This window comes from Nesoenas mayeri (genome assembly GCF_963082525.1).
Source record: "Nesoenas mayeri genome assembly, chromosome: 2".
In the NCBI taxonomy this organism is placed as follows: Eukaryota; Metazoa; Chordata; class Aves; order Columbiformes; family Columbidae; genus Nesoenas; species Nesoenas mayeri.
The window spans coordinates 33915601-33987689 of NC_137543.1; the positions used below are offsets into that span (position 1 = coordinate 33915601).

The 72089-nt window shown below is 37.1% G+C and overlaps 1 protein-coding gene across 1 annotated transcript; it reads right to left on the reverse strand.

Moving 5' to 3' along the window:
- Positions 1-3412: 3412 nt before the first annotated feature.
- On the reverse strand, positions 3413-39231 carry CRISPLD1 (cysteine rich secretory protein LCCL domain containing 1; the record flags this gene model as incomplete). Its single annotated transcript, XM_080339741.1, has 14 exons — positions 3413-3464; positions 5338-5468; positions 11331-11406; positions 13495-13567; positions 13660-13703; positions 17215-17345; positions 17982-18048; positions 18175-18235; positions 18328-18507; positions 19564-19664; positions 20209-20324; positions 21619-21751; positions 21879-21997; positions 38974-39231. The coding sequence occupies 14 exons, from the start codon at positions 39229-39231 to the stop codon at positions 3413-3415; spliced, it is 1542 nt and encodes a 513-aa protein (XP_080195867.1).
- Between the last annotated feature and the right edge of the window lie 32858 nt (positions 39232-72089).

Consider the following 72089-nt stretch of genomic DNA (forward strand, 5'->3'; position numbering starts at 1 on the left):
TATTTTCATACAGAGAGATTGTTAAACAATTATCCGTTTGGGTCTGACCACTTTCTTTCATAATAACACTTGCTTTTTTTTTTCCAGTTTCAAGTTGAGAACATAATTTTGTACCTGATTAGTTAGCCAAGCAATACTTCAGCATTTAAAAGCTGACTTTCTTCTATATTTTTTCATTAGGCTTTTCTGATACTGCTAATTACTCATTTTGGCTTTCTATGAATTAGTTTTGACCATCTGGCATACGGTTGCTTCTGGTGCAGACAAAAATTCCAATGTGTAGCTCTCACTTACAACTGCTTGGAAATGTCTTCTCACTGACTCATTACTTACAGTAAATACAGAAGAGAATTCCTCAAAAAGCTGATGTTAGCTGGAATATTTATATTATAACAGGGTAGAATCATTGTATGTGGAAATGCAACAGGACTCCAAAATTGTGCAACAGAAGAAGTGAGGAGAAAAAGTGACTCACCTCCCTTTCTTGTCACTATGTTGGTTAGTAGAGCTGCTCATAGCAACCATTCACACAGGTTGGAGGTAGCCCCCACCTCTCCTCCCACCAAGTGCTAACTTTGTTACAGCACCAAGGGTCCACCCCTGCTTCCTGGCAAAGGAAAGCCCAGCAAATGTAAGTTGAACTGTACAGATGAGAGAGAAGACAGCAAGCAAAGGTATGCAGAACAAATATGACATCGGGAACAAATGGAGGAAAAGGGCAGAAATTTCATGCGGCAACCGTGTTTCCCCATGGGACTCCAATCACCCAGTTACCCAAAGTGAGGAAGTTGGGGCTGTGACCAAAGGTGTGACTGTCTTTTTACCTCACCCCAGGCTCTGTACTGCCCAAAGAATGGGGTGCACCCAACTGCCTGGTCAGAAGAGGAGGGAGCTTGCTCACCACCCAGGCTCTGTAGCACCCAACAGACTTATCAGGAGCTCCTGAGGGAACTGCTGGGGACCATGGCCCAGGCAAGGGACATGGACAGCTGCTGCATGGCAAGGCCAGGCTGCAAGAAAGTGTCTCACCCGTGTGCAAAGAGGTACTACGATTGTATTCCCACCATTTTGTTTCAAATGTCTCCCTCAGCAGCTCTCTCTGTCCTTAATTTCGCAAGTGTCCTTACTCTACTTTACGTTCTGATAACCCCCAGACCTCTCCTATGTTACAGCTTTGGTGTTTTTAAGGAAAGGCAGTGCAAGTCTATCTCAAGCCTTTGAGTGACCCATCAGGGTCAAAGTCTATTCGCACTTTGGTTTCAATTCTGAAAAAATGGTTAAGGCCAGTTTTACAAAATCTATATAAAGCTTCTTTCAATGGCCCCCTGCCACCACCTGCAAAAAAAAGAGGTTATAGATCAAAGACTCTTTGTCTCCCTCATCAATTAAATAGATTTCCCAACTGGAACTCCCAAGTTGACCATTAGTCTTATGAAGCAAAAAAAAAAAAGAATGTGTAATATAAAAGCCTGCTTGTTCCCAACAAATGTAGCTAAGAACATTTGCACTATAAACATTTACCACAAGAGCAAAGAGCTGGACTGAATAAAAGGTGGTGGCTTTTTTTTTTTTTAATCACTTCCTGACACAGAGTTCTCCATTAAAATGGGAAAGCAATATGTTCCAAAACACCCCGGTCAAAACTTGAGAACACAACCAGAAGATTTATCCATAAAATTCCCAATGCAATGAATGCAAGTCGTGTGCTGAAATTGCCTTTACAGCTTTTAGAGCCTCAGAATTTGTCTACACTTTGGTCCTATGCTTGCAATGTGTGTGTCAGAAAAAAAGAAAAAAGAAATAAATTTCGTGGGTGGCTGTTACTTTTTTTCTTCTAAAGGCAGGACAAACAATCCAAAAATAAAGACTTTCAAAGGTACTTTTACTATGTAAATTAATTTTATTCAAAACAGATTGAAAAAACTAACAAAGCTTGCCTAACTACATGAGGTAGTATATGTAGCAAAACAGAAGGCAGAATATACTATTCTGAAATATGAAGAATATGAATAAGTTTACAAGTTGGAAGGAAATAAATTTAACACAGAAACAAAAAATACCAAAAATAAAGTTTAACAGCTTTTCAGTCTTAAAGCACCAATACACTTTTCATAGAAAGAAACATAGTATCACCACTACATGTTCTTCATATACCATAATATGGTAAAATTAATGCACAAGGCTGTTCACCATAAATGAATTTTTAAACATGGTGAAGCACCAAATGACATAATCGTCACTGGGCTCTGTACCACTATACTTCCTGGCCTGCAGGAGTATTTGCCAGGTCATGAGGAGCAAGGGTAGCCTTTGTTACCATTTTCTTTAAGTTTTTCTTGAACATTTACCCTCATATTAATGTATAGTATATGGATACCATGCACAGCTTAAGGCCTCAAGCCTGCAAATTTTTATGAATCTGTACAATTCTATGTTTTTGCTGAAATCCAATTTAGGTAAATTGAAGGAGTCACATGGCAAGAATAAAGCAAGTATGTGTGCAGAACTGCATTGCAGAACTGATGGCTTATTCCTTAATTTCAGGTTACTCCACTTCTCAATACGAAACCCTCAAGGTTATATATGTCGATCTGTCACTCACACATCCCAAGACAGCTGAATATTTGTGAAAGGACTGGGCCATAATGAATTGGTTATTCGAACTAAAGAGCTTAACAGCACCCAATAAACATTTTATTTATTAACATTTTTAAGAAATAATAAATGTGAATAGCCTAGTCTCTTAAAAATATTCTTTAGAGGAAAACATGCTAATATGACCCAGGCCTTCCCTATATTTAATATTTTCCATTTTACTTCAAAATAGGTATTTGTATTTATGATTAGTATGAAATTGAAAACAGTCTAGTTCTTCATTTATGCTTGCATGGCTAATGCTACTGTAAATCATCAGAAAGTTGTATATATTTTATTTTACTTTAAGGCATGATTTATTATATTGAATTATTGAGATGGCTTCTTTTATGTACATTGGAAATAAAAACTCAGGCCTCCCTATGGTATAGTTTTAAGGTTACTGTTAGTGGCATATATAAAGCACCATACAATAATATATTTAGATGAAGGAAACAAAGAACATTTATGAGCTTTGAATCAACTGTATAGGAGTAACTGCTAAGAAAATATAGCAATATTTAACACAGGATTCAAAATATTGTTATATATCATCATAGATTTTCAAATTAATTTTCCTCCCATGTTTACTTTTACAGATTTTTTTTTCATTAAGATATATATGTAATTTAAACTTTTTGGTGGAAAGCAGTATACATATTCTGTACAATAATGTTACAGCTTTATACAAATTTTAGGAATTATAAGAAACAGCCTTTATTATTCTCTTCCATATGCTCTGTTTTCACTTGCCTCTTTTATATTTTACTTGCTGGACTCAAACAACAGCAAATACTCTGAATGCCTTGCTTCCTGGAGGATTCTGTAAACTGAAACATAAAAACATTCCTGATGTTATTTTTCAAGACTGGAACACTCCCATGACAAATTTTTGATGGTGAAATACAATTCTAGGATCCTGCGACTCTTCCTGTGACTACCCTTAACTTTAACTATCTAAGAACTCCTTTTAAAGCTGTTAGAAATAAAAATTACATAAATTTCAGATTAAGTTTTCTTCCAAGCAGCTTATTAGGAACAAATCATAACATTATAAAAAAAAAAAAAAAAAAAAAAATCAAGTAATCCTTTGGGATGAGGGATTCTGGTTCAAAGAATAAAGCTCCATTGAAGCAAAATACTAAAAAAAACTTTTTAGGAGAAAGAGAAAGCATGCTCTCTATTCTAATAACTATATTTGGACAAAACTTGCAGTACTAGGAGATCACTTGTTTGTTAGTTGCTTATATGCTGAAGAACAGATTTCTAAAAAGACTATTTCAGAAAAACATAGCAAATGCCTTCTGAATGGATAAATATCCAGCCTCAAAAAGAAATGAAACAAAAATGACTAACTGCAATGAAATTTTGTTAGAATAACTATTTTTGTCTTATAAACTGAACTAGCATGTCATATTGAAAACAATGTCTCATTGTTTTCACTTTTGCATACCCCATCTGAGGCATATCTGGGAAGAGAAGGTAAATGGAGGTGAAAGTAAGGAAGCGGACAATGAAACAGGTTGCCTGCAATGGCATTAAAATCCATCTTCTTCTGCTTCACAGGAAAATTGCATGAGACTGTTTTCCGAACTGCTGACCTTTCCAACTTTGCCAAGATGGTAAAGTACAAACCATTATTACATTTGCTACACTTTTCCCGGCTACATCTCTACTCCATAAGGAGATTTAGATGGAGAACAAAAGTGTCAGTGAGGAAGCACCACTTCTGAAGGAATTGGATGGTTATGTATAAAGATCAAAGTATATGCAAATTAAGTCATCCACTAAGCAGAGGAAATCTGTATTTTACAAGTTTCCAGGTTTGTTGAAAGGTTTGAGGGAAAGAGGCAAGACATAACCAAACCTCCTATTAAAAACACTATTTCCAATTTCTCTACAGAAACTTTTGGTGGTTTTTTCCCCCACAAATTTCTTGGAAAGCCTACAGTTTTAGAAGTAAAAATAATTCCTAGCTTTACAGGACTAAAAAGTGCAACAAGATTTTTTTTTTAGGTAATTTCTCTTTCTTTCTTTAGAACCTGGAGAACTCCTTCAGGGATTAAATTTAATCTGCAACATGCAGACATATGTTATCATCATAGAATGCATGAATACAGTGAATATAACTAAATGAACTTTCAAAGTATCTTCATGTCTTTTGGAAAAACACTGGGATAAACAGTCAAGTCATTTAAAAAAATTATTAATTTTAATGCTTGTGAATATTATTTATGATCCAGGCTCACTGGCTCCACATCATGTAATCAGTAGTAAACATTTGATCATGAACTCATGAACTTGCATCGGCTACTTGTAGCCATCTATTGCAGATACTCTAATTTGGACAGAAAAAAATCGCTGATGTTAATTTAAAAAAAAATCCCAAAGAAAGCAAAGGCAATTTTCTTATCAAATAATGTGTTAGTTGCAAAAGAACCAGCAAAGTAAACAAGAGGGTTATTTTATTTCATAAGCAGCTTTTTAGAGTAATGATTTACAAGCTTAGAGGAGGCAGGCAGCTCTGGTACCACAGCTTCTCCAGAGTCACCACAGCTCTTACACAAGCTCTGTAAATCTCCCATGTTGGCTTATTTGTTTGGTTTCTAGCACTGCCTCAGGTACAAACAGAAATAATGCAAGACTTTGTAAATCTTATTGAGGTGAAGGGTAAAATGTAATCTTTGAAACTGGGTTCTGTACCTTTCTGAATATATCCCATTTTGAAAGGAAGCAATGTACACCTTTCTTTTGTCTACTGGCATAACATCAACATAACCACCCTGGTTGCGGACCACACCAGCATGTACTGCTGCCCGGCAGATACTTGATATCTAAGAAAGAATGAGAAGAAGATTAGTTTTCATTCATCCTTTTATTTCAAAATTCTTTAGAAGAAAACTAATAATGATATTTAAACCAAATTCTAGAAAATAATGATATTTCTTACATTACTAATTCTATTACTCTTACAGTATTCAAATCAATTTCATAGGAATTAGGCCAATTTATAGGAGTACAGACACTGCCTCTTCAAAGATCTCCTGCAGTATGACCCCAAAATAATTTATTTCAGGCTATTTCAGTTCAAGGATCAGGAATAAGTTAGAATTTCTGAGCCTTTCAAAATCAATGGCTCTATCAGCCTTGATTTCAACAGTAGAGAAGTAGTAAAACTCTAACATTAGTCCCATTAATTATTATACATCAGGAGATTCAGTTTAATCTCCAGCCTGAGCCAAACAGGAGAACCACAGAACAAAGGCCCACTGGAGTCAGATGTTTCCAGGAGGGTGTCCTACCCCAAAGGTGAGGGTTAGACTGCAATAATTCCCTTTCTAGGTGCAACACCTCAAACAATGGTGATATGATCCATATTCAAAGGGAACACCACAATTTCCTATCCAGGCATGGGCAAACATTAAAAGCTAACTAGATTAAAGGTACAATCTGAGCATCAAACAGAAGTTAGAGGTCTAAAATCATCCCTTAGCTATGAAAGTTGATTAATGGCAGACTAATGGCTTTAGCTCCTTAACTCTGAGTGAGGAAAAAGAGTCAGGAGGTAAAGACTTTGAAATTGCTTCAAAAGAAGAATTTTTAAATTAGGGACTAATTCCAAAACCTTTATGCAGGCAAAATTCTCTGTGAAGTTTACAGCCATTTCATCTGAGCAAAACCTACATTGTCTGGCCACTAACTCCTCTCATGAACCTATATATCATAAATAATATCCACAGAAGTATTGCTTAGTGACAATCTCAATAATGTTCATTTACATTATCAATTTAAACTTGCAGTTCTCTATTACACTTTCAGCGTTTAAAAAAAAAAAAAATAAATTAATTGTCAGAGCAATTAAGCTTATTAAATATTCCAGAATGTAAATATCAATCTTCAATACATAGCACAGCAAAGTGTAGCTCCAGCTACAGTGGTTCTGCACTTGGAGCTGAATAGTTTTGTAGAAAAAGTCTTCACTGCAATAGATCTTTCCTCAACCAGCCTTAAAAACTTAGCCAATATAAAGATCAATAGCTCATCACAGAGAGCACTATGTAAACAAGAATTGCATTTCTTCCAGTTATAATTGGAATAATTTATATCTGTTACCATAGCTATTTTGTAATCTCAATGCTATATAAAACCAGGAATTTAAAATAGCAATGATTTTCCTACTCTCATTCCAAGAACAAACTTGTCAGTTTCACTGTTACATAGTTTATCTTTTAATGTTACAATATTTCTAGGAGCAAAGATTTCAAATCTTTTATGCAAAGAATCTTCTACAAAGATGCTTTAGAGTTTTTACTCTTCACACTGCTGGTTGCAGTTTTCGCACATGCCAGAAGGGATGCCATTTATGGTCCTCTGGACTTTTTCTCCTTCTCCCAGAGTTACAAAACTTTTGTTACATCCTGAAAAACAGTGGTCAACTTATTTTTAGGATTACAGCATCCTTTATGTACTCATACTATGGGAGTAACTTAAGATCAGATTGATCATATGCAGTTTCAAAGACACAGGGGAAAAAATGGCCTCTTCAATACACGATTACAGTCTAAAGAAACAAAAGATGAGATTCACAAGCAATTAACTACAGTGAAGAATGAGAAGAACAGTATTAATTACGAGTACTATGACATAGTAGCAACTTTGTTTTCAGTTCTCATTGGAGATATTAAAAAACAAAAACACACAAAGAGAAAACCTAGAGGTACAATTGGGGAAAAGAAAAAGCAAAGATTGTCACCTCTGTAGCAGTAACCAACTTTGTGTACATCATTAGATAGGCAGTTACTTTCATAATTGTATTTGAGAGCACCTAAGATACTGGCTGTTCTAATGTTACTTAAAAGTTTCTGGTCAAGTAAAAAAGAAATTAAAAACCAAAGGATGGAGATTTTGACAGAAGACTGGCTATTTGTTGGAAGGTATTTCCAGTAAAGTGTGGGGTCATTGTTGGGGTTGGTACCACAGTTGGTTACTGGATCAATGACGTACAGCTAGGCTAATGCACAACATTTTAAAGCTAAAGGCAACATACTTATCTGGGATATATGAAAAAGGAGAGGTCAGAAGAATTGGGTTGATGAGGCCAACTCAGAGGCTATTTTCAGATGAAAAATAAACTGATATTCTGATGCTGCTTTCCAGATAAGATCAGAGAACAAATGTGCATACTTTTTGAATACATGAAGAATTAAATTAGTATAAATTCATAATTATGAACTAGCTCATAAGAATACAGATTAATAAATGCATGTAGTTTTATCCATATATACATAATATATTTTTTTAAGAAAATATTATCTGCTTTGAGCTTCCAAGAACTCCTGATTGACTTGGTAATCTTCACCTAAATGGAATCAGATTCCAGTACTAATGACATAATATTTTTTAACAATATTATGTCATCCTGATCGCACTTCCTTGAACTGTTAAGGTGAACCTCCTGTTAATTTAAGCAGAGCAGGATTTCACACGTAGGTCTATCACAAATTTCAGCATATTATTGGTAAGTTAATTTTGCTTTAGCAGCCTTATGCCACTTTCTGGAAGTTTTCATCATAGATTTGGGTTTGTTTCTTTAATTTTGATGAACTCACTCCAAAATATATATAAGACAGTATTTTTCAGTCAACATAAATATTTCATACAGCATTATATGACCCTGCTTTATGGCTGTGCTGTGAACCCACTGAAATTCATTAGTATTTAACAGGTCATAGAATCTGAATACCAAACTGCTTAATTATTTTCCTTCTTCAGCTACTCAGCAAAATACCAAATATCTACCACAGCATAGCAGGACTCTGCAAACGCATTTTAACCACATGCATCTCTTCCTCACCGTCATGGGAATATAGAACTATTTAATAGCTTATATTGTTTATATTTTACCACAGCAGAGAATAATGAATACTTCTGCACAAGCATTAAGGAAATATTTCCATATATGGTTACTGAAACAAAAATTCATATGACCAAAGTCCTCAGATGGTATGAAATTATACAAAACTATCAAATTATTTAGATTACACACCTTTGTTGATCTCTAGCTCCTTAAAGGATGCTCAATTTTTTGGTAGAAATGCTCAGTCAACACTCATAATATAGAGTCACTACTGGTAAGAGATTTTATTTGGGAAAATGTTGCCTACTGTGTAAAAAACCTTCATCTCTTCAGAAGTTCTTATAAGGCAACTAGAATGTCGTTAAGAACTTCTACCACACACACATCTAAGCTTTGTCCATTAAAATAAAATGTTACCAAAAAAATCTGCAAGTGAAAGAGGTGTCAACTGAACTATTGTAGCCTCTCTCTATCTGTGAAAATATTTGTTACTTTGGTACTTGATAAACCAGGGACTAACAGCAACAACAAAAGACAACCTCTGTACAGGCAGGTACTGCAAGGTCATCTCCAACAGAGTTCAGATAATCACATCAAGTCTGACATATTCCAGTTCTTGGAAAAGTTTTTACTTTATTTCACAAATAAGGTAATTTCAAAAAGTGCTTTAAAAATTTAGACATTGTTCAAATGCTTGTCAGCATGACACAGTTCTGAAAAATTTTAAGCAAAATGGATAAACCAAAGTTGAAAGGTGGAATCAACTCTTCAGTACAAGATAAGAGGAAACTTTCTTTCTTTCCCAGTCTTCCAACAAGATGAATCGTGGCCATGAGGAAACTCTTAGCAGTGGGGCCAGCAAGGAACACAAAGCACAAAGGTAGCAGTGTGTTTGTGCCATACAAAGAATGAGTAATTTCATAGACTCATGCAATAGTTTGGGTTGGAAGGGACCTTCAAAGGTCGTCTAGTCCAACCCACCTGCAATGAGCAGGGACATCTTCAACTCCATCAGGCTGCTCAGCGTCTTGTCCAGCTGGCCTTAAATGTCTCCAGGGATGGAGCATCTACCACCTCTCTGGGCAACTTGTCCTGTCATAGCACACACTTCCATAGGCTCCTTTTAAGTACTGAAAGGCTGCAATAAGGTCTACTCAGAGCCTTCTCCAGGCTGAACAATCCCAACTCTCTCAGCCTGTCCTCAAAGGAGAGGTGTCCCAGCCCTCTAATCATCTTGACGACCCTCCTCTGGACCCGCTACAACAGGTCCATGCCTCTCATGTTGGGGGCTCCAGAGCTGGATGCAGTACTCCAGGTGGGCTCTCATGAGAGCAGAGTAGAGGGTGTACTTCTGTTTGCTGAGAATGACACATACTACAGTTCATACTCATAATGTTATGGCTCTGTTTAGAAAAGAAAACTAATCGTACCATAAACTTGGAGTAAGAAAGACTTTTTTTTTTTTTTTTGTTTAAGGACCTGCAGTCTACCTCAAGACAAGTGAAACAAGCAGATCAACTAAAAAAATACAAGGTATAGAGCACAGATGAATGGGTGTGACACGAAAACTCTGCACACATAAGTTTATAGATCCTGGCTGTATGAACCATCACATAATCATAGAATGTTAGGGACTGGAAGAGACCTCGAAAGATCATCTAGTCCAATCCTCCTGCTGGAGCAGGAATGGCTGCACACATTTCTATGTAACAGACATGAATAATGAGACAGTACATCTAAAATAATCTTAAAGCATAACTCTCTAATACTAATTAAAGTCATTTGGGACTTCTCCAACCAAATCAAATACATATTCTGAGAAGTTCTCCTGTATAAGTTAAACAGAAATGGGTCTTCTTTCTCATACAACAAAGTATTTTCTAACACACTGGGAAAATTTGACTGTAGCCTTTGATTACAACCACAGAACTGAAAGAAAATTGTATTCCACAAAATGGACTTTCATTGAATCTATTTTCACTGCCCCTGTTATATACATTAAGTATCCAGTTCCACAGGCACAAATCAATTCACCTCCTAAACTGGAAGTGCTGCTCACACAAGTAACACTACTTATGGACAAGAGTGTTTTCTTCACAAGTTACTCAGGTAATCTAACAGACCAAGTTAGATTCAAAATAATGATGAATACATATTTGCATATTATTTTCACACATTTCAAAGTGCTGGAAAGTACTGAAAATCATCACCTGACCCAGCTGGTTGCCATACTACTCATTATGACATCTCAAAGACAGTTAAAACATACAGTGTACTGGCAAAATGTGAACTGCTCTCCTTGCCACTACATCCTGGCTTCTCCACAGAGAGATGACAAAGAAGGGCATAAACAAGAGCTTTCTTTTAATTCTTTCTACCCACTACAGAACTAAATGTGATGTAGAAAAGACAGGAAAAAAAAAAAAAAGTTGACTAGGAAACAGAATGACTAAAAAAACCAGAATATTAGTCTGTTAAAATAATACAAGGTCAGATACTTTATACAAATATACAAAAAACCTGCTGTAAATATTTAGCTATCTGCACAGATAAGAAATATCCAACATAAAGAGACTGTGGACATTACTTTTCTTTTTTTTTTTATATGGGTCCAGAGACTACCGAAGTCTACACTAAGTTTACCAATAACCTGTACCCTCAGCAGCTGAGTCCTATTAATTTAAAAGGGAACCTCTGAAAAAAACTTTTGAAAAGACTATGTAAAAAATCAGCACATGAAGGAAAACTATATATCTGTATAATATCTTATATTTACATTATAACTTTTCATAGGATTTTATATTTCCTTATATAATGCAATGTAAATAACTATACTTACATCAGAATAAATTCGTGTTCCAATTACACGAGCGTAGTGTGGATTTGCCTGCATACAGTTGTGAGGACAATACACCCTGAAATATCAAAAATAAATCACACACAGTTAGGAAGAATGATATCAGAGTATTACTATGTTATCTACTACATCAGCATTGAGTATAGATTAATTTGATGATCCATACATCTGGGTCCATACTGATACTAAAAGGCAGTCAGTTCTTGAAGCTTTGATATTATGGGTGAAAGCATTGCTAATATAAGTTGTGATTCAAAATAAAGTGCTCAAAAACATACTTCAACAGGTCTGGTCTTCTCCCCTTTGGATAAGCAGATGGTGTTCTTGTTCAACATATGTGAAGCCAGTATAAAAGCCAGTGAGAAGAGAGACTGTTCACTCACATTTTTATCTGTTTCTACAGCACCCCATATAAACTGTACAGTTGAATACCTGCTCAGGAGAGGCAGATCTGAATGAGGACCTGCTATGATGCTGAGGACCTGGTGATGCAAGGCAATTTAGCAAGTTATAATGAGAGTGAGCACTTGGCATCTGCAGCTAAAATGAAAAATGTTGGAAAGTAATGAGATTCCTAGCTGATTTTAGGAGATCAGACAGCCACAGAAGCAAAGACTATCTTTATTCAACTGCATTTTGTTACCTTTTGAGAAAACTCTCTCTGTGATTTACACTTGCTAGAGCGCCAAAGTGCCCAGAAACACCATGTGGGAAGCTAACAGCAGGACAGAAGGTGTCAAGCATCTTGTTTGGTAATTGCAATTTGCTACAGGGAAGAATTGTCACCCTATATGGGGCAGCCCTGGGAAAGTCTTCTTCTCCAGCATGTTGTCTATGCTCCAATTGACTCAACATTCAGCATGTCACAGCACTTGGGCAAGACACAGTCTTCCCAGGTGGGTAGTTTAAATAGGCAGATGCACCTAGGAGAGAGATGTTTGTCTGAAGGAAGCAAGATGTCAAAGAGTCCTTTTGGAGACCCACAGATTTATGATTAGGGCATGAGAGGGTAAAATATGGTTGTGCAATCAATGCCGTGGCTGTTTATTGCTTGTAACTTCCGAGGCTACATTTTCAGATTTAAGAGCATGTACAGAATCTTGAATAAATCACTGCTGTTGTGAAGTTCCTTAACTTGATGTATCAGAATTACTCAGTAATTTTAAATTATTTTTTAAATTTTCTTAAAGACAGATCCTATTTTTTCTCTTAATGGAGCTAGTTGTATTTTTTAATAATGAAGAAAAAATAAGATAGAAACATGAAATTGCACCTATCCATTCCTGCATTCCACTCCTTCGCTTACTTCTCCACATCTTCCAGCTAGAAAGCCAGGAGTCATAGCCAAACACCAAACACGTTCATGGACCCAAGTGCTACATGAAGGGATGTTTTCCTAGCAGTTCTGGCTTTGTACTTGCTTCCTGTATTGGCTGTAGGGTTGCTATGAAAGTAATCCTGTGGATATCTCCAGCTTAGCTTGCGGTAAATCATGCTACAGTGTATTTACCTTTGACGCATCTATGGTTTTAAGAACTGTTACTGATTTCCTTCCTCAAAATACTGCAGCACAGGTTCCTTTCAAAGAGTTAAAATGTAAGCTTCAAAGAAATTACACATATATTTAAAGCCATTAAGTGATGTGCAGACTACATCTCACCTTAACAATGTATATTTCTTTCTTTTTTTGCAAACATATTTGCTCACTCTATCCTCCAAAACAAGTTGATAACTTCTGCAATAAGTAGCTTTATCATATTATTTTATTGTATTTGTTTCACAGGCAAAAAAAAAAAATGAAGTAAAGTGTATTTTGCCCAAGGTGCATAGATTTAATACCAGACAACAGAAAAGAAAAATGCATTTTAGTTTGCACTCTTTGGTCTAAGAAACAATGATTTCACTAAGACTTGCCAAGGGACCAAAGAAAGATCTTTATTGGCAAAAGAAAGTGAGATTCTTGTAATGAAAAAACCTGTAGATCATCTTTACCTACCTTAGACCAAAGACTAAGATGCTGGTAAAACATTTCTGCTTTCACTTCTATGGCTACTGTGCTTACTTTTATCAATGACAAATATAGATAATTAGTAACTGACAGATAATATGGCAGCACTTTGAATTAATAAAACTCAAATAATTTTACCTTGGGCAATGTGAGGCTGGTTTTTGAAATGGGCACAATTGTTCCACTGTTGTTTCACAAGTGATAGCTTGAACTGAAGAAAGAAAAGAGAAACAAATAAATGTGTGCTATTTTGAAAAAACATAACTCAAGGTAGCATGGAGTTTATAAAAAATAAATGCTAACCTGTTACTTTAGAGACAGTGAAGGAGTTAGCAGACTGGTATTTTCTGAAAAAGAAATAATAGAAATAACCAGTAAATAACATCTCTCAGTGATTTCCTCTAGCTAGAAGAATTGTTATTAATGCATCTACAAGAAAACTCAAGACATTGTCCCTAATCAGTTTTTACTCACTGCATTCCCTGTCCCTAATTGTGAATCTATTTATTGCAATGACACATTTACTTTGTACTCCCTGTGAATCTGTTTGAAAATCAGGAATGCATGATAAGCTCTTTCAGTAATTCAATTCGCTGAGAGACTAAGTGTGCTAGGAAGAGATTATGCAATCCATTTGTCCCTCAAAATGTTGCAACTAAAATCTGTGGTTGAGAATTGCTCAGAAGCACTCAGCTACCAGAAGAGATGATTTTTTCCCACTAAAGGTTCATTCCTACAAACAGCTCCAACAATGAAGAGTTTCTCCTGGTAGCCTTTTTGAAAAATTTCATTAACTTTTACTTTTGGGTCAGGTGTATATATTAAATTATCACCAGTATTACTATAAACCCAGTGAAACATGTAACAGTCTGTTTCACTCAGTAAGTATATGGTACTCAGATCTGTTTCCTGTCATTATACAAAGTCAGGTATATACATCCTGTTGTTACATTACAACTGATAAACACTTCTATTGTACTTCTTTTATCTCCTATTTCAATCCTCATTCAACATGTTGGATATGCCTCTGATTCTAGTATTTTTCACCTGTAACAAAGAATCTGACTTGGTTGTTTTGGCACTCATAAAGTTGTTTATTATTAAAAAAAAATAAAAACAAAACCAACCAAACAAACACACACCACCAACAACAAGGAAATTATTCCCTATTCACCTTTGGAGCAAATTACTGCTATGTTCTTCATAGTACTGCAAGTTGTATTCAGACAGTTTGCTTGCATTGGTTTATTTAGTTGTATGGCCCACCAACTTCACATTTGCTCATTTTTTAAATTCCAATTTGCTTTAACAGAGTTAACTCATACTTTTGTGGCCCTAGCACTGCCAAGCACTGATGTGGGAATAGCTCACTGTATTCTGTTGCTGATTTGCTTGCTGAGATATTGTTTTCTATACTAAGAATATGCAGCAGTTGAAAAAATATCTGTATCAGCAATCCTGATTATAAATCAAAGGAGCTGAAGATCCTTTGAATCAAATAAACTTACAAGAAACTGGAGAGGGACTTTTTACAAGGGTGCGTAGTGACAGAACAAGGGGTAATGGCTTTAAACTGAAAGAGGGTAGAATTAGATTAGATATAAGGAAGAAAATCTTCTCCATGAGGGTGGTGAGGCACTGGAACAGGTTGCCCAGAGAGGCTGTGGATGCCCCATCCCTGGAAGTGTTCAAGCCCAGGATGGGTGGGGCTTTGAGCAGCTTGATCTAGTGGAAGGTGTCTCTGCCCATGGCAGGGGAGTTGGAATAAAACAATCATTAAGGTCCCTTCCAGCCAAAACCATTCCAGGAGTATATGTTTCTAAGATTAGGAAATTTGCTGTTGCACTGACACGACCTTTTCTGCCTTTCTGTTTTGCAATATCCGCTAGAGGTGAAATCCATGTCATTTTATCTATTCATTGAACAGATATGTGGTTTATGCAAGGCTCCATCCAGAGACACCGGTGAGAATCAGATAGCTGCAAGGTATCCCTGGCCTTATTGATGAGCCTTTTTAAGGTTGAAACCTTTGTAAATCATCTTTATTTATACCAAATACTTTGACTTATAAACTGATTTATGAAGTTGATGCCTGATCATAGTATTTTGTAAATTCTCTCTAAAAAGCGTTGTCCTAAATGCTACAGGACATTAGTGAAGAACTATGTCATCAGTGAGCATAAATAGCGGCAGGAATTTCCTGAAATATACTTGCAGATAGGAAGGTATAGATTTGGTCCTTTAACAGTCTTTTATCTCTGAGGCATCTAAATTTTTTTACAACATCTGAATCACAAAACTAAAATGGTCACTACTGTTCAGCAGTGATACGATTATCCATGCCCACAGCAAACAAAACCAAGTGTTAATACCTCACTCTGAGTTCCAGTTCTCAGAGGATAGGTGACACACTCTGTAAACTGGACCCCTATACAGTTTTGTCTCAGATGGAATAGAAGCACAGAGATTTCAAGTGATGGGTAATAAATTCCTTCTATCTGGAAGATTTTCTACATTTTAACTACTCCTACATTTATAAGAAATCTGACTTCTAATATGTTAGATTTACTTCTCTCTTCATATCAAAGCATTCAAAACCAGATATTTGTCTGCATCTTCATTTTTTGGGGAGTAACTTAAACCACAGTCTGATCATTGGATGACTCAAAGTGATTCATATCAATGTTCTAACTGCCAGTCAGGTAGCGCAAATTATCAACCACAGAATTCAGTCTACCTGGTCAGTGTTTCTCTCTATCCTGGATTAAGCAAATCAGTTAAAAGGAGAAATTACGAAAATTGTCATAGGATGTGTCATTTTTTTGAACAACACAGAGTGTTCACACCTGAGCCAAGTAAATCACTCAGCACAATTATGTTTTCTTTCAATTCAACATTACTCATACATTAACTGTTACATACTGACTACTATTACACATATACTAACTATATACAGAGCTAAGGACAGCAATACACATCTCTGAAGGATACATCAAAATATAGTGAAGTGCAATTTGCAAATACTAATAATATCTTAGTTTCAAACATACTAATATCCATGTACTACCATGGGATAATTATGTATGGAAACAGCCAAATATTCTCCACTTTTATGCACTGTTTTTCTGTTTGAACTTTAGCATGTCAACAAGTTCTTGGACCTGTTGTCACATACTAGTCTTAGGGCAAGTAGCTGAACCGTGTAGTATACCTCCAAGTAACGCTTCCACTGTATGCAATATTATTCCACCACTTGCCAATACAGAAATTGTGCATAATACTGGGGCAAAATATAATCTATAAATTCTGGAATTGTGATGAAACTATCAAACATACAGGAAGAGGTGAATTTTCTACTTGGTTCATGTTGTTCGTATGCACAGTACAAGAAGGGCACTTCCAAAGACAAACATGAAAGTTTATTGCCTTGTTAGCTGTCACTGATTACTGTGACTATGGGCCAGCCCCAGAAATATTGCCAACTTTGTCCAAAAAATGTAGAACAATCTAGTTCAGTGTTAGTATGTACTAGTTTTCTACAATAAAAACATACACAGGGAAATGAATTAACTGGATACTCCAAATATTGAAATTATTTAACTACAAATACTAACTTACTGCCCAAGTGATTTTGTAAATTATTTCACTTTCTTTCACATCATTATTGCATCACTTCTGTGCACCATTAGACAATGGATGAAGTTTCAGAATGGATGCAATACCTGTATATCTGCATGTCTTTTTATAGCATTTTCATTTTCTTTATGGAAAAGCACACGGTGTTATTGCTGTGACATATTTTGTATGAATTAAAAAGAAATGGATGAAAAACTTTCCATACATTTTAAGAAAACTTACCCAATTGACTGAATGCCATTTCTGTAAGACTTGATAAAGTAATTTTTCCTTCCTTGTCTAGTGACATCAACCCAACCACCTTCATTGTCTAGGATGCCGTAATGTATGGCAGCTTTACAAATACTGGATTGCTGAAAAACAGCAAGAAAAGCAGTTCCATATCAGAAAAAGCCACTATCTCGCATTGTAATTTATTTGTAAAAAAACCAGGTTTTAATTACAACATCTCATTAGAAACTTGGTAGATGGTCTATTACATTTGATGTGGTCTATGCAGGTATTATTTTAAATTAAGAAAACACCACTGTGCCTTAATCAGAGACACACTATACTCACAGGATACTTGTTCACAGTTGCTGCTATTGCCTATACCGTTTTTCAGTTCTATAGAGTAAGTTGTATATTTTCAGCTAGCATCAGGCTTACACAAGTAGGTCTGCCTTACTGAAATGATTTACATCAGTGTACCCACAATTTGCTGTATTTCTGCTTAAGTTGCACTTTCACGTATTTACACCCAAATGTGAAAACAAAAAATTCTACTGTGCATGTATAAGAATGAAATACATTTGGACAGTACATGCAAAATGGCAGATGCAAACTTATATCATCTGATGCTATCTTAAACATTTGGTGTTGACTTTTATTTTTAGTAAATACTGATTTCATAAAAATCCATTTTTAATATGAATTTAACTAGTATTTCAGCAGAAAAGACATTTAATTAAACAATCTACTGGAACAAAATCTAAGTTTAAAATGTTTACCATTTCATAATGTACACTTCCAATAACTTTGGCTTTGCTATCCAAACATCCAGCAGGACATTCATATCTAAGAAAATAAAATACAACTTGGTCTTAAATGCTGGGATTACAAAAAGGGAAAAATATTCCAGCTCACATACAAATATAGCCTTTTATAATAATACCAGAATGACAACTGTAAAATTTACCATACCTATTGCAAGTTGTTCCTTTGCACTGATCTCTTAGCCTTACTTCACATGAAACAATCTGAGCTAAAACAAGCAAAAAGCAATTTCATTACAATGAATTTGATACTATATAATTCCAATTTGTTGACCACATGCAAATCAAGTAAATTACTTACACATTTGCTGTGTACTTATTACTTCATTTTTCTCACTGTCATCACTGCCTGTGGAGCCTGAAGGTGAATGAGTTCTTGGTCGGCTCTGCACCGTTGCATCCTGGGCTTTGGATCGCTGCCGTTCAATCTCATTGGTTTCCTCTTCTGGTTCATGGGGAGAATAAGGCCTTTCTGAATCCTCTGTTTCAGAAAAACACGCAAAAAAATAAACTCTCAGGAAAAAAAAATCACTGTTTCTGGAATGTAAATCCCTTACCATGTTTTGGCAACGTCACTTTGTTCTCGCAAAATCGTGGATGAATACAAACAAGAAAGCTTAATAATACATCTCAAGTATCTTTCAGATGCTGACAAAAGGTAGAATTTTTCTAGCATGGGCAACACAATTGAGATAAAAAAGTGCTTTTACCACTTTGTTTTAGTATCTTCTTTATGCCACCAGAACACCAATAGAACAAATGTGATATTTCTCTTGTACATTGGAAGAGTTTTACTAGATTCATAGATAACCTGTAATTAAAGAAGCTGATTTCATAAAAAATATGCATTAAAATGAGGTCCTTCTATTCATACATAATAAAAATGATTTTGAAATACTCATGAATGGATCTACATTTCTTACTTAAACAAGAACAATAAGGAAAGTATTTGGGCACAGTGGTGAATAGATAAATAACTTTTAAACTAACAAAAATTGCTAAATTACTTTCACATTGAGAAAAACAAAAAGAAAGAGCAGCTTTATAATATGCTGCATTTCAATGTTATAAAATACAAATAGCGTTATCAAAACTGCAAGAAGTTAATAACCATCCTAGCTGACATTTCACAGAATCACATTTTAATTACTAATGTCTCCTAGTCTTGTTCTTGTTTTTTCTTACAGCAATGCACATTGCTGTGTTACTGAGATAACATGTTTCTTTATGAACAAATCACTGCATAGATTTCCACTATATTTTCATAAAGGCGTACAAGTGGCACACAGTGACAGTCTTACACCTTTGTGTACTAAAAGCCCTCAATCAGCAGTTCAGTTCTCTCCACTCTCTCTGGTGAGGTTCAGACTCATGTATGTACATGACCTCAGTCATCATAGTAAAGAAGGCCCCTACCAGGGCTTTGGGCACACACAGACTATATTCTATTCCACTATGTTAAAGCATAATGAGGAAAGTAAAAGAATGGTTCAATTTTTCTGCCCATTTATAGTTGTACTGTTGAAAGACTACATACCTCTGTAACAAAGATTTTCTCTGCAACCTCCTCCAAAACTAGGGGGACATGCAGAACAGGGGCGGCCAGGTTTATAAGGAGCATGACCCCACCAGTTACCCCTTTACACCAAAAAAAAAAAAAAAAAAAGATTAACATTAATCAGACCCTTAGACCATAACATGGTTTTGATATACCAAATGCACAAGAAGTAATTGAAATGTCTGTGAAGAAAAAAGTGAAGTGTTGTTGTAAGCTGCTGTAAGATCTTTTTAGATTGGCACAGCACTCCAAGACTAAATTCCTCAACTACATGAGAACAGGCTCCACACTCCTAAATGGGATATCCTATAGAATTTGATCTTAACCATGGGCTTTATGTTACACAATCCTTAAAGTCACAACAGAGAGATTTTATTTTTCAGATAAATATCACACCACAAGAAAGATCTCTGATGTTGTATGCTAAAACACAAGCCAGAAAACTGAAGCACTAGAAAATCACAAGAGTATTTGTGCAGCCAAAGGCTGCCTTGGGAACAATGCTCTACTTTGTAACAGTACAAAAAAATAGAAAACTCAGACTGATTTCCTTTCATTTTATTTCCTGGATTATTATAAAATATTTTGCCCCCTCAAAATATTTTTGGGTGTCAGTCTACTTACTTAGGGGAATAATTGCATACAAGATAGACTGCTTTTGGCCAAATCTGTCCCCAGATGTTCATGTTATGACACAAATTAATTGCACAACCGATTCTGCTACTTGTAGCCCAAACAACCTAAAGAAAAGGAAAGAGAAAGATGTGAAAACCAAAGCTGATTAATATAAAATCAAAACTGTCTCCAAACTTCAACTTATAAAACTCAAACCACAAAAGTGATGTTATATTCCACAGTTCCTGCACCCTGGAGTTCTCAGCACAATCTAAGGACCCAGAGGGGTTTGGATTGGTTAGACTGTGAGAACAGATATTTGTCAGCAGTGAAAGGAGGAAATGTAAATGATAAAACTATTCACAAAAAAGCCCACACATCAAAAAGACGCAAGTAATGGATTTTAATAAATACGTTTCCATGTCATTGCAGTCTAAGGTGTCTGCTCTCCTTTATTCACCTGTTGAAACAATTTTCATTGCAGATCTCAACATAATCTGAACTACAAAGGCCGGCACATTCAAATTAGACAAATATGACAGGTGCTATTTATTAATTCAAGGTAATCCAACTCTACAGTTCTGGTAGAATTAAGGAGTTGAAAGAGACAGGTCCTGTGAAGAATTTGTACCACAAAGAACTATCTATATGTATTGCAGATCTCACATGCAATAGACAAGTGTAAATATAGGCATTTTTACAGAAATGGCAAATAAGAATATGGAGGTAATTCTGTGTTAAAATTTGATAAAATTGTAAATTGTGCTAGTAAACAAACAAAAGAAATGCTTAAAAATCACTCATTTTCAAGTTTTCTATTATGATATTGAATATTTTACATTAATTTTTGTATAATCTGAGGATCACATATTTATCACTCACTGTAAAAATTGACTGGTTCTCCTCTGGAAAAATTCTGGCTAGATACACAGATTTCAGAAGTAGCAAATAAGTTAGTTCTTATGCAATTTCAAAATATTGCAAAAGGTAAAGCATCATGTTAAAAACTGTTGTTTGATCTCCGGAATTCACCTATAAAAACTTTTTTTTTTTTTTTTAAATGTACTGTTTCTTTAGTGTATTACAGAAAGGACAACCAGCATACCAGCACAAAGACTAGATGATGCAAAGTGCACTGAGCAGTAACACTCAATACTGAAGTTTGTGAGCTTTTTCTTTAATCTTGTTAAGGAAGTTATATTTGTGAGGATGAAATGTAAAGATTTGTATGAAAAACCTACTCTGTGTCACCACTACCCACTGCTTCTTACCATGGAGTCTAATAACAAGACCTTTTTGTACTTTAGTGCTATGGTATATACTGCAAGATTAATATGTTCTACATGACACACAGCAACCTAACCAGAGGCTTTGACTGCTGTTTTCCGTAGCTGACAAAAACCAAACCCACCTACATACCTGTGTGTAATGTGTACAAACAGGACCAGAGCATTTATAAGGACAGTATGGGTTGCATTCATGAGGATGGGGATACGTGAAATCTCTCACTTCATCATACCAGGCTTGCACATGAAATGTGGGAGGTCTGTACCTATGAAAGCCAGTAGTAGTCTATTAGATCATTAAAAAGTTGTAGCTTCCGTCATTCTTTCTTTAAGTAACAACAACATTTTATTAAAAACAATAAATCATGCATAGTAGAAAACATCTTTAACTACCTTCCCCAGTGTGCCCCCAAATTCTGTCCAATTGATGGAAGAAGACTTGCAGGCCCATGCTCCCATAGACAGGTTTCAGCCCACGACTCTGCAGATCTCTCCAGTTCTGTGTCCCATGTCTGCAATTTGAAAGAAAAGGACATCTTAGAAACACTCAGTGGGTAGCCCATAGTATCAGAAAAATCCACAAACAAACAAACAAACAAATAAAACCAACAAAAAACCCAAAGAAACAGAAAAAGACTGTCCATTTTTAAAGCTTGTGTTACCAAGACAGAAGACTGAAGAAAAAAAGTGAGACTTGACAAATGTATGCCCCATATTTATGTTACAGGAAAAAAAAAGTTTTCATCAATGGATTCCCTTTAGAAAGCATGTGCAGCCATGCTGCAGTGAATAAAAGACAAATATGAAACTGAAAGGCTTAGTTCAACTTTCCAAGCTAAATTAAGTGCATTTTCTGTCTTGGGAGATTTCTTTTTAGTAACAGGCATTTTCCTAGCCAAAAGGGTATTATCCAAGCAACTTTTGACATAAGGCTTTATTTCCTCTAAATTAATAAGTTTATTTGAAATGAAAATGATTTTCTCTTCCTTTTCTATAATCAGCTTTTGTTGAAATAAGACACAGTGCAAATACAAAATAAGAAACTGGAGTAAGGCTGTCATTCATTACTTTTATAGCTAAGTGGGTAAAAATGGAGGCAGCCATGTTATTAAGAGGCATGCTTAGGACATGTTAAAGAAAAAGTTTATGAATTGTTTTATATCACAATTTTGTATCTTAGGTTTTTATTCTTTAAGGTACATGGAAGAACAGGTTTGTAGCTGAAAGACAAATGCAAGTTTCTTTCTTTCAAAAGCATACTGAAACCTAAACTTCTAGAAAGAAACTATACCATACTCGGTATGCGTAGGTTTTACTGCATTAAGCTGGGTTTTGCTCAACGTGGTCCCTCTTGTGCAAAATATCCATACTGCTGCTTGACTTCTTAAATCTCCTGATAGTTGCAGAAATAGTTTCTAGATATGTGACTCTCTGATACCAACGCTCAGGGTAGGAAACTGAAATACTTCCAGAAAGGAACTAGATTTCTTGATAGAAGCTCAATTATTTCATCATAAGTTCAGACTAAGTTTCTTAGAGTGAGACTGTTATCTAAATAACAGTGATTCAGTATTTCCAAACCCAAATTCCCATGCAGTCACTGGAGAGAATGTCTACTTTTTATTGGCACAGATTAAACATAAAAAAACCCTTAACATAGCCAAACAATACAGAAATATAACAGATAAATTCCACATGCTAGATTTTTTTTTCTGTTGATTTTGACATGCAGTGTTCACCTTATTTGTGTCAGATAACTCATTAAAATCAAATGTGTCCCTGGTTATGCAAGATCATGATTATGTAAGGACTTTAAAATCACCAAGTTTAATCCTTCAATATCTGTTTTTGGTTCTCTTCTTCAAAAGCCTCTAATGTACTGAATTCCATTGTGTCTGCTATTATTATCAGCAAGTAAGAATTTACATGGTACCTTCTGACTTCCAAAATGCAACATTTATTTTGGCAGAATTACTCAAATGGTATAATAACAACAGAATAAAGCTTTTAACCCACATATGGATACAAAACCCAGTGACTTTAGGAAACAGTAAGAATTTACTATTCACCCTATTGCACCTCTATTTCAACATCACAAGCCACAACATTCTTTAATCTTCATAAGAAAACATTCCAATCTTAAATTAGAAAGTTATGTGACAGTTTCTATAAATCATATATGTATAAATCATTTCTTCTTCCATTTCCTTGTCACACCACCATAAATAGTTCTTCTTCATGCTGTACCCATTGTAAAAAACATAAGGATTAACACACTTCTCCCCTATACATATTTTTTTCTTATAAACTGTAGTACCATTGCTTCATCATTCTACAGCAGTATCACAAGACTAACATCTTCAAACAAATGCCACAATATAGTCTCTTGTAAAATGTCTCTTGTTCAGCTCTGAAAACAGCAGTCACAGACGAAGGAATTGTACTGTTGTGGGGGGAGGGGGTTCTCCATGCAAGTTTCAAAATATTTTATGCAGCTGTTTTAACTGAAATAATGATTTTTTGGAAAATCAGAGCCAGGTAGTCAACTGTAGTATTTATGCTGTGAAATTCCACAGCGTACATTTCATACACTCATTAATTTTGATTTAAGTTTAATCACCAAAATTTTGCCAAAAAGTAGTGAATGAAAAGTTTTGTTATAAAAATAATCAGAAATCTGACAGTAAATAGTTGCTGCTGTAAAGGATTGTATTCAGCCAATTATACTTCCTAACCAAAATACACAGTAGGCTGATCAATCAACAGATAATCCCAACTTCAAAATGTTATGAGATGTCTGGAGTGAATCAGGTGTCATAAAACCTGCAAATATATTTTGGGTTTGCAGCAAATTATGTCACACGTCTTACTTTTCTCCTTGGTACATGCACCATATAATTAATTCACTCCAGAATGGTCAGCTGGTCAGGAAATTCTCTGTATATGCCATAGAAGAATTTGTTTCTGCACCTTTAACACCTAAATCCCTTATTTTTAAAGCCAGATATAAAAACCACCTGGCATGGACATCATGCACATATAGCTACCACAGTTTATTGCCAGAAAATGCTGCCTATTATCCTGCCAGACAATGTTTTGTTTGATTCAGGGGTTTCTTTGGATGAGAAGGTGGTCATGAAGAAATATTGACCTACAGTACAACTCAACATTGCTTTTTCTTCATCAAGACTATGTCTGAGTTCAAATGCGCTCAAATACATAATGACTATTATTGTTAATGGAGACGCTAGTTTCAAAGCTATTTCAGGTATCTCAGTGCCATATTGCAGTCCACAGCATGGAGGTACACCAAGCAGATTATCAAGATAGAATTTAATTTCTTCTTCATTTTAATTATTTAATTATCGTTTGGGGGTATGATGGAGTAAATCTCAAAATCATTACATATTCAGATGTAAAAAATCTGTCAAGTTTAAACCGTATATAGTAAACAATCTCTCTAATTGCAGTATTCACCATCCAACTGTCTCATTTTCTGATCAATGCCACCACTGCCTAAAGTGTCTGTAAAAGAAATTGGAATTAATATAAAACTTCTCCTAAGTTACATCGAATTTATGAAATATTCTGGAAGAAATGACCCATTGTCCCAGTTCTGAAGAATTTCCTAGAGATCCAAGTCACTTTCTTGATTCCCAGAGACTTTAAAAAGGAAAAAAAAAAAAATGAATACAACACAAATAATCTCCTAAAGCCATTAAAAAAAAAAAAACCAACAAAACAAGCAAACAAACCAAAAAAAACCCAAACAAACCAACAACAAAAACCACAAACAAACAAAACCCACCACACACCACAGAAGAGAGCAGAAGTCACAGTTACTTGGGTCTCCAGCCCCTACAACACAACTCCAAATCAATGTAGAAATGAAAAAGTTTTTCTCAGTCTCCAGGAATGCTCTAATGATTTTTACTAAAAAGGGGAAACTGATGTCCTAATCTCAGATTAAATTTATATCTAACTACTTCAGTGATGTAAAAATTTTATACAAGTGTTAATAACATCAGGAACAGGTACAGAATTTCTGAAAACAAATGGAAAACTTGTAAAAGAAATCTGATAGACTGCAATCCCCTATCACAGATGACACAGGGTAAATTAGCTTAAAGATATTTTTAAAGGCCATTTCTACAGTTACACAGTTGGAATTTAAACAAGGTTTTCTATTGCTTTAGAAACATGCCTAATCATTGCTTCAGACTGGATCAAGAACAGGAAGATTTTGCTTTATCTTAGTGATGCTACCTTGATTTTTGTCCTTCTCTTCCAGTAGTTAAAATGAGAGATCCAAATTTCCTTCCTAAATTAATTACTCTGACTGAAGTCATATGAAGAAAAACTGTGTATGTTAATTCTAAGGATTAAAAGACTGTTAATATTAAAGGATTTTCATGCTAATCCAGCCAGATTAGCTCTAAACAGAATGCACTTTATCATATTTGTTCTGTGTTTGCTCACAAGGCAGGCTAAATGAAACAAACATGTAAGATAATCTGTATAAGTATATAACACTTATCTCCTTACTGGAACAGGAGTTTTATTCTTGTGCTCCTAATAGCATTCCCTTGTTTCACTTACATGATGGCAAACTTTTGGCTTCAAACAATAAAAGCACCTCCATGCACAAAGAAAGGACATGAAACATATATTTTCATGTTTCATTTCATAAAATTCAAAAGGCTTTTGTTCTCCTAGTGTTCCCTTCCTCCTTAAAGCAGTGAAGAAAAAGAAATTACAAGCAGGAAAGCAAATACATAAGCAACAGTTTCCAAAAACACGTAAAAATGTCAATTCGGAGAAGTGTACATAATGAAGAACTTCAAACCAATACAGAAATAATTAGGAATTTGTTTTAATTATTTAGTTCATCCTTAAAGCAGTTGTGAACAAAAATCTAAGAAAAATTTCCAAGAGATGAAATATCAGATACAGACTAGAAAATAGTGATTATATATTATATTATTATTATTTCAGTACCACCACAACTGAACTCAAAGTGGATTAGGGTTGTTTTCTTTTTTTCTAAATTTAGATCAGAAGTGTGGGTTAGAAATGAAACTCCTGATCACTCCCACTTACTGTGGATCACATAGCACTCTCAGAGGACAAACTGGATCCTTTCAAGATAAAATGCCAGGAGTTGTGCTCCAAGAGTGCGTCTAACACTTTGCAGTTGTTAGTGGGTATTCAATTCACACAGATTTGACCTAGTTCAAAATAAAGATTCCTGAAATGTAGACACCATGAATGTCAGGTCCTCAGCACCAATTCTTTTGCTCTACAAATCAGCTTCTATTGCACCAAAACACTTGCTAACACTGGCATTGCCTTCATCAGTATGTTGTTAAAACCTAGTGCACCGAAGACATTCACATAGGAGTGGCACTGTCAGTGTTTCACAAATGTTCCCCATATGATAGACTAGCTGAGGATAGAACCCAGGTGGCAGATGAAACTGAATGGTAGTAGCAGTTGCTGACTCCAGCTGCCAACTCTTGTTCTATCTCAGAAGATTACAAGTTTTGCATCAGGAATGTTGCATACAATATGGAACTTCTGAATCCTTCTGTTTTGCAACATATCACATTAAAATAAACCACTACTAACACCAGTTTAACTTTACAGACTGGACTACACATTGTGGTATTTAACCTCTGTCAATACAGGGTTCGGGTAAAGTGCAGACTGAAACTAATGTTCTGCTTATGGAGGAGCTGATGTTTCAGCGAGGATACCACAGCTTAAATCACAATTCATCAATAGTCAAACTAATCACATGGGGTGGGATCAACCTCCCACAAATTTAAACAGCCTCCAGGCAGATACCTACATCTGAGCTAATTACCTAAATTACCTTTGCAGTTACATAAACAAAGAGGTATCTATAGAGGGAGATAATTTTAGCTACCTACCTTTAATTGAGATAAACTGTGTGTTGGAAATTCTCATTTTTCACTACTAGTTGTAAAGGAGACTGGCTGAAATGCAGACATCTACACCACAGACATCAAAAGCTTAGTGAGTTGAATCCCACCATTTGTGTTTTCTGAATGTTGAATCAAAAGAGCACATTGTCACCCAAGGCAGACCCGTGTAAGTGTCTACCAATTATACGAACTAGTATTGCAACAGAACTGGCAAGACCAGTAGCACAAAAAAAAATGTCTTCCAGTAAAATACAAAAAATACAATGATAACATTTTAATTGGAGAGATTTTCATATATATAGGAAGGCAGAAAAAAATCACATGGGATGGGACTATATGGAAAGAAAAAATGAGCTAAAATTTAAGCTCCGTAAAGATGGAAAAGTAAGTACAGTGGGCATCACTGAAAGCAAACATTTACCATGGCATAGTATAAATACCTCATTGCTGTATACATTCTAAATATAGGGAGAGAGTGGTAAAGTAAATACCACAGTACAGTATGGGTATTTATTTACTTTTTAATATAATCCACTGTATTCTTTAACACTAATAACACTGAGAAGGAAAAAAAAAAAAAAGAAACATAGAATGAGACATGCCATGATGCCATGAACAAATAAGTCAGAAATACAGTTAAGAACTAGAAATGCACTGCATGGTACCAGCACAAAATCACAGAAAGCTAAAGCTGAAAATGGCTGAGAGAGACTAATCTTGACTGTAGTCTATATAGCCTCTTCCACTGAGCCAGAATTAAATATAAGTGTATTATCTACATTTCTAAAATTAAAACTAATAACAGTAGTTTCAGAATAATATTCACTGTCATTTTCTTCTGGAGTTCTATGACTGTAAGAGTAAAGAGGATTTCCTTAGTATGCCCTGCAATGCTAGCTGATATCTTATTGCCAAGAAAAAACAAATCACTCTCCTGTAACAGTTATTTCTCAGATTAAACAAATTCAGATGCTTCATTCCTTCAACCTTCCTCATAAATCACATATTCTGTGTTTATAATCAATCCCATTAATCTTATTAATTCTCTCTAGAATGGCAAGACCATTTATTAAAAAAAATGAACAAAACTGGACATTGCATGTCAGACAAGGTCTCATCAGTTTCACACTGAGAAGTCTCCTTTCAAAGATTGCTGCCTCATAGTTTTTTTTTAACTCAGTGCAACTCCTGCATCATTTTATTGGAGTGTTACCTCTACATTTTGTTATTTGTATTTTACCTGTTTGATTTCTTCCTTATTCCATATCTTGCAGTTAAATTTCATCATGTTGATTCCAGGCCACTACTTCCACTTGTCAAGTTCTTCTAATTTTTATCGTGTTCTCTAAAACAAGCTTAACTTGTGTCCCTGTTAATGTATTCTGAAGTTTTCAAGTGTATTCTTTACTCACACTAGTCATAACCTAAGTGCTTAACCAAGAAGTGATGAACTCCAACAGCATCAACACCTTCAATCTCCTGACAGTTTAACAAGGAGTTTCTGTCAATTTTCACTTGCAAAAATGTCAGGGTGGAGAAAATCAAAAACTCTCCTGAGTCAAAAATATGACACCTATTACTTCTCTCTGATACACTATGCTAAAATAGATTGGATTGACACGATGTCTTCTTGATGAACAGACATTAGCAGTTTTCATCAGCTTGGCTTTCAGTTACAGACGAATGAGGCATTTTCATCTGTACCAAAGCTGCTGAAGGACATCCAGGGAAAGTAATGATAATTAGCACATCTGAAAAGTCAGTAACTTGGACATGGCTCAGGTGCTTACCTTCAGTTATTTGAGTTTGAAAAAACTGTGGCCTCCATACTAGCCCAAGGTCCCTTACGGAATACAGCAGAGTGACCACAAAAACTCAGGAGTAGTGAAACACCAGACAACTCTCCTTGAAAATACAAAGCCAACCATACTAACTACTACTGATGTAGCCTTTAAGCACAAAAAAAAAGGGGATAGCTAAAATTGTTCAACTTTTCACTACCAAGAAAGTTAGTTATCCATTTTCTATTGGAGAACAACTGCCTGCCTAGAAATGAAATGGTAAGGACCTCACATGCTACCATGTGGTAGACAAGAGTTTACAGAGCTTTAAACTGGGCAGAGATCCCTGAATAGAGCTTGAGGTTTCAGCTGCTCTTTTGGAAAAGAGTAAAAAGCAGGAAAACTGTGGCTTTTACCTGGAAACAGGAAAGCAGTATGAGGCCAAAAATATTGTTCCCGAACACTGAATAAATTTCACCAATATTTAGAAGTATCTTCCTATTACAGTTTCATGTGTTTGAGCTTTTTGTGTTCAAAAAGTAAAACCAGGAATAGGAACCAGCAGACATGACTAATCACATTTAATTCTGTGTGTACTCTGAGCATGTTAAAAAAACCTTGCTGGAATATTCAGCTTTCCAAGGTGTCCTGAAACAGTACATTTACTTTGCTACTTTTTAAAAGCAGTGCATAAAGACTTACTATTAGAACATGACTAAAAATCATCTATTCACTTTTATATTCTGACATGAACGGAAGATAAGCAACAGTGATGTGAGAGCTGATCTTGATTTCTTCATTTTGTCCATTGTCAAAGTATGAATTACACATTCACTACAAATAGTATTAATAAATATTTATAGCTAATTACAAATTGACCAGAGCATGAGTCCTTAACTCAAATCCTTGTGGCAATTGCCACGATAAACTAGCTGTAACTGATGGCTTGCATACAGCAGAGTTTCAGATGCTACAGAATTTCCTGGACTTTAAAAAGGAATTAGCTGCAGTATCTCAAATATATGTCACAGTAAATGTTTGCTTTTAAAAGACGACCACTGTGATTTCACATAAGTGAACTGAACTTACTGCGAGAGAGCACCCATTGATCATATGTGAGTTGGCAGTACTGTTAGAAATATGTTTATAAAAGATCTAAAAAAAGAGAGTTGGAAAACATATTTAAAAAGTACCTGACCATTTGGAGGTCCAACAGGGAATTCAGGACAAATATATTGTGACATGTAAGAGGCAGCCAAAATTCTGGATTTAATGAGTGAAATAGCATGATTTTAAGAAACTGTTATCTTCCTTCATAACAAAGTAAAAATTGTCCTTCTCTATATGGGCAGAAGATGGTCTTAATGAATCATGCTTTTCTAACTATGGTAGTCACTCTACTTACACCAAATCTAAGCCTGAGGACTCTATTTATAGATAACAGGATAAATTCATATCTAGCATTCAATGAAATTATGTTAAGAATTTTTTTTCTTCACTTAAAAAAAATCTTAACTTGAAGAAGTTTCCCAGGTAGATATCATGAAGATGGCAGGCTGCATGGAGTTACTCTTATAAATCTCATTGATTCTTTCTGTGTTCAGCTTGTATTTTGTATTTAAGCTCTGATTCTCTGTTACTGATTAATTTTTAATAATCTTTTTGATATTGGGGATGAAGAAGTTCTCTTGACAGCAAAAATAAAAGATGAACAGTGTCTGTCCTGTGTTGTTAATTATTTTATTTGGGAAGGCTCCCTTAAACTTTGAGACAGTGAGCCTTTCTGCTACTTTCCTCTTTCAGTTTCTTTACTTGGAGTTGCTTAGTTGTTGTTGGCATTACATCAATAAAAGTCATAATGTGGACTTATCCACTTGCTTTCTTGGCCACTTCACATTGCACAATCCTTTGCTAAAACTGCCAGAGAGAATAAGAGGATAAGTCAACGTCACTGTGTTCTTTGATGCAGCGTCAGTAGCTTTTGAGCACACGCAAAGGAGTTGAAGCACTTCCACCAACCTTTGAAGTGAAGCAGAAAAGTGGAAAACCAGAAGGAAGGAGGCAGGTTCACTCTGAAAAGAGCTGCTCTGTTCTTGGCACCCAAAGTACTCTCCAGCCACTTACGGGGTTCCACAAACTGAAGTCCTCTACTTGAAATGAATGGGAATTGTTTTTAACCAAGTGTCCCTGAAGAGCTTTGGCAAAATGGACAAGACACACTACACAGTGACTTGAAAATGTTTTGTCAGAAAGGTCTAGAAAATTTAAAAGGGAAGTTCTATTCAGCACAGAAAAAAAAAAAAAAAAAATCACCAAAATGTGTAAGTCCACTACAAGGCCTTCCTTTATGTTTCCTAATGTTGTTTCAATTCTCTTATGTACACTACAGACAAAAAATCTCTATTGGAGCTGGCAGATACAGAGAGAGAGAGAAACTGCTACATCCAGACTTATGCAGATCATAGGATCTAAAAATATTCACAAAATAGCCAAAAATGTATTTCAATCCCTCTTCAGTCACTATGATGACATGAACAATGTTTTACTATTATCCATGCAAGAGCTCTATCTGCTAGTGGGTTCATATGATCCAAAGTCCAATCAACTGTACTTAAATACAGCAGGAATTTGCCTGAGGAAAAATTAAGAAAAATCTAATTGAGAAATATTGCCAGTCATTCTTAAGTTTCTTCTTCTGAAGCCTTCATGAAGTTACTGAAATGGAGGGGCAAATCTTCAAGCCTCCCAAAATATAAGGCCCCACAGAAGTCACAAGTCAGTCATAGTTTTGAAAGGAACTATATGGTATCGACACTTTCAACACATCTCTATCAAGGTTTTCAAACTAAGACCTTCAGAGGTGTTATACCAACACAGAGTAAGAATCAATATATATTTTTTTTTCCTTGTGAATATAATATGGATCTAATACTGCTGCCAGATACACATCTATAATTGTTCCTAAGAACCATGCAGCTGTACCAAATAAATTATTCTAATCTGAACTTTTTAAAAAGGACCTCTAGAAGATTGTACCTTCTTCAGAAGGTTTGCAAAATAAAACTTCATAGAAGCAAGGCATGGGTTTTTCAATGACATCCCTAGCGTGTATCAGCAGGATATGGTCAAATGACAACTGAAACTAATCAATAACTAAAGGCTTCCTTGCCCTAGAGGACACAGATGTTCTGCAATTCAAGTAATTATAAAGTGCAGTGTGTGGCTAGATGTTAAGAAATACCAGGCTGAAATGCATTGCTGTCTACCTAGCTGGGAACCTAAACACTTTTCAGTACAGCAAAGGCACATGCGTGGAAAGAGGATCTCACATGAGCTGTGTGACTTATTCATTTGTTTGGGAAAATACAAATGAAATCAAAGAATGAATACTAAAAGAGTCATTTAAAATAGAATGCATTATAAATTCGTTAGTCAAAATTGCTTCTGTAAATTTTATTCTTGGTGAGTCCTCTCAGTTTGCAGAGTACAGCTCTTGGGAATATAAAGGAACTAACAACTTCTATTGTCCAAATAATAATGACTATTTTTAAAGTGTTGACCATGATCAGCATGAAAAAACCCTCAGTTTTCATTAATATGTTCAGAGTTATTAAGGTGCAATGTTGCCAAAGAAATTATCAGGAAAAAATTTGCAAATTCAGTCCATGATCCACAAATAATGCTTAGAAAGAAGAAGTATTTTAAAAGATAAAGAAGTTAGGAAGTTGCAAGGTTAAGGTACCTAAAACAAGTATTTTGAGCTTTATTGACACTTTACAATCTAGTAAGATTTTATTAATAATTCAATAAAACCCCTTCTAACTGAATAAGATAAGACCTTCCACATCAATCCAGTCTGAACAGCAGACACATACTGATTTCTTGATTTGGCCACAGCCTCTTGTATGATACTCATTTAGTGGTGGGATTGATGGCAGTAGAATGCATAAGGGTGTCTAAAGTCAATCCACCAAATAACAATTTTAACCACAGAAAGAATATATCGCTTTCCTTATTCCAAAATGATTACACATATTGGCAAGTGTATGACAAAGCATGATGGTTCCCACTTCTGTCTTAAAGGCCAGGCGTTTGCCCAGGGAGGTTGTGCAGGCACAGATGGCTCCAGGACAGCAGAGGAATGGGCAGGGACACCAGAGCCAGGAGAGCACTCTGCTCAGATCAGATAGACTACAGCCAGCAGCACTTGGCTTCAGTTTTCAGTACTAGCTCAGATATCTCTTACATACAGATGTCCCTCAAACACATACATGGTGTGAAAGCCACGCTGGTGTTAATGACCTAGGATGGGAAATGTCAAAAGCCTGATATTTTATACCACAGTCTGATAAGCATTGTTATGGTGCTTTGGAAGGGCAGTCGGGAAACATCATCACTCTCTGCTCTCTTTCTAGTGCTGTTAAGTACTTGTGTACACTAATAAGAAAATGTTCCTTACTGCTTTCTTCACTAGGAAACAGTAATGTACAGCACATGACAGGATGAACATGCATACAGTATGCATCTGCCATATGTTTTCACAACAAGCAGTTCATTATAACCTCAAGAAACATTTTTTTCTTTTTTCTTTTTTCTTTTTTTTTTTTTTTTTTCCGTAGAAGCCATAATGTTGACAATTCAACAACTCTCTCAGCCTTGAAGGAAGAGATCTAGGAAAGAATGAGCTAACATGCAGTCATAAGGTCATATAAGGCCAGTGCAGAGGAGTTAACTGAATCTGTTGGATTGCTGTTGCCTACAGAGGAGCTCATGCAAGTTCTCATGCCAGAATCCTTCCATACAGAGAAAGGGACAGAAGGGAAACCGGATGATCCATATCGGACTTAAGATACATTGCCACAGTAACGAAAAAACAGAACATGGATGTTAATATTTAAAAAAGTTTCCAATAGATGCTGAGAAACTGCAGGCTAGAAACTGACTTCCATTGAGATTATTTCATAGGACAAGTTAAGAAACGTATTAAATATATAGATAATATGAATTCCTCCCAAAGATATTAGACTTCTCTGAAGGTGTCAACAAGATGTGGGAAAGGATTAAGTGAAGTTAGGTTTTCTAAATTGTTCCTCACTAAGTTATTTAAAAAAAAGAAACCTAGCATGAGAGAAATAAAAATGTGGTAAAAATGTGGTAAAAGACAGGAAACAGATTTAAGAATAATAAATAATTTTTCAAATTTCCTAAAAGACGTGTCCATGGTCTTCTGCTGTATACTTTCTTCACAGCAGCCCAAGAAAAGAGAGTGCAAGATGATATTAACTACTTAAGGTAGTTAAAAGTAAGATAAGAAAATAAAAGATAGAAATAGAAGACTCACTAATTCTAAGTAATTGGAAAACAATATAGTAGATGTCATTCATTGTCAACTCATGCAAAATAATGAGGACATTACTGGAGATTACAGCCAAATACACATATACAGCCATGTACTAAATGACCTCTTAGCACATTGCAAAGGCCCTGGAGCCATTGTGAGCAGCTCTATGAAAATGTCAGTTCCAGATTAGCCACAGTCAAAAAGCAAAAGAATGTAAAACACTATTAGGAAGCCATAACTATCAACAGTTTGATTTGTTTTCTCTGAATTAAAAGGAAAACAGTAAAGAAGCAGATAGAGAAGGAAAACAAAATGGAATATCTTTTCACATAGAGCAGTTTTCAAGTAAGAGGAATAGGGCTCTTCAGCTGAAAACAACGTGACCACTGAGTAATTTTTTTTTAAAGTACTTTTTCATATATTCATATGTTTTCATGTATAATTAAATGTATAGACCTCTGCAGCTTGATGCAATGGATTCAAAGAATACCAATGGACTCAAAAGCTTTCAGATTCATAAAAGAAAATCCCATCTGGGACTGCTGAATACAAAAAGTACAGTGACAGATTTAGGAGATTTCATTGCAGAGGTTTCTCTGTTCACATGCTCTATTCTTATCCTCCTACCCTAGGAACCCATCATCGCTCACCACCACAGCCACAGTACTTGGGAAGATGAACTTTTCATCTAGTAAGTTCAGCCAGACAACCATGAGAACATTCTGTTCATTAGACATATCTACTGTGAATGTTACTGCAGCTCATAACTTTAGGTCTCTGAACTGCGACAGCCCACTATTATTCTTTTTCAAGGCATAAGGAGAGAGCGGTCAGCTGTACAGAAAAATCAGTAATTCAGTTTGTTGGTTCGTGTTTTGGTTTGGTTTGGTTTTTTTTGGGGGGGGCATTGGTTTTTGTTTGTTTTGTTTTTTTGAATAGAACCAAGATCTTACATGCTGGAGACTATCCTCAAAACTTTTCTCCTCTGCACAACTTAAACCAGAATGCTGCATTAGCCCTGTGGTTCTTTCAAAGGTAAGGCTGGACTTCAAAAGGCATTTAACCAATAGCTCCTACCCAAAGTGTGGTTCTTCATGCCTCCCATTCCTTAGCTATGCATTCCCACCCTCTTTTATCAGCACTGGTACGTATCTGATTCACCATGCAGGGGAGTCAGTTTCATGACTTAGACTAGAGAAGAGAGAAAAAACAACAACAACCACCACAAGAAAAAACCCCAAACCACACCTCTTTTCCCCAGCTCCAAGCACTCCTGGGATTTTAAAACTTCTCAACTATATGGCAGACTTCTAGAGAGAGAGCTGCATCAGTGAGGAACCTGGACCTTGATCACTTCTGTTCAGATTCAGTAAGATATAAATCTTCACTTCTACAAGCAGAACCTACTGTGACATGACTGTGTCCATAACAGATTTTTTTTTGCCAGCATGTCTATAGTAATAAAGCACCCCAAAAGTAGATAAAAGTATTGCAGCTGTATTTATCTAGCTTGCTAAACATCAGGCAAACATTTAGAAGGATGGTTTTCCTCTTTCTGGATCACTGGAACTCACCTTTGGTAAGACCTAATATATCACATGGCAAGGACTTGTTTTTAGGGGTGTGAGTCTGTCTGACGGAACTTTTTTTTTTTTCATTAAACATCTCCATTTATTTTACAAAAAAATAGCCAAATATAGTTTTAATTCTGTCAATGCTTGGATGTTTGAACTTTCTGTCATTCAGGAAACTGATCCAGAGGTCACAGAGTCTTGGAAAACCACATCTAAGAGCACTTATTTCTTTATCTCAAGAAGTGGTACTTGTCCATCCTATATATGCATCTAGAAAAATAAAGTAACTATTAAGTGTCAAAACAGGCATTTGTTTGAATTATGGAAAAAAAAAAAACAACTAGCACTAATAATTATACGATTTTAATATCTGCCAGAAAATTATGAAATGACAGAATGGAGTTTGCCTGCATTATTTCTTGCATACATACACTGTGACAATGACCAGATACTAGTTTTTCCAAAGACATGACTTTGCAGAAAAAAATAATGCTTCCTTAATGAATTGTCATTTATTACCCCTTCTTTGCTTTTCAATCTGTGGTTCTACACCACATTTACAATTTTGTACTAAAGTTTTGCTCTTATTAAACAATAAACCAGCCCTTTATGACACCTCATATAGAAAAGAAGGTGAGAAATTACACAATCACAAACCGTATCATAAAAATATATGTGCAAATTACCAGAAATTCCACTATTTCCTCCTTCTGTCCAAGCAGTGGAGGGCTCTCACTGCCTCCTAAACCATCTTCTCTCAGTTTCTAGTAGTGACCCCCACCTGCTTCCTCCACATACAGTCTCCCTTCCCACTGACTCCCAGGCTTATCCTCTTAACAAATTTATGTGCTCTTAACCTCCTTCCATAAACTCTTGCTACTCATTTTTCTCCACCCAGTGAGTCCCAGTTCTTCCCCTAACCACATCTATTCATCAAATGATCTTTGCCTCCATACCACTGATTCCTCAACATCTCCTCGACTAGACTCTCAGCCTCTCTCCATGCCCTTCTCATGGGTCCCTGTCCCTGAAAACTGTACCCATCCCTTTGACCAGATCCTTTACACAGACCCCTTACATTCACAAATCTCTAACTCTTGCCCATTCCAATACTCAGTTCCCTTGGATACTACACCAAAATCAACCCTCACTTTCTTGAAAGCTGCTGTCCCCCTCTGAATAATGGCACATAAGAATATCTCATTGACATTAAAAATGAGTAATCTCTTTTCCATGCTACTTGTACTCTGGGTCAGGGGTCCTTGGGGAGCACAGAAAAAACAAAAACAACAAAATCACTTGTTCCAGATATAGACCTAACACAAAGTCTAGGCCAAAGTGTATGCAGTGCAAGAGGAAAATTTGAAGAATATAGCTGTCGAAAATCTAACTCCAATGAGTATATCCAAATTCTTCTTTCCAAGATATATAACACAGGCAAACGCATTAGGAATGGGAAAAAAAATGACATAACTAAAAATCAAAGCTACCCTTTTGTAGAATCTCAGGGAAAAGTTTTGCAGTCTTTTAACATAGAAAAACAATACTGTGTTTCCTATTCTCATTTTACAAAAAAGCTGGACAGCTTTTTCTTAAGTTTTCCAGAAACAAATCAACCTGAGTTACTGGGAACAAAAAGGTAACCTATATTATATCAAGGTCTGAAAAAGTCACAACAGAAAACAAAGTTCAAGGACATATGCAGACAATTGTAGCTGAAATGGTTAAAGGGATTTCAGATATTATCATTCCTTTGTTTGGAGCTGGATCATAACACCTAATTCTCTGATGGCTCTTAGTCTAATATAGTAACACTCATATAGGTAAACCTAAGTTACACTACCTTTATTGATGGTTTAAGCAAGGATGGTTTCTCCAGGACACATATATACATGCTCAGTTAAATCAGATCTCCAAGCTGAGAGACATCACTCCAAGCTGGGAAAGATATTTACATCTTGAAACATGTTAATCTGATCCTCTGTCATAACCTTACAATGGAAAGCGTCAGGAAACCTGTGTAATACTTGGTATAAACAACTCAACCCATAGTAATGGTATTTCTCTGGTGTCTGGACAGATAAACAAATAACTCACAGTGTAGACACATAAGAAAGACTTGAGCTTTTCTGCAGAAATCAGAATACAGAAGAAAAAGTTGCCTATTCTTGTCAGACCTCTCAGCTACTTAAAAGCTCTAAAGACTTGATTTGATCTAATTAGCAAGGAGAGATATAGTTAGCCTTGAAGTATGGCATAAAATCCAAGTTCAAAAATGTAAGATAATACACTACTAATAACAAACCAAACATAGAGGCTTCTTAAGAGAAAAATATAAACGGAAATTATATATTAGATTATTAATCTGTTAAACATAGCAACATACAGGACTCCAGTCTAGTAGCACATGCCAACTTAAATAGAAGACTTGTTTGTTATGTGAGCTTCATTTTGCTCACAAATTCCATCTGACCTAGAAGCATGGGAGAGAATCGATGTTATTTTGAAATATTCAGTACTCTTCTTAAATGGTAACTTTTTAGGCCACAATCAACTGTGTTGAGTACTGCAATTTTAGAAATTGGTCCCTTACACTGAGAAATTGACACTTAAATTCAGGAGAGCTGTGAGACACTAAACCATTAATATCAGTAGAATATGGCATTTGATCCACAAATACAAATTTTTATCTCACAGTTCACCCCTGTACAAAAAAAAAAAAAAAAAAAAAAAAAAAAAGACAAGTAACAAGTACATTAAATGAGAAAAAAGCAAGCTAAAACTGAGTGACAGTAACTATTCTACGAACATTTCTTTCTGCATGTGCTTTCAGTTTTTCCTTACCATATATTCCATATTGGAAGCTGGTGGATACACCTGACCCCGTAATTTATTATGAAGATCCAAGATACTTTGCATATCACTGTCTGTGATAGCCCTTTTCCCTCTCTGCTTGGCGATCCACCACTCACCATCTTCATCCATGTACTTTTCCAAAAGTTCTTCTAAGAGCGTGGCATTGGGAAGAACCATTGCAGAAACTGCTTGAGCTATGAATAGCAAGGTAGTTACTCTGAGCCATTCCTGTACTACATACTTCATGATGAATGATGTCAAAATGCTCAACAGTTAGCTCCAAGACAAAGTCTTTCTTCCAGGTCTGTTGGCTGTAAATGCATAAGAGAGAGCAATGTAATTTGGTGGTCAGAGTACAGGCCTGTATGAACTTATTAAACAACAAAAGTAAAACTGTAGTTTGTATGGAGTTTGCCAAAGTTGTTTTAAGGGGGAGTAATCAGGAAGCTACTTTTTTCTTTTTTTCTTTTTTAATTCTAACAAGTATACACTGTTGCTTTGGGAAGATCGTTATCTTCAACCCTATGAACTTCAGTTTGTTCAGGTAGTGTTATATAGTACACTGACACGCACATTTCACTGCCCACATGCCAGAAAGCATGCTTTTCATATCTACTTAAAAGGAGACAGACACCAACAAAGATTAGGCTGTAGATAAGGTCTTCCAGTATTGAAATTTATGAACAAAAAAAAAAAAAAAAAAGAAAAAGAGAAAAAAAAAGAAAGTTAAAAGACTTGCCCAACTGAAAAACACAATAAAGTTGATATGAAATATTCTCTCTTGATGCATTTCAAAATATGACTTTGATTACAGCTTTTGTTTTATGATTTCTAAAAATCTAATAGAACTAAAGGTATTCAAGTTGACCAAGAAAATGAGGGGAAATAGAGTTACATTTTTTTTTCACCAAACAAAGGAAAGCATAGATAACTCTCAGAAAAAGTCGCACCACTTCCAAGACCACAATATTCCAACACTGCCTATTACATGACCGAGTGCTTCAGGTAGGAAAGCCACGGTCACTCCCTCATCCTGGGTGAAAACGAGTGAATCCCGCCACACCGACCGCGCTGGACCCAGCGCCCGGGAGGGAAACAAAAAGAGGCGAAGGGTGCAGAACCGGGCTTTCACCGGAGCGCCGCTGCCCGCAGCCGGCAGCCCAGCCCCGGCCACGCTCTGCACCGAGCGGCCGGCCCCGAGGAGCCACTCTCCCACCGCAGCGCCCCGCGGCCGCAGGGGCCTGGATGCTGCCTCCCTCCAGCCAACCCCCGCCGCAGGGTGGATGTTGCGGGCAGCCGCCGGGCGTCCCTCACCAATGCCCTTACCCCTCCGGCGGCGGCTGCCTCCTCTCTCCGCAGCCAGCTCCGTTCCACCGCCCACCTCCTCGCCAGACCCGCGTCGGAGCCGGGGGGCGCAGGCACGGCCTTGCCCCGCTCGCTGCGGCGGGCAGGCGCGGTGGGAGCGGCGCGGCGGGTGCGGACGTGTACAGCAGCGGAGCCGCGGCCAGGGGCTGCCGCTGAGCGCGCAGCCGCCTCCCCCGCCGGCCTCCGGGTCGTCGTCGCCGCCGCCGCCCCGAGGAACTTCGAGCTTTTCCTCCGGCTCCCGCCCCGCCGGGCATTTATCGCGGGCGGCGGTGACGTGCGGCGACACCCCTCCCCGGCACCCGCGGGGCGGGACGCTCCGCGCTCCAGGCACCGCGCCCGGCCCCGGCACCCGCGCCGGTACCCGCGCCCGCACCGCCCGTCCTCGCCCGAGCGGGAACAGCCGCGGGCGGTGGAGCCCGCACCAGCTTCCCGGGCGCTGACTCGAGTCCCGCGGGCAGCAAGCGCTGGCCTGGTCGGGACCTCAGCCTTCTCCCGCAAGCTGGGCTCGGCCCTGCAAAAGCCATCACCCTGAAAGGTCCAGGAGGGGCCATTCCCAGCCACCTTCATCCGTTGTTGCTGGCAAGACAGTGCTAAGCCAGCCTGCTCCCGCTGACACACAGCAAAGAGAAAACGCTGGGTGTTCACACATGAGTTCCACAAAAGTCCAGAACATGTGGATGTGTCTGGAGGTATCAGGACGGGAATTTCATTGTGGATTCACACCAGCCACATGAGACTTCTTGTTGCGAAGTAGAATTCAAAAGCTAGTAGCTACTCATTTCTTTTTCCAACAAGGTTAGGAGTCCAATACATATTTCATTGTATTTCTATCAAAATCTTCTAACCTGAATTTTTTACGCAATCTGATTAGGACAATGTTGCATTTATTTAGTATAATTTGGTACATTGAGCTAACAGTAGGATTGACCGGCTTCCAGTGTTCACAGGACTTCTATACTAGCTTGCAAAGGTTTTCTGTGTTTTCATTTCTTCAGAAACTGAGGCTGAGGTTGATATTCATCAGAAGCCAGCTGGCTTCAGACTGACTCTATAAGTGCTTCCAGTTTTCATGGGCCCAAGAGAAACAATGTCATGCAAGTAACACACCGCCTCTTATTGTGTCCTCTTTCTTAGCTTTAGTTATAGTTTCCCCAAAGACTTTGAAACTAACCTGTCTCATAAGATGCAATAGGTACTGTGTTAGTTAGGCACTGCAATGTAAGAAAATCGTTATGCTCAGTATTGGTTGATCTTTATGATTTTTTCGTTGCAATGCTGGGAAGTGGACTTCTGCACCCAAGTATTGAGCACAAACATTTTTTTCTAGCAAAATTGTGTGAGGTAAAATGCCACTTTGCAGCTGGATACACAGACTAGATGCGATTTTTTTCAGGGTTTATGTACCCAGATGCTTTAACATCTGACATTTTTGGTACGGAAGAATGAGCCTTACTTATAGTCTGGCCAACAAAAAGAGTTTGAAGAGAAGGGAAAGAAACCAAAAATTAGATAACTCAATACAGTCTACTCATCAAATTTGCATTTTTTAAATACTCACCGTTTGTCTCACTAGATGGACTTGCATCTTCTTTAGACCCCTGGAGGCCAAGGTGTAGACTTTATACCATCAAGACACAGCTTCACCATCGGCACCTAGTAAAGAATATGTGTCATAAAAAGCCATTTATTCTTTGTACAGTCACAAGCACTATTTCATTACAAAGCATCAGAAAAGGTTTACATTAATGGTTGCATACAAGAATCTGAAAAATTCTAAAGGAATTACTATATTTATGGGGTTCTCATCAATCATTGGAAAGCCCAGTAGCTACCACTTTCTATCAGCACTGGACATCTGCTGGACTTCAAAGAGAATATAGATCAAACATCACCTTCCATCTTTCACATCTTTCATTTTGAGTATTTGTCATACTTTTTAGAAAGCACTCGATCATAGTTGGTCTTTGTCAGATTTAAGATGATATTTTATTGTCATGTAGGTTTTAGATTCAATAAAATAAATACTAATACAAAAAGAGATAGGTGCCATTGACTTTTTTTTTTTTTTTTTTTTTTTTTTTTAGTTAATTAATTTATCAGCAGGTGAATAAACCCTTTACCCTCTGTGACTGTGCCCCTTGTATTTGTTTTGTGGCTGTATGACTTGTGACCACATAAAGCATTGTTACCATATTTTGACGTATCCACTAATTTTATGTATGTAATTAAATGTAGTTGCCTGGATCTGTTGTCTTAATCAGCTTGGGGCTTAATCAGCTTGGGGGAGACCCTTTTCTCCTTTTTTGTTATTCTGGATTGGTTTAAACCTCCGACACTGAGGATATAACTGTCATTCATAATTTAAAAGCATTATAAGAAACAGATAAGCACCATTACATCTCCTGAAACTAAAACTAACTATCCTTCCTTCCCAAAGGCGTGTGCAGACAGGCAGACTCAGTAACTGTTTTCTGAACAGCTGTAGAAGCAACAACACTTGCAACTGGAAAACAAACAAACAAACAAATAAATAAGAAACAAAAAAAAACTTAAAAGAAATCCAGGTACATGCTGGACAAGCACTGAGAATATGGAACAAAGAAAGATTTTTAGCCTAAACTATGAATAAAAAATTATTTAAACTTTAATAGAAAGATTATCTTCTGCTGTTTGAGTCTTCCTGGATTCAAGGAGACAGAATTCTGGCAGTCATGGTAAATAAACAAGGACCTCAATGAAAGATATTTTACTTCATCATCAATTTATTTTCCTATTAGAAATAATACACAGGGCCCCCAAGTATGTATAATTGGGTTAAGAAAGAATGACACCACCAAGTAAGAAAGAGAGAAAGACTCTGATACATACAAACACACATTTAGCAAATCTGCTAAATTATAAGATCTTGGCTTTTAATTGAAAACAGAAGGAATAAGAAAAGTCCAGTCCATCTTTCTGTTGATTTTAAACATCTTTAGTTAATATACCTTCTGGTTTGCTACTTTACATTACAGGATCACAGCACTGTATTAACCAAAAAGTACTATTAAAAAGTCTGATCCATTAAAGAATTAGACCCATAAAAACAGTGTTTTGTTGTAGCCTGGTCTTGTAGACAACTAGTAGTCATAGGAACATTTTTTCCCAGAAAAATGTACTGTGCACCGAAAATTCAATCCCTAGAGGCTTACCTTACTGCATATAACACAAACCTGCTGCCACAAACGTCAGCTCCAGTGACTCTCTCAAACAAAGCTTCCCTCTGCCTACTTGTCCTAACAATGTGGCAAATTTCTCCAGGCTCCCACAAAAGTGGCTAAACAGGAGACTTTTGAGAAGACAGGTCTGTAAGCCGGGAGACCAGTTTTCAAATTTAATCTTTTCCTGATGTGGACCAGGCTCTTGAATGCTAGTTTGCTGGGACCTAATATGCCCACCATGTTGCTGAGCAGTCTGATTTGATTTTGCTTTTAGTGGCTCTTGTTTAATCTATTCAATTTTTCAATCAAATATTCATAGTGCTAGAAGAAACAATTATATTCATCTGTAAGTTGGTGGTTAAAATGGAGGAATTGTGCTGAAAGCCTTGCTTTAAGCTTTTTCCCAAACAGTGTTTTGTTTGTCTGCCTGATTAGGTTTAAAAAACTGTCACAAAAGGCTTCTGGCAAGGCCAACAAATGAAGTAGAAAGGATGGATGCTGGTATTTGTGCTATTCTGGGTGTGGTGGGAAACCTTTATCCAAAACAAAATTATTCCAGTGTTGCAAGATCTTTTGATAGATGGATTCCTTCAGCTGAAAATGTCTTGGCCGCATCCATTGTGAAGGACCTTGTGAACTGTTTTATTCTCATAGAGCACAGCTATATCAGTAATTTGGAGACACAACTCAGTCAAAACAAAGCAATGGGACATAGCTTTCCTATGGCCAGATTTATCAGGGTAAAAAGATGCATAAACATCCAATATCATCTATCAGAAGTCATTCTAGTGCCTGGACACTTTGTATGTACCAGGTAACATTTACAAACATTTCGTTTTATTGGCAGGCATCAATTATGCATTCTCTAGCAGAGTTTGTGCAACATGCTGTTCATTCAAGGGTTGGCCAACTTTAGGTACCGTAGCATCATAGAGAAAGTTTTCTATTCATTGTTTTTGATATTTCACCAGCAGAGTTCACAAAAATCATAGCATCTCATTGTCTTTCCAAGAAGCTTAAAAAATATTTAAAAGAATGGGACTTAACTAAGATACTCGCAACACTCCACAGTTTCTGGCCTTTGGAAAAAGGAGCCTAGTATTTTGTATTATCCACCACTATGATAAAGAGCAAAACTGGCAGAAATGTTTTTCTCACTCACGAGTGACTGAAAAAATAATCACAAAGGTCTTTAACAGTAAATAGTCAAATATAAATTGGGTTATAAAGAGACATGAAATATTTGAAATAAAATCATACAATGATTTTTAGAACAATTATTTGAACATGAATGTTTATACTTAAGTTATGAATAGGTAGCATAAAGATTTTGCTTTTATATAATTAGTTTAAAAAGTTTCATTTTAGAATTTGAATATGATGATTGCATAGGGACAGATCTGCAAATTTATCATCATTGTATTACTTTGAAAAAGTCATTCATGTGTATTTATAGTGATTGGAAGCAATTATTTCTGCTAAGAGGAGCTTCTACTTTGTTTCTAATTGAGACTGAGAATAGTTTATTTTTTTACTTTAATTTTGTCCAGGTTCAACAACGAACAAAAATTATCAGCAGTTAACATTCTGCAACTAATATGAAATCCAAGAAAGATTTTAACCAATTGAGAGATGTCAAAGCTGCAGGCCGCTGGGGAGAAGGGGTGAATAGGAGGTGGGTTATCACCAAAAATAAAAATGTCATTATTTAAATTACTTTGAAGATACATTTTAAAATAAAAGTACAGGAAATAGTTCTGATTTCTGGACTTTTGTCCATTATAAAACTGGTTACTTTGCTATTCTTCCCTCTTAAGCATATAAAGATCAAAAAGCATTTTGTTTACCAAAAAAGAAAACTCTTGAAATGAAGAACAATTAGACTCTCAAATAAATGGTCTCTGACATTTAAATATTAGCACATATACACATTGTTTCAATATGACTGTTCATAAAATATGACAAAAGACAAGTACATACTCCCTTTTCTTTTACATAGTACCACAAGAGATATTCAGTCAGTATCTGAAAAAGTAGTTTTCCATTTCCATGGCTCTCTAGAAGAATTTGAGACTGATTGTCCTTGATTAATTTCCCCAACCTTTACATCACAGTGAGTTAGGATGGCATTCTCTCTGTCACTTCTGCTTCACAAAATAATCAAGTGTACTTTGAGCCAGGAAGATATGTAGCAATGCTTTTGTAACCCAGTGATGAGGACACTTCTGCCAAAACGAAATCACACGGAAAACCAATATTTACATTTAAGGTATTTGGAATAAATAAATAATTGGGGAAGGTATATGGTACCATATATATTCTTGTTGATTTACTCTCCTGATTCTGCTCTTTCTAAAGCTCACAACCATATGCTTCTCTCAGGTTTTTTTGGTTTGGGGGGATAGAGGACTTATGAGTGTGCTGGGTTTTTTCTGCCTGAACAGATGGACTCAGACTGCTCCAACAAATTCAGGCCTTAAGCACAGAAACACTGTTATAAGTCCTTTTGCTGCTGATTGATTTGTAACAGGATTGGGAATTTTGTTGGTGGTTTTCATTGTCTCCAACTATTTGCCCCATAAAGTAGTTTAACTTAATTAAAAGTTACTTTTGTGGTCAGTGTTGCTGCAGAGACAGAATGAGAGCATTTTGCCCCAAAACAACTTCCAACAACAACTACTCCAAGATAAGTGGATTTAGTAGTACTGAACTGCACGTATTTTTCTTACGCTTTTTATTTGAAATGTGGCTGACAGTTTATTTCTAAATATATATGTATGAATCACTTTAGATGTATGTATGAGGGAGCAAACCAAAGTTTGAATCTCTTCCTGATAGTTAAAACATTTAACATCGCAGTGGCTTCACAGTTTAACAGTTTAATCCTAATGGTGCAGTCCTGTCCAGTTTGACCCCGTGAGAGGCATTGATTCCTTGTTTACTCTCTGGAAAATAAATGGCTTGACTTCAACATATCAGCCTTTCCAAAGTTAGGTGGTAATGTCAGCATATTTTCACTACCGTAGTTTAAAGTAACATCTTTATCACCAAATGAATTACAGCAAGGAGTCAAAATAAAAAGGGAGAAAAAGGTTTGAAAACGAGAATTTGTGGAGAAGTCTGTCTCTGCACCAAGATCTTGCAATGAAAATGCTCAAGGTTTGTTTGTTTGTTTTATTGTTTTGTTGCTGTTTGGTTTTTGTTGTTTGCTGTTTTTTCCACCTATGGAGAAAATTCCCTATTCCCAAGCATCCTGACTGCTTGTCTGAGTTGGCTGGCACAGAAACAGTATCACAGAAATGCTATGAAGTTCAGGCAATTAGAAGGATTTGAGCTTGGTTTTTGGTTGGTTGGTTTTGTTGTTGCTTTGTTTTGTTTTGCTTTTGTTTTTCTTCTGAGCATCTAAATCTAAACATAGGAAATCTTTGAACAGTAAGAATAAATGAAGGATATAAGGGGTGCCCTGCTGTGTCAGATCAACGGTCCATCTAGCCCAGTGCCCCGTCTCCAATGCCAACCAGAGAGGAAGCTGCTCAGGAAGCATAGGTGAGCCTGGCTAATTTCTGCCATATTTTCCCCTTGCAGCCCGAGCTGCAGCTCAACAGAGGCCAGTCCAGGCAGAAGGACAAGGCAGGCCCAGGCAGAAGGACAAGTTCTGTCTCGAGGGCTGTGTTCATGGCAGGGCCTGCTGGCCACACAGCACAGCCCCCCTACTGCCTCACTGGGGACTGGGGAGAAGAACACAGCATTTACCGTCTGGACTGCTGCAAACACCGTCGCTATTGCTAGGAATGATATCTCCTGCTACACCTAGATTCCTCAGTTTACCTCCCCTTGAAAGGGGACAGAGAAAATCCCTTCTTGTTGACGTTTGTCCTATTCCCCTCTTGCTTCACCTTTTTCCTTTGCTGCTTCTGAGCATCTAGGTAAACTTTTTTGTTCGTTGGGTGGCAGGGGAGGGCATAAGGCAAATTTTTACTCTTACTGATCATGTTGTCTTGCCCCAGCCTGACACCCGCACAGACATTGCTGCGATGATTATTTGCTAAGATATATAAGAAGATGTCCATCTTTGTATTGGGGAATAACACCCTAACAGCAGTGGAGAAGGAAATCTCAGTGCATAGAATCACCACCTCCTTTGAGTCTCTATGGTTTTAAGTAGTCTTCATTCCCCTTCTGCCTTTCCCCTTCCTCCCTTCCTCCCTTCCTTCCTTCCTCCCTTCCTTCCTCCCTCCCTTCCTTCCTTCCTTCCTTCCTTCCTTCCTTCCTTCCTTCCTTCCTTTCCCTGCTGCCCTTCTCCTTCCCTTTTCAGTTTCCACCCCCAGCCTTCTCCCACTGGGCTGCAAATACCTTGCTTTCTACTGCATGCTCTCCTTTTACCAACAAAAGATCACCCAAATGTCAGTGGCAGCACACAGTGTGATGGAGAGGAATAGAAAAGTTCTTTGTCACCTTTTTTCATCAAGGAGAGATCCCTCTACTCAGTGAACTGTTCTGCATGAGCAACTTGGTGCTGTTCCTGCTGGGTGTGGGAGTACCTCAGGAGGGGCAGCCCTTTGGTGCAGCGAGAAGGAGTTCTGGTGGCCCTGACAGTGCATAGCACTGACTACATCATTGCTGTTGACTCACTTCTGGTGAACATCACCCTTCCTTTGTAGCACTACCCAAAGAGCTCACCCAGGTGCAGAATCTACCACCTACATGCTTCCCATTGCACCCAGTAAAGCAAACTGGAGATGACAAAACCACACAGGACCCTTGAACAGTAAACTGGAGGAAATAATGTGTCTGGCATGGAAGACAGTCATTTCAGAGGGTATACTGTTTCCTTCCTTCCCTTGCCTTCTGATCCTTTCTTTTTTTCACATTGCCAAGTGGTCCTCAGTCCAAATCCCCAGCCAGTTATCTCAGGGAGAGGGACAAAATCAGCAAGTTTAAATCACGGACCGAGAACGTTCTTCACTAAAGTGAGAAATGTCTCGAAACACCTGATAACGTACCTGTGGGCCTGTGGGTATGGTCCAGAAATGGTGTGGGAGGTAGAACTGGCTACAGAGGCACAGAGAACAAGTCCTCTCTTCTTCCTTCAGTTGTGGAGCTCTTGGCTGGGACGGCCTCAGAGGTGTCCCTCACCATGGTGTCATCAGCACCTCCACTCACCACTGAGGCTCTGACCCACCAGCTACTATGCATTCTCTCATCTGTCGGGAAAGACATGGCCTCTCTGGGGAGGCTGGAGCTCTTGTAAAAGATAGAGAGCAATGACAACTCTTTTCAGTGGGCCTCTATCTTTCCACTGTCCCATCTTCTGCTACACCATAGAGGTCATGACAGTACCTGAGTGTGATTTCCGCATGGGGCCCCACCATCCCTACCCCTAATTCTCCAACCCCTGTGCTATTTTAGTAACATAGGTACCAAGGTTTCCATGCCCATAACCTGCAGCCAAACTTGGCTGCAGTGGAGGAGCAGAGCCTGGTTCTGCCTCTTCTGAAGACTTCTCTGGCAGACGGGCAATCTTTTTTCCTCCAGACCTACCTGCTGCAAGTTACCCAGGCCATGCTGGTCATCTGCTATATCACCAGGCCCACTGGGATAGATCAATAATAAAGTTGGTGATGAGAGTTTTGTAGAATTTATAAGTTTCTATCATGACCTGTGCAGCTTAAAGTATACACACTTGTGACACACACAGTCTGCAAGTATTAGCCTCATGTGTTTTACCAGTGATGAAATCTGCAGGGCCTCAGCTCTACTTCCTGTTGAAAGTGTTGGGACACCTAAGAAGAGCGATGCCTGGGAACAGTACATCACTCTACAAAGAGGAAGAAATAGCTTCTGGGTGTGAAAAATGACACAGGCATCTGTGATGAGCCATCTTGGCCACTGAACAAACTAGGAGTCCCACTGACAGTAAAGAAGAAACTGTGGGTGTCTAGAAGCCACCAACTTTTGATTCCAGGTATTGTATTACCAGCAAATTCCAGACTTGTCTTTATTGTATGTCTGTATGGGAAATACGCATTTTGCTTACTGGAAGGAAGTCAGAGATTCATCAGATTTAATGTCCTATTAATGTTTGTCGGCTTTATCCTTCACAGGTGCAGTAAGGCAGGTGGTGACAAACTGTAACTTCAAGTGAAATCATCAGATTTCAGCAGCACTATCGCACTGCAAAACTAGAAGGTCCTGTCTCTGAGGACTGCTTTGAGTTACATAGCACTGGTATGACCAGTGCTACAATGTGCCTCAAACTAATGGCAATGCAGTGCTCCAAATCCTGCAGGTTCAGAGCTTTTGTAAGTGACCTGGGAAATATGCAGGGCTGGTTAGGGGGATAAGAAGTATAGGAAGTAGCACTGCCCTGACCCCAGAGCTAGAAATGGTGCAAGGCAGAAATATTTGTCTTGCTTGCTGACAGAAATGCTTGGGTCTGGTTTGTCCCTGTTAAGTAGGTATTTCTTTTTTAAATCAAACACATATGAAAAAAGGACCTATGAAACTGCTTCTACACAAATCACTCTTCTTTACACACAGTACCCTGCAGCATAATGAGAGGACTTCAGATGTCTTGACTGGCCTGGAGCAATCTATCTCTAAGAAACCCATTTTCACCCTGGGACAGCCTCTGCAATGATTGTGCCCCTGTCTTTGACTCAGCTTCTGCTTCCCACATCATCCTGGGTCTTAAAAACTGTGTGCCATGCTGAGGATGAGAGGTGGAGAAGAACAGGTCTACTGACTTACACCAAGTTTGCACTGACTTACACTCAGGTTTCTTATGACTTGAAGAAAACAACAAACAAGGCTGACAGTAGCATTGGTAAAGCATCTTCATCTGAGAAACATGTTCAGGTGCCAATATAGAATCATCTGCATCAATATCTGTAACATCTCACGCCATCCACTCTAGTAAGTGGCTTCTTGGCAGTAACCTTTCTCCTACAGATCTGGTACATCCAACCTAGGTACAAATGTTCAATATTAGATACTGCAGTGAAATACCGAACGATTTATTATACAAGTCTCAGGCCTTGCTGAATCACATGTGTTCTTTATGTGGGCAAAATCAGACAGAGGCATCATAATTCCACTAGTAATAGGTAGCATTCCCCTAGAGAAAGGATTTATGCTTTTAAGGGGCTTCTGGGTGAAGAAGCCCCCAGGCAAAACAGAGGCCAAAGGAACAAAGGAGGTACTGGGGATAATGCTTGTAGTACAGCTAGTACATCTAGAGCACAGGATTGTTTTAGATAACACAGAATAACTTCTTGCACCATTAACCTACTCTTTTTTTTTTTTTTTCTCTTGAGCAAATCTGAACTAGTACACGTGTAGATCAGACAGGAAGATTATATTATTTAGATATTACAATTCAGAGTTGGTGATGGGAGTCCTTTATTATCTCATGATACTGCAGCCTAAAGGTCAGGTGAAATTACTTTTATCCACATCCCAATAGTGCAGCTGGAACACTGAAACAGGGCTGTTCAAGGATCGCTAAGAACATTTAATTCTCATTTTATGTTAGCATGACTAAGCATGCTAATTCTTCTATTATAGGTTGTTGGTAATTCTTCTTTCCTCTATATAAATTACTCATACCCTGCTGTGCAAAACAGGGTCTTTACAAATTATACCAGCATGGACAGTTATGATCCACTTATTAAGAATTAATTTCTGTCATTCTACATATCACCTCAGTTTTCAATAGCACCTCATTCTAGATGGCAAAAATCAACACAATGTTTAAAACAAAGATGTTAAGATTATTAGTTTTTATTTTATTATATTTCCTGTAAATTTCCATATAAATGTAATAAAATATATGATTCCACAAGCACATGAAAGGAAGAAATGGTTTAAAAATTGATTCATAAAGGAAGATTTAATTAGAATTACAAAGGACAATGAAAGCAATGAACTTTGTCAGTTGGAATATGGCTCTTTTATAAATAGATCTTTGAAGAAGGTGCTCATTAGCATATTTCTATATTTTGCCCAGAGCACTTTGTCCAGACTTATTCAAGTTTCGTTAATATTTTAAAATTTGTGGCAAAAATGTAACTTTAATTATAGGGTTGGATTATTTGAAAATTAAAATACTGCCTTTAGCTGTACTAAAAGAACACTCAGAAGAGACCTTGTGAGAATCTTATTTCCCCTTAAATCCCACAAGATGGAATCAATTTCTATTTTAATTAATAGCTTATTTGCCAGTCATTTACTATTCAGTGTGTAGCCTTGACTGTTAGCACCTCTAAATACTCATTCCTCACACTGGGTGAATTATTTTCCGGTATCAGGAAAAGGACTATGACGCAGTATCTTTTTCTGCTGCAATGATAGTTTTAGGAATTGATCTATGTGGCACAGTTGGTTGTATGAGGGAGAGCTGGATGTGTTCGTATAAGAGTAGGACCATCGCAGGGATAACTTGACATGATGGGCTGCCACTTTCACTAGCAGCAGCAGCTTCCAGCTTTGTGCCTGCTGTGCAGGTGATGCAGGAAAAAACATTCTTGCCTTATTTCTTTGTTAAAATTTAAGGTATTGAATGTTGTTTGAATGAGATCAGTAAAGCACCAGATCCTCCTCTCCACTTCCTCTGTCCCAGTCTCACACTTCCCCGCATTGTTCCATGCTTCTGCTGTGTCCTTCCACCAACAAGCAAGCAGTCCTCATACTCCCTCTCTCTCAAGAGACTCAGCCCTTTATTTTTTGCCTCTGCAACCTTGTTATTGCATTTATTTACCTGCCTCATATTGGCACCTCTTACTCTTACTTAGGAGCAAGCTCTTTGCAATTCCCTAACTTACTACCTCACCTCTCTCAGAATAACTGGACACATATTTCTGAGTAGATAAACCATTTATTTACCACTCTTTTGCTTGTGTAACATGGGTTATGCATCAACAAATACTACATTTGGCAGCAGTAGGGTCATGGGTGTACAGGTGGCTAAAAAATATAAAGGGATGTTTATTAGAGAACTCCTTTTTCCTCAGAGTCTCCCATTCCATCAATCTTCCATATCCAGCTGTTCTGTATCCAGTAATCCCAATTCTCTCTTTCCTCTGACCCACAGTTGAAACAGGGCACTGTTGCCAAGGACTGGGGACTATGCTGCATTCACAGCTGCTGCAGTGGATCACAAAGCCACACAGCTACAGCTACAGGAGGGTATGTGAGGATTTGAGTTGCTGTTTTGAGGGAATAGCACCTTTAAAGGAGTTCAGGTTATACACATCAAAACACTGACCTGTTCTCTGAATGCTTATGTTATAAAACATAACTAATTGCTTACAGAATGTGGGGCCCCAGAAAAGGAAGTTCAAGCAAGCAGTATAGCAAACGCTTTGCAAAGAAGCTTTCAGCTTTGCAAAGTCTATTGATGCTTTCCAAAACAGTGTCGCCAACGTCAGCCAGGTAGGTGCCATTGAAAACACCACCAGGGTAAATACTGGAAGGTCTGCTCCCCTTTTGTGCCAGTTGTGTGTGCCTGTTCTTCAGCCTTCTTGCTCTAAACAGACTGATACCTGTATGTGCACAAATATTAAAACATACATTCTTACACTGGTGCCAGTGTCTGTTTTTCTTAAAGAAGTAATGTTTATATATGCAAACAAGACAGTTACAGAGAGCATGCACTGCAGTATTTTCACACCACAGTTCCTTATTGCCTTGAAAGAAGGGGAAAAGGACAGGTCTTTCCTGGCATGGTTGAGAGCTTCGAGATCTTGGCATATTTGCAGTAGTATGATACCCGACCAATCTGAGGATAAACATTGTGAGCCATATGGTATTTTGTGACTGGTCCTCCTGAGGATGCTATAAAATTCAGTGCAGCCAAGTGGAAGCAACAACATTTATTCCAAGTTTGCTTCATTTGGAAAATAAATTTGATGTAGCTTCATTTTAGTTAGTTTGCATCGTGCAAGAAATACAGTGACTACAGAGGAGGTGTGAAATGTTCAAAATGCAATAGCGCTACCGACATCACAGTCTGGATCTTGAGGAGGACAGAGAGTTAGAAGGCTTCTTCAGTTTTTATGGCACACATCAAAGAGGGTGACGAGGAGTCTGTGGTGGGCACTGTGTGATTGTGCAGTTGAGACGTATATCTGGTAGGAGGGTCAGTGAGCTGGACACTTGTGCTAAATGGGAAAGATATCACTATCTGTTTCCATTATCAGTAATAAACTGGACCTGTAACTTCCCCACATAGAAGTGCAAGGGTAGAAAGGGCAGATTTGATTCCTTAATTTCCTTTCTGCAAATTGTGTTAATTCAGATTTTGGAGGAAAAAAGGACCTATCCCTCAAATATTACTGATAGTCTGCATGTCCTTTGCAGTTAGAAACCCAAAATACTGCTCTATTTGTGTTCTCTACTGTTGCTTGTCAGTGTTGTGATGGAACTGCACATAGTTTCTGGTCTCTGGTCTAGCACTAGGAAAGATTTAATATTTGAATATTTGGGAGTTTGTAACGTGTTCTGTAATAGATACAGCAGTTAAAGCAAAGAAACAAACACAACAACAAACCCTCTTTGAAAGATAGTAAAATGGCGAAACACTGTCACTTATGAGCAAAGCTATCAGGGTGCGCAATATCATAGAGAGGTTTTATTAGAAGGTGTTTACACAGAGGGTAAATTCTCCTCAGAAAATATTCTGAGGTTGAAAGTTTTGGGGAAGATTGTGAAACTTGATCCCTGTGGTTTTGATGAAAAGTTGTGGATGACATTTTTTATGTATTGTGGCATTTTTCTCCTGAATATTTTATATCACACGAATTTACGACTGACTTACTAGGTAGGAATTATAGCATATCACATACTCAAAATAATATTATCATAATAAAAACCCACACAACATTAATGTGGTGACCCACTTGACACTGGGCAAATTTTAAGTCTATGCACTTTCTCCCCACAACCAGGTTTCCCCTTCACAATCACTTCCTGACATCAGGACCACCCATTCACTGATGTATGATAAGGTTTTGAAAAATGACCTGTCAGCAAGACTCACATCTATACTTAACTAATCCTGATTAAAATAACTGAAATTTCTAAGGTTCCCAAAATGTACAGTAGAAAAAATGCTCTGAGGGAGCTGTATAATGCATTATTTCCAGATGTGTAATAAATAGCATGTTTCTTTAAAAAATACTGGGAAAATAGTTTTTTCCAACATTTAAAACACTTTAAGAGAAAAAGACACATAAAGAAAACAACATGAAGTGTAAGAAAGATGGTTTGGCATTGATAATGTCTATAGTGATTGCCGTGAGGAAACTAAAGGTCAAAGTCCTTGTAATTTTAAGGAATATTTAATCATAATTTATTTATTTCCCTGTGTAGAAGAGTGATTTAAAACATCTCAGTGAAAATATTTGTTATATTTCACAATTCCTGTGTCCAGCTTCCGTACCCTGCCAGGCTGCTGCTCTCAGTACTGTGTTTTAATCAGTTCTTAGAGGTATCTCCATGCCTACTCCCAGCCTTCCCTTCCATATGAGATGCTATTCCCAAATCTTTTTGGGAAGCCTTTATTTTTTTCTTGGAATGCAGATACTCTTCAAACCAGGCTTTGGACGTCTGATGATTCAGTGTTTCCCTGATCTTATGGTACATTTGGTAGCACAAGCCAAGGCAAGCTGCATGTCACCTAAGTAGAAAGTATCCAGGTATTCTGGGGAACCCTCAAGAAGGCCAGCTAGCAGTTCAGATCCATGAACAACCATCTATTCTTGATAGAGCCTAAAAAAAATGCCCAACCAAGGCTGATATGTTTTGAAGCATTTCCAGATGACTTGTATAAATAACCCATGAATAGTTACATGCCATCTACTGCATGCAAGAAAACCATCAAGTTTAACTGAAATCTACTGAAATTTGTTTGTGCACTATTCGATAATATACTCTATACTTTGTGAGCTTGCAATTATCTTTTATCAAATCCAAGACTTTTCTCCAGTTAGCCTTTTAAAAATATTTTCCACAATTTGCTCACAGCAATATTGTTTCAGCCATTTCTTGCCTGTCAGAATGTATTTTCTCAGTCTTTTTCATTTCACAGTTTTTTGGGTTTTTTTTTTCCTTTTTCATTCTGAACTCTTCTTCTCTGCTGCCTTTCTTATGCTGTCTGTCCTTTTCCATTCATTCTCGGAATAAGTCAGGCATATGTTTCACTGTATCTCTTCAGCTCCTCACCAATTGTTTTCACTTCCTCACCTTTATTTTATCATCTTATCTCCACTGTCTCTCCCTTTTATTCCACCAGCCTAACACAGTAGTTCAGGCTGATACCATTGCGTTAGACTCAGCAAAACATGTCCTCTCCATCTATAAATGCCAAATATAACAAATACAGCAAAGACAGCCAGGTCATGTTACATAGGTCAGATTTTTACTAAAAGTTTTATTGTTAAATAGCAAGTGTCAGTATTTTCTTTTGGTTTTGATGTCTGCTTTTGTCTTTACCTTTCAAGATACAATGCAGTACAATCTCAGTTATATATCGCTGCTACAAAATAGTTAATAATACAGAAGCAGAAGCTGTGTAGCATGTAGGGAGGGTATGTAACTTCTGTCTTCTGTGTCTCTCAAAGACAATCACTTTCTGATGTCATGCCAGTTCTCTTTATCTCCTTGATTAAAACCCATCTCTTCAGTTTCTCACTTAGGTACAGAATACAATATGGATCCTGGCTTTGATGTTCTTGATTTTTGGTTTTGGTTATTAGACATACCATAGAATATCAGTGAGTGCAGAACAACAGCAAGCAGCACTAAAGATTTCTGTAAAGAACTGAAAAATGTAGTCTGCCTTGTTTTTTTCAGGTGTTTTCTGTCCATACTCTGAAAGCATCTTCAGTGATCTTACACAGAGAGTAACAAACTGGTATGCTTGTTATAATAGTTCTACTGCTTTGAGTTCCAGGTGTGTCATTTAATTTTAACCATTTCAAATAGAATTTGTGTTTGAAGAAAATCCATAGCTTTGTTACTAAGCTCTGAAAACAAGATGGATAGAAAGGAAATTCTTTGTTAAGCTTTTAAATCTACCAAATGAAATGTTGATGTGGCACAGGTAGATTGATGAGCTGATGACCAAAAGTTGAGGAAAACAACTCATAATGAATTATTTGTAAGCCAAGATCTCCTAATAAGGAAACTGATTTCAATGAACCTCACTTTTTTCCCCACTAAAATAAATATTTCATTAACGAGATAATCCTCCTTACTTAAAAGACTATCTTATATCTATGCAGGTATGGTTTTGGAGACATACTTGCTTTTTGAGAATTAAGTGTAGCTATCAGAAAACTATTAATAGAATCTGCATTTATAATTTGCAAATTTTTATGCAATCTAACACAGAACTCTGATTTAGCATCATCATCTTCTTTTCATACTTGCAGGAAGAATATTTTCCTCCAGGTCAGGCTGTACCACAGTTGGTAGTTCTTTGCAGTTTAAAATAAGAGAAACACTCTTGTCTCTATCTGTCACCATTCCTTCCTGGAGTGCTGAATAAGAGACCTCATTTGCATTTATTAGTTAGTGCTACATTTCTGCCTTTTTATTCTGCCTTTCTGTCTTCTTTTATATGACTTTTTAATTAAATCTTATTCTGTTCTCTCATTACTTATTAATGTTTTCATTGGGGAAGCATGCTTTTCAGTCTCCTCACAAAAGCAAAGACAATTTATTTCAATAACCTAATTTAGACTTATTTGTCAGTAATAAAACAAATAATCCATTTGTTAATTATGCAAATTGAAATGACAGTTTCAGAACACACATTCCTAATATAATGTCAAATGATCACACCTAGAATTTGGCTTCTGATTCATGAACAAATGTGCTGATTATTTATGTGACAGCATCTGATAGAGGTTATTCACAACTCCTACCTGGAAACGCTTGAGATAGGTAGCCAAGTATGATCTCCCTATGTCATCAGTGATAACAAATATGTCCATTATAAAGATGACTTTGAACATCTAAGTTAACCTCCTCATCTTGGCCAGCCCTCTAAAGAAGCCTACATTGACTATACAGGAGCTCTGACTCCTGGTTGAAGTGCCTGAAGTTAAGCAATGCAAATAACCTCTTCCCTATGCCTCTGCAAACAGCCAGATCTCATAAAATGAAATATTCACAAAGACGCTTTAACTGTAGCTGTTGTTTTAGCCACATTCCTATGAAGCAGTTTCTTGGTAATGCATCCAACCTTCTGTTAACTGCAATCCTCCAGCCACATTTCGTCCTGACTACTACTTGTCTTGTAAATTTGTCTTCTTCATTGAGTAATGGTTTAAACTGAATACCAACATTTTTTGTACTTTGTCTCTGTTCTGCATCTTCGTTACATTGCCAGTGGACTGATTCCTGTCACTTTCAGTACTACTATTATAATCAACAATAGATTGTAACATCTACAATTTCCTTCAGAAAATGTTTATCAGATAAAATATGGAAGCACCTTATTCCATGTACTTCCTTCAGTTTTCTGATAGCTTCCTATATGCAGTGAGCAACTAAAGCAACACAATTTCTTCCAGTATTGACAAAGGCTTAGCTTACTTCTAATTCTTCATAATGTCATAATGCAGAAGAGAACAGGTGAGGGATTGCTACTTTTTTCTTGGCTTGAATCATATGGCCTAGGTCAAGGTTATAGCAGTCTGACATCTGTCACACAGCTACCGATAAGCTGTGATTCCAGCGGCTGCCAGGTTCACCATGGCTTGGTGACACATCACACACATTTGCCACACAGAGATTGAGCTCAGGCACCATCAGCAGCTTTACAGTTGTAATCCAAACCAAAACAGTCTGCAGAAGAAAGTATAAAAGTAGTTCACACCAGTAAAATGTTGCTGAATATTGTTGAGGTATGCAAGTAGATGGGTAGGCAAGAGGAAATGATTTGCAAAACAAAGGATTCCAGTGCTTGCATTAAGGGAAAAGTTAACTTTTTCAGAGGGGTTATTTGAGCTATGAACTGTCCTTTCCATCTGACTCAATGCTCTGTTTCAAGCTTCTCTTCCGTAGCTTACTGGCTCTTGAGTAATTATAGGTTAATATGTTAAGAAGGAGTCACACAGAATTGCCTTCTGTATATTGGATTTTACATGCCAGCCTTTGGCTGCTATCCCCACCACAACATCAGGCTGCTTGTATAAAGTGGTAAAAAAGACACACTGGACAGTGAAGACAAACAGTAATTGCCCCTGCAGCCACAGCCCCACAGTGGCGCAACCACAAAACTAGCATTCATAAAAATAAGGAACCACGTACAAGAAGCTGCCTACACTGGAAAAAAAAAAAAAATAGACTTTTCAGATGCTAGAGGTGTTAAATATAAGTGCGAGCACGTTTTCACCAGGGTTCCACAGGGCTTAGGAGTGGTATCTCAGAGGCTTAAATATTGTGGTACTATGACATTCTATGATGTATGGCATTAAAAGATAACCTTTTTAATTTATTTGCTGTAGCTCAAAAACTGATGTAGAATAATGAATATTGAGAAGACATATTGCATTTAATTGCTATATCTGAGAAAAATAAAGTTTGCCAGAGAAGCCCATGAGCTTTGCTTATTGACACTATAGTACTCTCACTTTCCCAGAGGCACCATGTATAAGATTGCCCATGCCGGCTCATGTATCAGTGCAATCATGTGAATGCACAGTCCCCCAGCTCCTTTGGCTGTGCCACACTGGAATGTGGAATTGTGGGGCATTAGGCAAGAATTGGAGGTGCAGCGTCTGGTGTAGTACCAACTTTGCAGAAGACAAGCACGAGAGGAAACTCAGATGAGAGTTTCTCACACAGAAAATCTTGCAGTTGCTGAAGAGTCTTTCCTCAGCCTCTCTTTCTGTCTAATTTGTGAATTTCCTTGTTTTACTCAAAGGTTCATAAGTTTTCAAGTTTGTGTTAGTTTGTGTTGGTACCAGTAAATAGTAACAATTTGCATATACTGCCCTTTTCTCACTTCTTGCTCCCTTGCGCCTTGCAGTAGGTAACTATACACTGCATGAGTGGACGTTGCTCATGACTTTGTCCATTAACACTGAGGCATACTTTTCAAGGTGATATAAGCCACATTTTTAAGCACAGCCACTGATTTTTCACTGTAACTTTTTCTCATGCCCAAAACATGTTGTACAGTCTTTATGAATACCAGCAAGCAAACAAAAGATTTCTTACTACCTTTTTTCCTCTCTAGTATATATATATGTAGAGAACTTCTGAGCAAGAGAAAAAAGCAAAAAAAAAACTTTGATAAAGAGTCTACTGGATTGGTAAAGGTTTTGATCCTAATTTCTATTCTTCTGTTGTTTTCATTTGTGGTTATAAAAGCTATCTCTTCCTAAGAACAGTTTCTTATATTATTTTGGTGTTTTGGTTGCTTAGTCTGATAATTTACAAGGTGTTTAACCTGAATTTTAAGAGCAGTTATGTGGGTATGGTGGGAACATGGAGGGTACTGAAGTAAAAATATCAGGGACTAATACAACAGGACAATGGATAATTGTTTTAAACTAAAAGAGGGGAAATTCAGGTTAGACGTGAGAAAGACATTTTTTACAATTAAAGTGGTAAAATACTGGGACAGATTGCCCAGAGAGGTGGTAGATGCCCCATCCTTGGAGACATTTAAGGCCAAGCTGGATGTGGCTTTGCACAACCTGATCTAGTTGAAGATGTCCCTGCTCATTGCAGGGGCGTTGGACAAGGTGACCTTTGAAGGTCCTTTCCAACCTAAATTATTCTATGATTCTACATACAACTATTACATTTTACTTGTTCAAGTCAGCATCTGTCACTGATGAAACACAAAACCCAGTATTAACCTTTCGTGGCTTTGCAAGGGGGAAATGCATTTCACCAAAGCAATATTCCTATCTATTAATTTCTTAATAAAAGTGCAAGTGCAAATACAAAATGCCATCAGTTTTGAAAATACTTTCAAATTTCCTTTCATAGAACTATGAAGCAATAGATTTGCTGGTATTCCTTAAACAAATGTCCTCATTTGCTGTTGCAGCTACGATTTTTCAAGCTTAGTACAAAATAACCACTTTTTAATATTTTCTTCCATTCATAAAGACATCTCTCTCTGTGATTTTTATCAACCTTTAAAGTATTTGCTAGGCCTGCATTTGTATATATAGAGATATTTTGGTTATAATCAAATGAGAATGGCAGACTGCATCCGGGAAAATAAAATAACCTCAACAAACAACAAAAACCCCAGACCTTTATAACCATCAGCAGTTACAATACCTGGGCAAATAGTCAGATATCTTACTAATTTCCAAAACCAACAAACAAAAAATACCTAACAAAACAAAATACCACAAGGATATGTAACATACATTTAAACTAACACATATCTAGCATAGAGCTTTCATAGTTGTATACATCTCTTAATGTATACCAGCCATCTACTAAGTGACTAGAGTTGTTTCCATTTCCTTTTTCTTTGAGCTCTGATTGAGTCGGCTGTCAGATGCTGAAAATGTGGGGCCTGCAAGCCTCTGCAGAAATCTTCCACAGAGCTTCAGAAAACATACTATGTCTTGCAAGTCCAACCATCATTTCTACATGATCCTGGAATTTCTACTTTACTCAACCTTTACTCCACATGCAGCAGTTCAAGCTTTTCCCTTCTACTTTTCATGATTTCTTAGGACTTCATAAAAGTGCAAGCATACACTTTCAGTTCTGCAGATAATCTCAGAGATACCTATAAGCACTCAGCAGCTCTCTCATAACACTGTGCCAAGTTCAAAAAAACCCAAAACCAAACCAAAAGGAGATATTTATTAACACAGGTTATATTTAAACTATGAAACTCACCATTGAGGTGCAGTTTAGATCACAAGAGTTGTTATGGGATAAAAAAGTGAGTTTACAAATTTGCAGAGGAAAAAAAAGATCAAAAGATATCAAACACTAATATATCTCTCATGCCTGAGGAAGTCCGTGAGTCACAGATTGCCAAAACTGGGAAATTATATCTGGAAGAATATGTAGTTGCCTTGCTCTTCTGGTCCTCCTAGAGCATCCACGCTGTCTTTTTACAGAGATCCAGTAATAAGCTATATATCTATATCTATATCTATATCTATATCTATATATCTATATCTATATCTATATCTCTGTTCTTTATGTTCTGCGTATTAAGTAGTCAAGTTTAGATACCCAAAATATGAGAGAAAAAATAGAGAAAGTAATTGTATCATAAAAATATAATGTAATGCTAATTTCTGGAAAGCACTCCAGGAATCATATAACGAGGCAATGAGGCATATGGTACTCACTGTTTGAGATCAAAACCCACTCCCTGAAATGCTAAAAGCTAATCATGTAGATTATTTACTGTTGGCTTCTGATGGTGATTTGGCATTTGACCAGTGAGTAATTCACAGATCAGGAGGGAGGTTTGCTTCCTGATTAAATGGATAACAAACATTTTAAGCAGATGCTCAACATGAATACAAACCAATAATAATGCAATTCTACTGTGAACTTTAGAAATTTATGGATAATTTCACAGATACTGCAAAGCAGCCCAAATAATTACTGGCAATAGCTGATTAGATCTCACAGACAAAATGAAATAGCCATTCTATTTTAATGTTAAAGGCTATACACATATCCTTTTCATTGTCGGGGTCCTCATTAGACCCTTCCTGCTCTGGGGTAGCCTGATAACATCTTGCAAAAGACATAGGTATAGATTTAGCACCTGAATTATTCTCACTATTTTCCCTGAGAAAAGATACTAGTTGTATAGACAATGTTTCCAACTTGTCTTCCACAGACAAAATATCAATTTGGTATCTGAAATAGTCCTTAAGGAAAACATGCCTGAACTGAGACAATTCATGTATCTCTTACAGCACCAGCATTTTAGGACTTGTCTTGCATTGGGAAAGATTGTCCTGGAGTTTTCAATGAGCTTGTAGCTGTGAATCCAAACTACACAATATGCGAACTACAGAATTTCTAAAATTCAGTGGAGACTATTAAGTAGAAGTAATAATGATGCAGATTATATGGGTTAATCTCAGAATAGAAAATTCAGGGTAAATAAAAGTGACAGGGATGATTTCAAGTAATCAGAGCTGCTGACGGCTTCTACATTGAGTACAGACACTTGAATAAAGTTCTAAGAATTTTTCCTTGACCAACGCTGAAAATATCTATTCATATTGCAGTAATGTTCAGAGTAATAAACAAGATACATTAAAAAAATGTGCATCAACAGGTATTGCTGCAAATAAACATTTTAACACTACTATTTACCTACAAGATTGAATTAGTTTGGGTCATTTGTATTGAAAATGTCCAGCAGAATGCAATTCAAATGATTAGAGACTTGGAATGGCTTTTATATGAAAGAAGAAGATCTGACAAGACAAGCAATTACAATAATCAATATTTTAGAAAGAGATTGCTCACATCTATGATTTATTTTGCAGTGAAAGAGCATAGGAACATCTAAAAGATTTTTTTTAAGAACAGTACATTTTAAAATAATTGACGAATGTGTTTACAGGCGTAGTTTGGGATAACTGACGAAAGCCAGGCCTGTAGGAATTTATCCTGGCTCACCAGAGCTGAAGTTTCAAAAAAGAAAGAATTATTAAAATAAATAAATAAATAAACAAACAAGATTGGCTGAAATTAAAAAAAAAAATAGTGAGACATACGTCAAGAAAAGTTATTCATCAAAAGTGGAGGGGTTGGACCAGATGACCTCCAGAGGTCGCATCCAACCTCAGCTATTCTGTGATTTTGTGACAAATGGGATGTATTCATTGAACAAGAAATCTTGTCTACCTGAGCACTTAGAAAATGGGTCTTCTAGTATTCACAAGTGGGACTATTTAAAGATGTTTAAAACAGGTAGGATACATTTGGAAGAAACTTCTGCAAACTCACACATCGATTTAGTGCATAGCTGTAGGAAAATCAGATTAATAGACACGTAGCAATAAAAAAAAAGAAAAATAGTGGAGAGTGAGCAAAGAAATCGAATGATGAAAATATGTCCTAATAGTAATGACAAAGAGATCAATGTATTTACTGAGAGTACTGTATCCTACCTGGCTAGAAATAGATAAGGTCAGGGGAAAAAAAAAAAACACTGAAATATTTATATAACAACAAGCATTAGCAATAAAATGACTGCTCTTGAAGTACTCACACAGCAGATGAAACTGGTTACAACAGGAATAACAGAAATCTGTGTTGCACACTGCCTTAAAGGCCTTAACGCATGTAATGCAAAGGACTACCCATTTGCAGTTCAGTAGCCCACTTTTCACTTGCAGTTCTGCAATGTCACTCAAGTTGCCCTGTCTATGTTTTCCAGAGCTTCTCTGGGAGTACTTTTTCCTTGTTCTTGTTCTATTGTTCCTGCAATCTTATACTTGCAAATGCCAATACTATTGTTAGGGCAGGATCTCAGGGGAAGTCACCCTGCATATACATCTCAATGTCCTTTGAGCATCACCACATGGTCTCTCAGGACTCTCAGGAAGGTCTGTCTAAATAAAGCAGTCATGAATGCTGCCCCTGACACATGTTGTTGAGGGACTCTGCTGAACTAAGAAAAAAAGGAATCTGGTGAGAAACACTAGAAGTCTTGTGTTTGCCTATGTGCAGGCTGTCTAGAGCTTGTAGGCAAGCAAAAAATTGAAGAAGGGTCTTGAAGCCCGGGAGGAGCATATTAGGATTAATCATAGAGCAGAGAGGTCAGTAAAGAAAGCTCTGCCTATAAAGCCAAGATATACCGAGATAAATTTAGGAGTTTGGAAAGCTAAAGTAATCTTTAAAGACAGAAAAGTTAAAGCCAATAGCAGATTTGCGAGACAGGTATCTTTGTGAGAAAAGAGGTCAAGGAATAAAGAATCACTATGTCATGCTGTGATGACTAGGTACAGTATAATGATAATCAAAATATAGTCCTAGACCAGATTAATATTTTGCTTTCCTTCTCAGTAAGAGCAATTATACTGAACACAGGCGAAGACAGGGCAGTTAATGGGAATTGAGAGCACAGAAACAAATAGGACTTAATCAAAGTAATATCAAACTTCAGGACAGCCTGCTGTGTTACACTGTGCTTTATGGGAAACTGGTATTTGAGCTGGATAAGGAAGGGATTAGCACAAAAGTTGAATGACCTTGAGGACCCAAGTAATAGAAATGGGAAGGAACTCAAGAGCACAAAGTAAAAGGTCATGCCCTTAGGGACTAATAACAAGAATCTCTTCTATAAACTTGGGAGTTCATCTGTTGAAAACAACAGAGAAGGAAGAAAACGTGTATGTTGGTCAGCCAGAAGAAAGTTTGGTGATGTACAGTGTCTATGAAACAGGCAAGGAAGACCATGTCCACCAAGGGTGGATGAAAGAGCAGTGCCTTTGTATGAATCATTGGTAGGGCTCCATGTATAATAGTAGCTGTCCATGCCCATGGAAGAAAGATCCAGAATGGAACAGAGGCACAGAAAGTCTGCTAGGAAGATCACAAGAATAAAAGCCTTTTATATAACATGTGGCAGCAACTAGATTTTTTTAACAAATAAAAGGTTGAGATATTCTCTGTAAAAATGTCTTTAGGGTGTTTTTTCATTCAACACCAGCAAGACAATACAGCTATTTAAAGGACAGTGGTGAAACAAGACTAAATCATAAATTAGCTATGACAGTGTCAAAGCTGGAAATTAGAAGATTTTTCACCACAAACATGAGACTATCAAGTAGGCTTTTTTACTAAAAGATCTGGGGGCAAAGCTTAAATATTTTAAGTCAATTTCAGCAATTTATAAAAGGAATTATATGACCTTGCATTATTTTAGGTTTTTTAGAATATCAGCATGAAGGTACCTTTCAGTCCTTTTTAGATAAGATCGACATTATCTAATCAAAAAGCAAAGCTATCACCAACCCTCATTGCCTTATATGAAAGCTACCAACCAATCCTGTCATCAGTGAAATTCTCTCAGAACAGAAGATCTGTATATATGCATATTCTGAAAATTCTGCTATGTGTTTGAGAACCACAGCACGGATCTGAACAGAAAGATTAATTATTGCAAGTGCCCAGAATATGCATATGGACAATACCTGACACCTTTCCTTCAAAGCAGTGAGTTTTTTCTTTCCTTTTAGAAAAATGTGAATGTGGAAGGTGTTGGATTAAGGCCCTTGAAGGAAGTGTATTAACCATAGAGATAGTTCAGTTAGCAAGTTGTTGTGCAGATTTCCCAGATGCTACCATATTGTGGTTTTGGTTTTGATTTTGGTTTTGGTATTTAAAATCCAGAGTTGTAGTAAGAAATGACTTTATCTGTGTATCTGTGTATCTATCAAAAGTCTATTCTACTGGTCTGGTTGCCAGATGCCTAAGGCTATGGTAAATGCTGAGTGGCATCCTGAAGAAATTGTTCTTCTTGGCCAGGGACAGATAATAGTGAAGAGAATACAAGGACTTTGCACAATCACATGCACAATATATGCACATGCACAAACATTTCCATGCACCCCAAACAGTCCACATAACACCAGTTTGAACAGTTCGAGTATTTAAAACATGTACTCAGTCCTTGGTCCTCAGGTAGCAATGTCATGTTCTGCCTGTGGTCATTGTCATGTAACTCATAGGACCAAGAAGAAAACACGGGCAACAGAGGAAAGCACATGGACCCAATGTTTACTTGTTTTCTTCTCTTAATGGATGACAGATCTCCTCATCTGTTTATACCTGTAGCCTATACAGCAGCTGTATTTTATTTCAAAGTCTCTGATTACTTTTATTTGTATAGAAAACCTCTCTTTTACTTTTCATTTTGGAAAAATACAACACTCAGCCCATCACTTGACAGATCTAATTCCTGTGTCAGTTTTTGTCCCAGCTGCCTGAACTATGATGGGAAGGGATGGTAGGAGACTTTCACTCAGATTAGACTGACAAAAAAGACATCTTATCTACACGAGTACAGTTACACCTTCATTTAAACCTGCCTTCTGATTCCATACCTGAATGCTGTTGTAATTATCTTGGTTATACAGGCTTTCAGTGCAGATACCAACACTCAAAGTGCTGGCTTGCCAAATAATTTATGCATTTTCATAATTTTAAGAAGTTACTTCAGTGGGGCATCTCTGGTCAGATGTGTGTAAGTACCTGACTGAACTAGAGCCAAGGTGCTTGTGAGCCTAATTCTTGACAGAGAAGGGCCTCTTTCCTATATTTGCCTGAACCTGTCCTGCAGACTTCAAAGAGAGATTACAGATTCCTTATCTTTTATTAGTTCCTTTAGATCAACTTATTCCCCAAAGTCTATGACAAGTTCTTTCTGATCTTTAAGGTAAGTACCTGGCAAAGATAAACTTATTGAAAAGGTATTACTAGCCCAGACAGGAAGGTACCTTTCTAAAATGATGGCTGATTTTAATAAACAAATAATAAGATATAAAGTATTAAATATAAATAAATAATACACCATGATAGCATGATCAGGAACCTCACACCCAAATTATGTCAAGGGGCTGCAGGTAGCAATCAACTCTCCCAGGTCACACCTCCATTATTTAATTTTTAAGTTAAAATGTATTGCTGCAGAGAGTATTTTCTGGGGATAACAGATCTCCTGGGAGAAGAGGGCACAGGAAGTAAAAGGGTACCCTCTCTTTTTATTATTTGTCCACTCAAAGTGCACTAAAGGGGAGAAGGTTACTTATCCTTTTGTTATGTCTTCTTCCAAATTTCAGTCACTGTCCTACACCACATATAGCACATTTCCAAATTAATGTATTGACTGACAGTATTTGCTCTGTACCTCCTTTTTTTTGGCTCAGTATTCTTTGCCTTTTGTCACCCAGCATAATCTGCTTTGGCATTCCACTTTCTGGTTCCTAACTTTGCCTTCTCCTTATTCCACTGTTGCTACATCTGGAAAAAGCACAGGGAGAGGTTGTGCAGGCTCTGCACCCAGTGCTCTATTTCTACTTGGCAGAAGCTACAACTCCTCCTGTCTCAGGTTTCTCTGATGGCAAGAGGCACCAGTGCATGCTGAGCACTTAGCACAGTCTTGACCCCTCTAGTAAGGTGTAAATCAATTAGCTGTTGAGGTAGTAGACGGAGATAAGGTTGTAGAATGAGGCAGAAGAAAATAATGGCTATCCTGATTTGGATCTTAGGATCTTTTTTTTTTCCCATGAGGGCAGCTCTTCAGTGCAGCAAGGTATCTATTTTCAGTTCTGGTTAAGAGTTTTAATGCATCTGATACGTAAATGTTTCCAAATGTGACCTTAATTCTGAACAGTGCTGAATTCCTTCATCTCCCTATGATTACAAAGGATAGTTCAACACCTCAGAGGCCTTATTTTGTGAAAGTATCAGCTATCTTATCTGCACTGATTAAGATTAATTAAGATCCATTGAGGATAAAATTCTGAACACTCTCACTTTTCAAAGTACTCCCTGCACTGAGTAATGACTATTTTCCTGGGTAAGCTTTGCCAAGACTGGGACTTTAGTAAAGTATTTAGGGCTCTAAAAGGCAGCATTTACTCATATGAATTATGCTATTTTACAGCAAAAGTTCCAGAGTGCTACTCACATGAGTAAGAATTGCAGTTCGTCCATCATTAGGAAAGCCATCAACAAATAAATGTTAAAATATAAATACATGAACATATCCTTAATTCTGCAAAGCAGACTTTTTCAAAGTGTACTAATAATTTAGCCTGCCAATAAATGTTCTTAATGAAACCCTTCAGACTAGCATTGGAAGATTTTTCCTTGATACAAGTGGAAAAATTGTGCATATTAACCTGATGGGGGGGGTCACTCAAGGCAATGTGCTTACATGTGCATTTGAGAGACTCTTCATATAAAGAAGAAACATTCAATAACAGTAAAATATGGATAACACCTACAATATCAAGAAAATCAAATAAGGAAAGTTATTTAAAGGATTTTGGATTATGTTTATATTGTTATTTTTACATGTCTTCTTTTGAGTGAAGAGTGCTGTTCATTAGAGAACAGTCTGTATGACACAGTGAACAAATTGAAAATGCTTTGGTATTTAAAGCCCAGGTATGTCGTGAAACACATTCAAATGCTAAATAAAATGTCCATTTTTTCCTCCTGTCCATAGGTTTGAAAATAGTGATGCCTTTCTTTATTCAGATGAGGACAATTTTTCTACTCCACACAAGGAGTTTGTGCAAGAAACTCGCCCAAACAAGATGCCCTTAGCATAACCTTACAAACCAGATTGTAAACCAGTTAGAGAATTGCGTTCAGAGGCCCATGAAGGCTCTGCTCTCACTAATATTAGCTTTCACTGCCAGGTCTCCCACCCTTGAAGACTTCAGCCGCAGCAAACTTTCTTCTTCAGGTTGTAATCTGAAGTCTGTATAAGATTATTTCACAAACTTTTTTGGGTTTTCTTACCCTGCATAAATATTTCCCGCTTCCCTTCCTGCTGTGTTCCTTCTCTTAGACACGAAGGAAACTGTGACAAATGCCAGATTTCTAAAAGAAAGAGGAGAAGTCCCATTCCTTCCTCAGTTGTTCAGTGGGAAGGTTTCTAAGATGCAAGCAAGGCTGCTGAAACACTGCGAGTCCCTAGGTAGATCGCTCCCTCTTCTGGCAAACCTGCATATTGCAGAACCATTTTTTGATCATCTAGAAATGAGAGGTATTAATACATCTGTTTTATAATCTATTATTATTTTTGATAAATTATTACAAAAACTCGAAAAAAATTAAATAGTTTATAATAATATATATTCGTTAGTGCTACTCTATGCTGTCTAAAATAAGGAAAAGAACATTGCTGAACACATATGATAAATAAATCCATTAATATTTCTCAAGGCCCTCATCTAACTGAGCCTGTCAATTTTGTGAAGAAAGTTGTGAAGTAGGTACACAAGAACTTTAAAATACCTCTGCAGAAGAGAAGACAGGAAGCTTATCTGGGCTCTACATATACTGGAGCATCATTTTACCAGGACATTTATATCTGTGGCCTTCATTTTATAGTTTCGACCAACCTAAGGTCAAATTTGTTTCTCAGCATTTGCTGTGCCATTTGTAATCAAGTCTGAGGATTCCCTTAGATATGACCTAAAACTACTCATAAACTTGAAGCTCTGCACATCTCCCAGTCAAAAAAGCCTTGCAACACCAGTTGCGAAAAGGGCGCAAACACACTTTTCAGTGCTGCCGGTGCTCCAGAATGTTATTATGAAGCTCAAAGCATGTGATTTTTTTTCATGTATCCACAACTCATGGAGCCAACTGTCCATGGTGAAACTAAATCTTCATTTTGAGACATTTTAGAAGTTACTGTAATAAAATATCAGAAATAAAACCCACTGAAATCTCAAAAGCTTGGAGGAAAAAACCATCTATAGTCAATTTCTAAGTTAATACCATGTGTAGGGGTTTGATTTGTGAGGGCTTTGGTTATTTTCCAAAGCCCGGGGCTGACATTACTACCTAAAATGTTTTACTGTTGGTAAAATAAGGTTAGCTATTTTTTGAGTATTTCTGAAAATACTCCCAAATATCCCAACCCAACCAAAAATCATAAAATGAGTCAGACTCATTAATTCGTTTTGCTCCTTTAGTAGCATGTGGCCTACAGATGTTTTTTTCTTTCTGGGTAAAAATCTGAGATGTTATGGCAAATCACTAATATCCAGGTTTCAGAACATGAATTAAAATAATAAATATTACATGACTGTCAATAAAACCACATTTTAGTGAGTTAAAACTCACTAAAAAACCACATTAACGAAAACATTTAAAAACCCACATTAACAAACAGGGGATGCTATTCAAAGGTATAGACACTAGCAAAGTAGGGAAGAGGAGGTGCTTCAGACAGAAGGAAGGGAGGATGGGACAAGTCAGGTCTGATGGGCCAGGTTGGAGCCATGAGCCTTGTGAAAAGAGCTGAACAGCACTGGTGGGAAAACAGACACATGCATGAAAGCATCTTCTACTGCCATAACCTGGTGGTGATAACTGGATAAGCACAATGCTGACCCCGAAGGCCAGGGGAAATGTCTACTAAGGTTCATGGCAGAAATATCTTGTATGAGAAGGAGATACTTAAGATAAATTTCTTAACAGGGGGAGAGCATTTCTGTCTCTATTTCAAGTGTGGTAATCACAATTTCTGTGGAAGTTTGGTTCTCCTGGGTGTATAAGAATGTGTGATTTAGGTCTCTTCTATCTGGTTAGGTACAGCTTCAAACCCTAGATCTTTGGCCCCTTTTCCAGAGCAGACAAGCAATATCCATAGTAAAGTTGTTAGTGTTGATTTCATGTAGGAACTTCATGGTTTGTTAGAAAATATGGTATTTTCTCCAATAATTGTATGACTCACTCTCACCAGACTGGATGTTCTCCAACAGAGCTTCCAAAGGATAAGCAGCCTCTGACCAATAGACGTTTCCTTTGAATAATGGAAAAGATTTTCACAACTAGTAGTAAAGCTGTGTGAAAATAGAAAGTCTCCTTTCTTGCACAAAGCTTCTAAGCAAGAAGCAACCTCGGTGGTTCTGAGACAGACAGAGTGAGCCAGGAGAGGCGGTTCTGGCACAGGATCTCCAGCCTTCTCCCACCCTCCAAATATGTAGTTAACTTCAATCTTTTCTGATACATAAATAACATCCCTCCTAGTACCATCAGTTAGATTTAGAGAAGAATATGTTTCAGAAGAAACCAGGACACAGAATTTAGAGAGTGTGAAACAGAACAACAAGGTAAATGAAGCAACCAAAAATTCATAGATGGCTGATATCCATTGTGATCTTATCTTAGAAATTCGTATTCAGATAAGAATTTGGATTTCACATCTATATGCAAGCCTCTGAGCTTAGGAAAGATCTAATGCAAATAAGGCAGAAACCTGGCTTTAAAAGTATAAAACCAAACCATGTTAAGAAAACAAGTTGTATAGTTGCCATTCAGAAGTCTGATGAATATTTCACTCCCAAGAAAACAAAGCCCCTTAATAGTGTATATTTCTTGAGAGCTGGGAGAAATTGAGGGGTTTTTTTCCTAATCCTCTTAAAGAAAAAAGTAATCCTTAAATGCAGATCAGATACTGTCCAGTTTTGTTGTATGAGATCAGAAAGTGATTGGAGTCAGAGATTCAAAGATAAGAAAAAAAGCTGTTGGCAGATGCAAATTTGGCTTCGGGGAAGAATTTGACAACTGCATATATGTCTCTAAACAGAATGGAAGAAATCAAGATGGGAAGAAAGCAAGAAGAAAGTAGGAGGCAGTTGCAACAAACAGGCTATCAGGAAAAAAAGCTGAAAGGAAAAGGATACAGTAAAGAACTCAGAAGAGGCTTGAGGGGAAAATATATTGCAAAGCACAGATTTAAATAACAGCATTAGGAAAATCCAATGTCCAGCAGCTTACAAACATCACATCTGAGAAGTTCTCCACAGAACATAC